General features: G+C 37.9%; 2 protein-coding genes across 2 annotated transcripts; one reads left to right on the forward strand and one right to left on the reverse strand.

Moving 5' to 3' along the window:
- Nucleotides 1–4,905: 4,905 nt before the first annotated feature.
- On the reverse strand, nt 4,906–15,855 carry mtpap (mitochondrial poly(A) polymerase). The gene is made up of 9 exons (XM_052112301.1): nt 15,712–15,855; nt 15,322–15,482; nt 14,979–15,212; nt 14,516–14,740; nt 14,123–14,340; nt 11,178–11,404; nt 7,480–7,572; nt 7,245–7,315; nt 4,906–6,185 (listed from the first exon to the last, which is right to left on the reverse strand). Exons 1-9 carry the CDS (start codon nt 15,830–15,832, stop codon nt 5,814–5,816), a joined length of 1,722 nt encoding a protein of 573 aa, XP_051968261.1. The 5' UTR covers nt 15,833–15,855; the 3' UTR covers nt 4,906–5,813.
- Nucleotides 15,856–17,984: 2,129 nt separating this feature from the next.
- Nucleotides 17,985–29,581, forward strand: LOC127633295 (mitogen-activated protein kinase kinase kinase 8-like). Its single transcript, XM_052112307.1, has 8 exons — nt 17,985–18,052; nt 18,744–19,092; nt 19,404–19,574; nt 20,817–21,078; nt 23,637–23,743; nt 24,861–25,013; nt 25,610–25,856; nt 25,948–29,581. Exons 1-8 carry the CDS (start codon nt 18,027–18,029, stop codon nt 26,070–26,072), a joined length of 1,440 nt encoding a protein of 479 aa, XP_051968267.1. The 5' UTR covers nt 17,985–18,026; the 3' UTR covers nt 26,073–29,581.
- Nucleotides 29,582–72,089: the final 42,508 nt, after the last annotated feature.

Raw genomic sequence — 72,089 nt, forward strand, 5'->3', positions numbered from 1 at the left:
AAACTCACACAGCTAAACAGGAATTTTAGAGAAAGGACAGTGTAAGGGAGAGGTTCCTATAGTTCTCCAAATGTCAGGTAGAGATGAATTGCAAAAAGAGAAATAGGATCCTACTGTTGTTTTTTCCAGAATTCAAATAGAGAAATAGGAGAGCTGCTGCTTCTCTCTAATAGTTTTAGCAGAGGCACATCATAGGGGTTATGGTTCCCAGAATGGATGTCATTACATATGGATACACCACCACTGACGAAACACAAGATTCATGCTGATGTTCCAGGGCTCCACTCAAAGTGATTGAGAAAGAAAAGTGAGAGGGTGTAAAATTCAAATTTACACAAAGCGATTGCAATCAAATGCCCATGTCATCAATTTTAAGCATGTGTTTTTTGTTTCCATGGTGTAAGAAGACACACATACAATGAGCAAAACTCACAAAATGCAACCAAAGTGACTGAAAACAATAAGCTCCTTCCATTTCCCAATTTCCCCTTCTCTATCATCCAGCAAAACACCCAAAAGTTCCCAGTTCCACTAATCATGGCTGCAATCAGGCCAGGACTGACACTGTACAGCACTTTGGATCCAGCGGTCAACAAACTAAGCACAATTGCTGACAACCCTCAATGTCTATTATTCACCCTGTACAGGCAACACACCCAACCCTAAAACTTCACAGCAGCAGCTGTGCAATGTCATGATGAAAAAGCCCAAACCTGGCAACAGGGGAGAAATTAAGACCTCAGCTCAGTAAGAGTAAATTGAAGGTTGAACTTCCATAAGCATTAGTGTCTCAACTCAAACTAATAATCAGTGACATAACAGTGTATGTGAAAAGCATGACATCAATCAAAATCAATGCAACACAGAGTGCATTTGGGGTTTTCAAAGCAAAATCTATGCAGAGGCAGGACATGGTTCCAGTAATCCATGTCCTTAGTCTGCTTGTCTTCAGCAAACTGTTTGCAGGCTTTCTTGTGCATCATCTTTAGAAGAGACCAATTTGATGCAGTGTGTATCGTCGTCGGGAAAATGGCTAATTGAGCCCAATTTGGATTAGGGGTGTACTCACTTTTGTTGCCAGCGGTTTAGACATTAATGGCTGTGTGTTGAGTTATTTTGAGGGGACAGCAAATTTACACTGTTATACAAGCTGTACACTCACTACTTTACATTGTAGCAAAGTGTCATTTCTTCAGTGTTGTCACATGAAAAGATATAATCAAATATTTACAAAAATGTGAGGGGTGGACTCACTTAGAGATACTGTGTGTAATATATATATATATATATATACACACACATACATACCGAATTGGACAGATATAGAGACAGGGCCTCCTCACTCAGTACGCTGACATGCAGTTCAACTTATAGCAGGTTTTGGCGTAGTCAAAAAAAACAGTCTTCATCTGCTGCTTCATCTTAGATGCATAATGGAAAATTTGAAGGACATCAGCTGAGGAAGTGTTAAATTCATGCCCGAATTTCCTCGGTCACACGCTCAAAAACACAGGTGAGGCCAATCATGGCCCAATTAACGTGTACATACTGGACAAATCCGAGCTATTATCTAATACTGTTAGTCTCAACTTGCAAAAATCATAAATTTTAAAGCGCATGCAAACATACTGACTGACGGGGCAAGATGGTAAGAGAGATATAAGGACACAAGGAAGGTTTGCGTGTTTTGGTACTACTTGGTAACTGCTTGGCAACAGCACAAGTTTTAGAGTTGGGAATGGCCTATAGCTCACCCTGGACAATGGACTTAAAAAGGAAAAGGAAGTCAGATTATGCCTGGGAGTAAATGATACCGCAAGAGAAATTTAGGTCATTAAAGAGTCACATAAAAAAGTCAGTGTATAATCTATGGATACAATACAGAAACATACCAGTGTCAATTATATTATTGGCATTCTGATGCCTGCCTGGAAACCTATAAAATAATATGTGGCACATTTACTAAATTTCCAAGGCTTTAAAATGGTAAATTGCACCTAACCAGCAGAATCCTCTAAAGAAGCTGTAAATAGCACAGGTTTTGACCGAAAATCCACTAAGACGGCAAAGCCAAGACCATTTCATTTCATGTTGTTTTTCCTGCAAATTCCCCCTCTGTTTTGCAAACCCTCAAGCCACCTTTTGAAATTCTTTCAGGCTCAGGAGAGAAACTTGGAGCCAAGAATAAGCTGGAGGGGAGAGAGAGAATGAGAGTATACCATATATTTTGTACATACTCAAAGGCAAACATACCCCAAGAATACTGCTGATAACAGTTGGACAATATCAAAAGACAAACTCTTGGCCTGCACAAACATCTGGATCAGAGCTAGAGGTCGTAACAATTATCGCTTCAGGAGATAATAATTATATATTAATGGGTTTATTTTGCTTGGAAACGGTATGAATAAAAAATTTAAAATGTAACCTGACAAGTATTAGTCCCAGCGGAAGCCTATACTAGTTGACTCCCTCAGACGCAAACAAAAAGAATGTTTCCTGGGAGAACCAAAATAATGGTTTATATGTTCAAATGTTTACTTTTGACCATAGTTTCTCAGATTTTAGTCGAGTTTTACTGAAACAAGTAGGTTCAGTGTCAATGTATGGCAAAAACACTTGATGTGACTGACTTTCCAAAGACCAATACTTTAATGCATGCCCCCACACTGTCTTTCAAAATTGTTCCTATGCCCCTGCCAGGAGCAATACATAGACAATGAGGAAGAGGGAATAAAATGACAATTTCCTTTAGATACCGAACACAATCAGCCATTGAGGCCATTGCCAGCAAGGTGAGAGGCCCACTAACCAGCTAGGAAAATTTTATGATAACGCAGAATAACAAATCATGCATGCAGGGCAGAATTAGGCCAATATCCAAATTAAGTTCTGGAAAGAGGTACAATTTAGCGACCCAAATCAAATCATTAAGTCACTGCCAAGAACTGGGCAGAGATAAAGCTGATGGCCGATGGTCATCAGCTTTAGCTTTTTCTCAACCCTCTACAGACTTTGGTACTTTAATGAAATTAAACAGATACTGTATACTCAAACAATGGAAAAGCACCCTTTACTTTTTGGGGAGACAATTTTGTATAAGGTTCACTACACTTCTTAACCTGTCATTGTGTTAATTTCCTTTAAGAGAACTTATAAGATGTAAGGTGTGATAAACAGATAAATGCCACACACATATCAGCTCATAATATCCCAAAGCATTTAAGCTGTTTGGATAAATCCACCACAGGGCAGTTTGAGGTTAGATTTCACCTGTGAAATGCCTACAGGATTTGGTTTGAGTTCTTGGCCCACTTTTCTATTTCTTCCTCTTCCTGTCTGAGACCCCATGACCTTCCTCACCATACCGTACAGCCAATGAAGTTCAAAGTCAACACAGTTGGTTTAAAATTGACATGGTCTATGTTCTTCTCTTTCTTAGAGTGGAAATTTTGAGGTTGAGAGAGGCATGGTTTCAACTTTACTCATCAACCTTTGACCTCACCAAGTTAAGTGTTGTCCTACTCTTTAACAGTGCTCCTAGGACACTTTACACTCTTCATCCTCTCCTACTATAATTTTCCTCCTTTCGTATTGCTTGTTCTGTGATACGGTTTCAAAAAACTTTTACTATTTCCTCTCAATCTGCCAATGTTCAACTTCTCTCCATCTTCTCAGTGTCTGTTTCCTGCCCTCCCATAAAACAAGCTCCCTGCTTTGTAGTTCTTCTCAGTTCCCACACAAATCTCGTCATCTACAATCCATTAATTCAAGAGAGGTCGTTCTATGAGCAATGTCCATTTTGTTACACTAGCCTGCCACAGTTTCTGAAATACTTCTTAAAGACCCTGTGAAATCGCTTGACAAGTGCAGATCCTGCGTTGACGTGTTTCTGATTGAAATGGGAAGTTTGGGAGGGAGTATATAGAAGGGGACATATAAAAGGGATTGTTTTATCTTTACCTTTTATTTTTAAATAGCAAAATAGGCTTTAGTTATGTCACTGCAATGAACCCTGGTTTGCTAGTTGGCTGGAGGTGGCATTAGGGCGAGAGACATTCTCATTCTCGAGAGCATACAATTGAACAAAATTTGTGAAGTGCAGGATGAGTCATCAACATTTGAAGTACATTTTCCTGGAAGAGAAAGCCTACCATTTTTTAAATGCAAACATCTGCTAAATGTTAATGTAATAATTTTAAGTACACTAGCATATAGATGGCTTCAATGATAAAAGACATGGACCGAAAGCCACAAAACTCCAATTCTGATTTCATGGGGTCTTTATGCACTTAAAGGGATAGTTCACCCAAAAATTTAAATTCTCTCATCATTTACTCACCCAGGTGGGTATGACTTACTTTATTCACCAGAACAAATTTGAAGAAAAATAGAAAAATATCTTAGATCAGTAGGTACTTAAAATGCAAGTGAATTGCAATTTCTCTTTTAAGCTACAAAAACCACAGACAGTCAACATAAACGTCATTGATATTACTCCAGCAGTTAAATAAATATCTTAAGCGAAATGATCACTAGGTGTGAAAAAGATCAATATTTAATTACTCCAAGTAAAATCCAACGCTTTGAGAGGGTGGAGTTCAAGCGGTAATCTTACATTCTCCACTCAGTTGAGAGATCCAGGATGAGCACACAAACACACCATGCAGCTGTGACGCATTTGACTCAGTTCTCGCGTGTATCAAATGCCAATTGAACGCGTGTACCACTTCTGAACAAAAGCATGATTTAGAGTTATAAACAGTACTTGAATATTTATCTTATTTGCACCAAAATGTATTGTGTTGCTTTAGAAGACATTAATTTAACAGCTGGTGTCGTATGGATGACTTTTATGCTGACTGTCTGAGGTTTTTGGAGCTTCAAAAGAGAAAATCGCCATCCACTTGCATTTGAAGGACCTACTGATCTATGATATTTTTATTCAAATGTGTTCCTGTGAAGAAAGTAAGTCATACACACCTGGGCTATTATGAGGGCGAGTAAATAATGAGAGAATTTTCATTTTTTGGGTGAACTATCGCTTTAATTTTTTTAAAGGAGTGGAGAAATTAGGCAACCCTAACGCATAAGTCACCCAACAAAACAACACATTTTAAAAAAGCCCATTTAACAAGGAACAAACATTACTGGGTTGATTACAATTTGTTTTTTAATTTCTTATAAAACTTTTGTTATTTACAAAGGTTGACAGTAAACTTTCAATTCTTTTTTTTACTTCTGACAACATACTTCTGTGACTATCTTGACCGATAACTGCTTTTACAAATCTACTTATTCAATCATTAGGCCACATTGTTGGTATGGCAATAAAGAGAGGATTGAGTCTATGTGATCTAACTGAATCAAAACTTCACTTCTGTTCTATATAAGCTGTTTAGTGTTCAGAGGTTCTGCTTTACTGCTATGAGAACGGTAATGATCACTGTTATCAGATCAGCAAAACAAACTCCTTTTTCAAAGAGGCGACGACTGCAGTGGACCTCTGCCTCCAACGTTATATCATGATGCGATCTACAGAGCTTCCCTTTTATGTAAAAAAAACTTTTAGGGGAATGAAGTCTTAGTTTTTAAAGTTTTTTAAAAAAGGAAGTGTGCACCATTACTTCTCACAGCAGCGTGCTGAGTGAGTTTAAATGTTAGTCACACTGTCAATCCAGCTCAAAAATTTAAATACATAATAATCTGACTCCAACTGTGGAAATATATCCACCTCTCATTGTTTCCGTGTTTGGGCATGTAAAGACATTTTTCTTTAAAAACCCTTGAGTCCCCCAGTTATACTGAGCATATCACCTCCTAGGGTTGACACTTCCTTCCTTTGCAACAGTTTCGCCACCTTTAATCTTCAGAGAGTCTAACAGGTTTTTTATCCTTGAACTAGCTGGCTCCAGTTTTCTCTTCCTGCGACTTTTCACCCCTGCTCCTGAAGTGACTGAAGGAAGGAGAAGGGCAGCGAACCCCCAAGGTGAGACCGATTCAGCTGATTGGCTAGAACTTCTGTCAAGAACATCCCTCTGTTGGAGAAGCCACGCGCTTTCTCGACAAAGTCCCACAAAACGTTCAAGCTGCGTTGCGTTAACATTCTTGCTAATGTTTAGAGTAGTTTCAAATGGGTTCTGGATGTGCAAAGCGGCAGTTTCCGGTTTGTTCTGCTCCTTTCCCTGGTGAAAAGGTTATAAACCAACATATTTATGCCTTCAGTTACTTAAATACACAAACACATTCAGTGCATCAAAACACAGTATTAATACAGCAATAAGTGTCTGCATTCCAGTTTGTGTTCTGGACAAGTAAAAAAGAAATGCATTTAGAAATTTCAATCAGACTTATAAATGAATCAAGCATGTTTTGTATATCCTATTTTGATTTAAACAGCACCTGCTGTTTATTTATTTATTTATTTTTTACCACATTGGTAAATATTCAATTCTTTTTTTAAGCATAAATGCCACAAAATTGTAAGATTTATCTTTAAAACAAGACTTAATATCTTATGTCATGCTGCTTTTCAAGTAATTTGTTCTTTTTTTAGGGACGCTTTAACATTTTTAACAGAAAATAAGACAAAGATTCTCAGTAAGAAATAGATTTTTGCAGTTTAAAAGATGATGGGAACTAATGTCTCTTAAAAAGGGTATAAAACAAAGAATGAACAGCAGTTTTTGACAACAAAACAAATGATATTGCAAAGAGAGTGTGCATATTATATCTTCTTGAAAATATTCCTGAATAATTACCAAAACATTTTGACTAGTGGAGTAAACAAACTTTTCAACAAAGGCAAAGTACGGACTTTGCATTTTTAATCAAGGAGCTAATAAAGCTTTTAGAGTTAGAGTTAGAAATTACTCCAAGATATTCCTTATATATATATATATTATATATACACACACACACATACATACACTTCAAGATATGCACATTCAAATTCAGATGAACCTTACAAAAAAAAAGATTAGCATGGAAAATAATTATTAAAGTTGCAATAGAATTTTACAAACAAAATTTATTTGACAAATATCTACAATTTTGGTAATTTAAATACTTATCTGACTGATTCACTGTTGTCAGAATGAACTAAAATGCTGCCTTCAAATGCCCAGACTATTTCTTTGAATTGACTTATCGCCCTCTGGTGGCCATTTGTGGAAGGCCCGCTAACACGTCAGCAATGTCCCCTGAGTGTGTGCACATGCGTGTGTCATCAGTGGATGACTCACCTTCCTTATATTGATCGATGCCTTGAAGGGAAAATTGCCATAAAACTCAAAGAACTCCTGCAACAGTTTTGCTGTGAATGAGGCAAAAAAATGAACTAAGCAGCAGTTTGATTAAATATATCTGTAAATATGAAACATATTACAAAAGCACAACAAAAATGTGTCATTTGTGCATGGGTATACCATTCCATTAAGTTCATATGAATTATGAAAAGGATCAATGCACTCCACTCACCTAATGTGTCTGTGTTATTCTGCAGTGCAATCTTGCTGAGGTCACTGACAATGGTGCAGTCATTCTCCTCAATGACACACTTATCTGATGGTCCTAGAGAGCACACACACACACAAAACATAAATATAATATTAGTGGCTTTACAGCAAGAGCCAGATACTGTATCACTGCCATGGATTGTCTCCTTGACCCTGCCAAGACACAATAATTGTGTGTAGATGGCTGACTCAAGGGACAGCCATACAGTGTGATAAACATGTCGATGTATTAACTTTGCTCATCAAAAAATTTATGCTTTTGAGTAAGCAGCCTAGAAAATGACTGTTTTAGGCAAGGAATGATTAACAGGTAGGAATGCCTACCTGTTAATTATTTCAACAATATCCTGAATGTTTTAAAATGTTAAGTAACTTTGAATTCCATTTAGAACAGGCTATTTGGGTTGTGCTATTGGTTTTGCACAACTAATTCAATTGTTTTCAATAAATATGCCTTTATTCGCTTACATAAATAAACCTATATTCGCTAAAGGTTAATGTGTGTCATGTTCAATATTAAATGTACAATGATGATAATATAATGTGAGCATGTCATGGATAAATGCCCCTTTTCAGTGGAATTAAGCATCAGGTATATAGAAAAGAATAAGTATTTTAAATGTGTAGCATAAATACAATTTCTTTTGACCGTTTTCTGACGGTTGATTTCTTTTTAGACTAGTCGACTCAAAAATGTTCATTTAAACATCAGTGAAATTTGTTGTTCTGCACATTCCTTCTACTTATGCAATTACCTAATCAGCCAATCGTGTGGCAGAAGTGTAATGAATAAAATCATGCAGATGTGGATCAGGAGCTTCAATTAATGTTCCAACCATAAGAATGGGGAAAAAAAATTGATCTCAGTGATTTTGACTGTGGCATGAATGTTGGAGCCAGACGGGCTGCTGATCTCCTGGGATTTTCACACATAACAGCTTTTAGAGTTTACTCAGAATGGTGCCAAAAGCAAAAAACATCCAGTGAGTGGCAGTTCTGTGGACAAAAATGCCTTGTTGATGATAGAGGTCAAAGGAGAATGGTAAGAATGGTTCGAGCTGACAGACACCGATAACATCTCAATACAATTGTAAAATTGTAGTGAGCAGAATTTCATCTCAGAATGCACAACACATCGAACCTTGAGACGGTTGGGCTACAACAGTAGAAGATCACGTTGGACAAAAGTATTGGCAGTGACATCAATTTTGTTTTTCACCAATTTGTCTGCTTCAGTTGTTGTAGTGTTGATTCACACTGTTTCTAGATTATTGTGCAGAGTGATCAGATGCATTTTAAATAATTGCAAAAAGCTTCATTGGCCAAAAACATTAACTTAAATCACAAAAACCCAAATTTCACAGTTTTTTGGCCCTGGCACAAAATTACCAGCTAACATAATTTCACTAATCATATCAGCAGCACCTGGGAAAGTGTGAACGAGTACTAGTCAAGTGAAATCGCTCTATCATTCTGATTGGATTATAAGAGCAGACTGATTACTATAAAAGGAGGGAAGAGGTGCTTCCAATCATTGTGTTCTTGTTAGCAATGATTACCTCTAAAGAAAGATGTGCAGCCATCATTGCTTTGCATCAAAATAAGCTCACATGCAAGGAAATTGCTGCAAAGAATATTGCACCTGAAAGAATATTGCACCATTTACCGGATCATCAAGAACTTCAAGGTGAGAGGTTCAACTGCAGTGAAGAAGGCTTCAAGACGTCCCAGAGTGTCCAGCAGGCGCCAGGACTGTCTCCTCCTGAGGAGTCAGCTACGGAATCGTGTCACCACCAGTGCAGAGCTTACACAATATTAGCAGCAGGTTGGTGTGAGTGCATCTGCACGCACAGTGAGGCGAAGACTTTTGGACAATGGACTGATGTCAGAAAGGGCAGCAAAGATGCCACTTCTCTCCAAGAAAATCATCAAGGACAGACTGAAATTCTGCAGGAAGTACAAGGATTGGACAGCAGAAGACTGGTGCAAATATATTTTCACTGATGATGCCCCCTTCTGACTGTTTTGGACATCTGGAAAATCGATAGTCCAGAGAAGAAAAGGTGAACGCAACCATGAGTCCTGTGCTGTGCCAACAGTGAAGCATCCTGAGACCGTCCATGTGTGGGGTTGCTTTTCATCCAAGGGAGTGGGCTCTCTCACATTTCTGCCCAAAAACACTGCCATGAATAAAGAATGGTATCAAAACATCATTACATTGAAATTTTTGATCCGTGGCCAGGCAACTCCCCGTATCTTAATCCATAGAGAACCTGTGGTCAATCCTCAAAAAGCGAGTGGACAAACAGAAGCCCACAAATTGTGATCAACTACGAGCACTAATAAGTCAAGAATGGATCACCATCAGTCAGGATTTGGCCCAGAAGCTGATATCCAGCATGCCAGAGTGGATTGCAGAGGTTATGAAGAACAAGGGTCAACACTGTAAATATTGACTCTTTGCATAAATGGAGGTTTTGCAAATAAACGCCTTTAAATCTTATGAAATGCTTATTTTTTTCCAGTATACATGTGATAAAATAATCTACAAATACTGAAGCAGCAAATTTTGCAAAACACAAAACTTTTGTCACTGCCAATACTTTTGGCCATGGCTGTATATGCCCATATACAGTAGACAGATAAACAGACAGACATGCACTAAAGAACCCAGTACTGGGAAGTAATGAATTGCATGTAATCTTGATAACATACTCAGATTACAAAAATCACGTATCATTTTTAAATTCTCAATCAAATTAGTTACTCTTTATGGATTACATGATTACATATTAATCATGCAAAGTCAGTAAATAGTTCAGAATTTTATTGATCTCTTTAGGTGTTCTGTTTCATTTTTTATTTTAAATATTCGAAACCAGCCTACACCTGATATACCCTCTGCAAGTCTTTGAGTTTTTTTCAAATGGGGGAGGGGGTAAATTGATTGCATTAGTGCTCTAAAGTTAGTTTTAGTTCACCATTTGCTTTTGTACTCCGCTTACAAAAGCAAGATAAACACACTTTTGTAATTACAAATATAACTGGTCTGATTTGTTTCCACACATGGATGCCGTTTGTAGTTTTAAGTGCCTTTTTAACTTCACTCAGAAACAGACAAAAAGCAAGTAAAACACAAAAAAAATAATATAAATTGTTATATTTTGACCCATTAACGTTCTTTAATGCATTTAAGCAACATAGTCAAAATGGAACAAACTTATATATCCTTCTCAAATGCATGTGGTATCAAATAAGCAAGTATTGGATCAGCAGATGTAATCCCAAAAGAAATCCAAAAGCAATACATTGATTACTTTAAACTTCAATTTTTGTCATGTATTTTGTAATCAGTAACAAATTACAATTCAAAAGTAATCTACCCAGCACGGAAAAAACATTTGATTGGTCGTATAATCTTTGAAGTCAATAATCTAAAATATGGGAAGCGTTTTTCACATTTTAAATATTAATATACTATTTATTATGCTATCTTTACTTTGCACAACTACATGACTAGCTGAATATTATTATATTAATTTAGCATTAATTTTACTAGTTGCCCGCAACCCTATCAGAATGCACCTTTCACCTTTTTTGGATTGTTGTGTCCCACCATCTGAGAACCTAGTCAAGAAAAATGCAGAGAAGTGTGAATACCTGCCAGCTCCTTCAGTTGGTCCAGTGTGGGCAGTATAGGAGGACTCCTCTGCTGCAGAAAAAACAATACCATGACCGTTAAAGAGAAGTTGGTGATCCATGGTCCCGGAATACTGCTAGTGATGCTATGAACTCGAGCCCAGCACCGCACACTGAACACCAGTTGCCGAACACGAGGATCCAGCTGCCCATAAAGAAACAGCAGCTCGGAACTCTTCATTGCCACCCTGCATTAAATGTAACATACACACATATACCTAAGTTTTACTAAACAGAATGAGTCATGGCTAATCAAAATTATGGTGGCACATCTAAAACTGTCAAAACAAAAACAAACGAAACACTTAATTTTGGCCACTTTTTATGTCTAAACATATTAAATAATTATCATGCGAGTCCAAACAAAATTTGTTCTAATAAATGCATTTTATGTTTCCTAGTCCATTTACATTGATTTTGCTCTTGGTCCATGTTTAAAAAGCAACTTCCACCATGAATAGAAAGAAAAGCCAAGCTCTGATTTTCTCATTAAGCACAAGTATACAAAGTACTCATCTGGGAATCTCCCTCTGTAACCCACAGACCTGCCCGTGAGGGGACCCCCAGCATTAGTACAATAAAAAGAGCTGAGCAGGTTTCTCTACACTGCAGGTGCGTCACATTCTAAAAGGAAACATCAAGCAAAATGACCTTTGTTTTGGGGAAGCGTAAATGGGAGTGAGATAATGAACAGAGTTCCCTTAATGATCACATCAAAACAGTTTAAAAGTCTTTCTTTAGGACTAGAGAGATTATCCATCACTTTTCTTCTCAGTTCAAGGCTCATCTCTACATGAGACTGCACTACAAATATTTGCACTCCCTGAGCATTACATGTGCCATCAGGAAAATTTCTATTATTCCACTAAATGCATTTTCTCTTGCCACACATTCTCCATCTTATGTTGAAACAGTCAGAAATACAGACCTTCATTTCAAAAGAGGGACAAAACTTGCATTAACACTAGAACTACCACGGCGATCATTTTGACTGTTTTTAAATTTTGTAATGTAATAACTTTGTTGAAATAAAACCCATATAACCATAGGACCATGACTTTTCTTAAATGGATGTTCTAACATTATTTTATTAATTTAAAAAAAAAAAAAAAAAAAAAAAGATTTTGAGTGTTTCTACCTTGAATGGCCATAACGGTCATTTTGACCGCACGCATTTCAGCGTTTGCAACGTAAAGGAACAAAGGGCGCTGTTCACCACGGATGATGATGAGAAGTGACAATGCAAAGCTCACAGTCTATCAGTGCAAAAGAAAGAAAGCACTGTCCACAAAGCTGTTGCCATCACAAGTGTCCAAAAGGCTAAACCAGAGACAGTCACATACTGCAACAGAACCAAGTTCGGAGTAGATGTGCTAGATCAAATGGCGAGGAAATACTATGTGAAAGCACCTACATGTAGATGGCCAGTGGCTGTGTTTTATAATATCCTTGACCTGGCTGCGATAAATGCTTCAATCATGTTCAAGAAATGCACAAATGAGAGAATGTTACGGAGGAACTTCATAATGCGACTGGCAAATGAACTTCGCTACGGCCATATGAGAGCAAAAGCACACAGATGATGGTGCGAGGACCCAGGTAGCAGCAGCTGCAGAAGGAGAGGGGAAGGCAGTGCCAAGTGTGGAGAAACTGCAAGAAAAACAAAACTAAGGACACTTGTGACAAATGTCAAAAGGTAGTGTGTGGGAGCTGCACATGGAAGGTAAAGAGTACCTGTGTTGACTGAGTAATCGATCCACAAACGTTAGTGAATGATGTGCAGTGTTTGCCACCAAAACAACCAGATGCCTTGTTCAAGTGAGCCCACTTTTAGGAGAATTCGTTCATAATGATTTTACAGCATAATATTTTCATTATAGTTTTACAGCATGATATTTTTGCTCACAGTAAAACAAATATTGCTTTCTAAATCAGTTCGTTTTCCAACAGGGTTAGGATCATATTCTTTATTAACCATTTTGGGTTAGGCCTATATGTGTTTCATACATGTCTAAGGTTTTTACTATGCATTGAAATACACATTGGTTATGTTTTTATAAGCTATTATATTGATTTTATTTTACATAGAAAATAATAGAATATAAATAATCAAATTTGTATCTGTAATCAGCTACAATAGCAGGTTCTGTGGTTGTCGATGAACTAATAAATTTTCACCTTCATTAGAATTTAAATTTCGTGTCCTCGTGTTTATTATTAATATAAAAGATGAATTTATCCATGGATTTTGATTCCAGTGGTGGCCACATAAGATTGTTTCCGATTCGTTTTGTCCAAACATTTCCAATAACTCCAGAGCGTTGTAAAGTCCAAAAGTCAACATTTTTTGAAAAAAAGATAATAATGTAATAATTTCCAAAATTCACAACATATTCTGCCTCAATCCATGTTTGTTGGCATTTAGACTTTCAAAACCATTTTCACTGTGGTGAAAAAACTTGCTGGACACAAAGCGAGGCATGCACCTTCCGGGGCAGTCTAGCAGCTAATATATATATTTCTATAGTCTAGCATTATTATATATTACAATAAAGATCGTATTATGTAGGACTATCTGCGTTCGCTTGGTGGTCCGTGCTCCATTTAATCCATATTATTCAAATTGAGGAATTTGTTCAAGGATTTTTACATTTTTTAGGGTGATGACGTCATAAAACATGACGACAGACATTAGAAGCTTCATTCTAAAACCTCAATAGAAGTTTCGAATGAAAATATGACATGAAACATTTTTTGGAACATTTTGTGTGCATTAACACCTGTCATTTAATGTGGTCAAGCATGATACAATCATAGAAAACACATGTTAATGCCAGGTGTAAAGGGGGCCTTTGACAACATGCCAACCGCTGGTTTAAATGGCAAGCCTTTAAATAAAAAATTACCTGTTGTTGGCAGTGAGGTCACACTGAAAGCCAGAGGGTTGGTGAGCAAAGCGGACAAGAGGACATCGAGCTTGCAGAATTTTCTGGACCCCTACACATCCAGGGCCAAACTTGTCCACACATTCCCCAATGACTGAGAGGATACTCTGGGTCACAACCCGCTCTGATGCCCCTCGCTTCACCTGGTACTCCAGAGACATTCCAGAGCCCTGTTTAAACTATTATTTCATAATCAAGGTGTCAAAAACAAACTTTTTTGCAAAAATTCTGTCCAAATTAAAAAAAGTAAAAAAAAAGAACAAATGGGATATCCAGTTTTATTTGCAATCAGTTAAGATGGTTTCAGGACAGATGTGCTACAGATCTACTGAAACTAAAGACAACAGCACTTACCATTCTCTGGCCTGATGCATAGCTGCCGTCAATGTCCAGAAACATATCGAGGTCACAGCCCAGTTTGCCAAAACTGTTGACAGTGGACCCAAAAGGCATAATGATGCTTTCTGGGAAATATGTAGCAGTTATGTCTCTGAGCAGAGAACAGACCAGAAACCGTAGACTGATGTTCTCTTCTGTGAGCTGGAAGGCCTCTGTCAGATGTTGCATTTGCTGATCTACCTGATGGAGAAATGTGAAGAGAAGATACTAATTATCCTCTGTCTGAAGCTACAACCAGCAAGCATAAAACAAAAAATTAGCCACACTACAAAAAACACAAAAAACCTGAAAACGTTACTCCATAACTACCACATGACTAATATTATTTTAAACGGTTAGATCATCCAAAATGTAATTGTCATTTACCCATCCTCACATTGTTATAAACCCTACCCAAACCGTACTACATGTAACTCACACTGTCCTGTTCAGAGAGCAGCTGGATGATTTCATTGATGGATGGTGGGGACTGCTCTTTGAAATTTGGCATGGGATGATTGCCCGACTGACTGCCTGGCCCAGTCCATTTCAATGAAAGCAGACGGGATTTGAAAGGCACTGCAGCTTCATGTTGGACAGCTGGTATGTTAGTGCTCTCCTTCAACGAGGCAATGCTCTCTCTGCTGGAGAATTCAACCACTGCATATGCTCCCTGTAGAAACCCAGAATGAGATGAAAGACAGTATGTCAAGAGCTGATCTGATATAATAATGCAGTTGTTAGTGCCATGGACTTGCAGTGGTCCTCTCATTATGACTTACATAGCTATTGTAGAAGAAATGCTTGTTGACTGCCCCATGTTTAGACAGGTAATCTAAAAATTTATTTTCGTTGATCTTTGCTGGGCAGCTGATTAAGACCGACCTCTCAGCTTGTTCTCTTTTCTCCTCCTGGATTGCTTGAAATGATTTACTCTCCTTTGCTTTCGTGATCAAAACGAAAGGAACAAATAGAAAGAGGTTTGAGTTGTTTTGTTTTGGTCATGCACATCGTCATTTTCATTAGCTGAAAACAGTTGGTTGGTATTTAACTTCGACAAAAGATATGGCAGGTGAAAGAATACGTTTGAGTAAGTTTTACAGCTGACAATCTCAATACACAGAAAGCACAAGCTTACATGCTATTCATCTAGTCAATAAATACAATTATACCGGCTTTCGCTGTCTTGTTTCCTATCTGGCCCTTAATTGCTGATGTAGTTGTAGCGAATCTGCTTTGCTTCTGAGATTCTACTCCAAAACTAAATCGTGCAAGCCCTCTTAAACCCCACATATGTAACCTACACACGCCAAAGGAGGCCGCCATTGTTGAAATGAGAAGGGCGCATGCGTAGACATTCACTCTACGGTGCCTGTGAAGAGATTTGGAAAGTATTGCGTTTCAGTTTAGGGGGAACTAAAAATAAGTGTCATCTGATTTCCCCATCTTTTAATCCAGTGTTTCCCAAACAGGGTACGCAAGCAGGTTCTATGGAGTACGAGAAAAGAGAATTTTGATATGTTCAACCTTACCAAATGTATGGATTAATCCAAGAAATATTAAGGATAAGGGATGGACAAAAATAAGATTTTCCAACTAAACACGATAATCATAGAAACAATCGATTAGAAATATAAATTTTAACCAAACATAAGCAAAACTTGTGTCTGTGTATACTAATTTTTCAGATAAATTAAGTCAGATTAAATAACATTTTTGAATTTGATGAAACCAGGCAGGCCTAATGTAGATACACACAAAGCACACTTTTTAGGTTACCTGACAAAACGTGTTTTTACAACGTGGAATACATGGACATTTTTTTTATTATTTTAAAAAAGCTAATAATACTAATAAAATTATAATAATAATATTACAATAATAATAAAATATAATGTTATTTAATTGGCGCCTTTCACAGTGCGCAAGAACGCCTTATAACGTAGAACTATTTAAAGGGGTCATGAAATGGAGAATCTAATTTTCCTTTATTTAGACATACAGTATATGACGTAACTGTACTATAAAAACATACTGTACATTTCAGAACTCAAAACTTCCTCCCCAGTCTAAATAGAGCATTTATAATTCCCATATTTCTGAAACGTCTTGTTCTAAAAACTGTGTTCGTGATGTCAAGAGATATTGCTCAGTTATATTTGCACCCCACAACATGCATCATCGCATCCTTGGCCCCGCCCACTGGCGTTCAGTTCGTATCGTAAACAGAGGGAGAGAGACCTTTAGAGCTCCTTTAGAGAGACAGGCCTAGTGTGACCAACTAACACCAGAGGGGACTCATGTGGACTATTTTGACGTTTTTCTTGCATATAACATGCATGAAACAGTTATCTTTGACCGTTGTCATATTTTTCGCGACACGTTTAAAAGACACAACTTGAGTATCAAGTTGAGTAGCTACAAGCTTGAGTACTTTGATAAATTCAGATGCAATGGGTTGGTTATACGTTAACTGTAAACGCTGAAATTATTTTTATTTTTTTTACGTTGGAGCTTGATCGTTCTCTTCTGACTGAGTTTCAAATATGGCTGTATTTGATGGGCTGCACATGTTAGCCAATCATAAACATTGAAGTTTAATGCTGATGCCAAAACGAGCATTTGAGAGACAGCGTGGAAAATGATCATTTATTACTAACTATTACAGGTTTGGTGCAACTACAAAAAACGTGATTGACATTTTCAGTGGACCTCAGGGAATAATAATAATATTTTATAAAAAGCATTTCTTGACACCTTTAAGTAAATTAAAACACGCACGCACGCACGCACGCACGCACACACACACACAAACAATAAAGCATGCAATAGAGCGTAATTATGTGAACTAAAATTCATATTTTGTAATATAGAGATAATTTGTTTCTGATATAAGAAAAATGGAGATTAAGCTATAACTTAATATCCAAAATTAATCTGCATTAAACCATAATCGAATTGAGGGATTTTTCTTTAACAATAATAGGTAGGCTAATGATAAAGGGATGCCAATACTGATTTATCAATAGCCTAAATAATAAACAATTTAAATGATAATGCTAAATGCAAAAAAAAAAAAAAAACTGGAAAACACTGCTGTAAACCAGCATCTTAAGCTTGAATGCAAAGTTTAAGCACTTTTAAAAATGGATCAAAATGTGGCAGTAGTGCTGTAGACTGTAGACAGATGTAGTTTATATAGACTAACGGTTTATTCTTCATGCTACCGCGATATTGTAACAAATACTTTCTCTTGCGCAAGAGAATCATGAAGATGAATATTATATTCCACAGAAGAGTTTGATAGGAGACTGTGGTAGAATAAAAAAAATCATACCGTGACCTCAGAGAGAAAATGCCTCTCACCTCTTCAGAGAGAAAAGAGAAAACGAAACCGCATGTGACGTAGGCGCCGCACGAATTCCTCTTATCTGTGAGCGTAGTCTGTAAAATCGTCAGTGAGTGGAACTATGGACAACCAGAGAGTATGTGCCTTGCTGTGAACAAACATATGTAAGTAAACTGCTGTTAACATATATATATATAATAGATAGCTTATGTTTAATAACTGTACTGTCGAGAAGCTGTGAGAAAGGAAAACAATAAACAGGTTGTTTCAAAACCAGCTGCATACTTAGACAGTATATTGGGGCATTAAATACAGACGCTGCATATTCTCCTGGGCTGAGGTGAGGTGACTCTGAATGCTGTTTAGGTTGGCACTGGTAGCTCAGTTGCTTTTGAAACACAAAAAATGATAATAAATGGTTCCATCTCATAAAATGAGGCTATGTAAACATTCTCAGTACCATTCTAATAGTCTGTTGAGGAAGTTAGGATTGTGGGGATCTCTGTTAAAACTGACAGCCAACCTCAACGTTGTTAAAAAAAAATTGCTTATTTACATAGTTGTAGGTGAATTTGTGCAGTAAGACCTCAAAAAGACATTTAAAATTTTCCAGACTTAAGTTCAAATATAGGCTTTTTTGCTTATTCTGGGGTTTCCCAGCCCCTGAAAAACACAACTCACTTGCAGGCATAACAGGGCAAGCATGCTGATCAGTAAACATACCTAACCACACACTTGTAAACATATGAGTACTGTCTTTGAAAACAGCATCCATGCCCACAAGCTCACACAGGGCACAGGTGGCAAGGCAGGTGCGTACCGTGTTTCTAACATGCATCAAACATTCTTTTCTAGGACTCAGTCAAGGATGAAGTTCAAGAATGAAAATGCTGGTATAGAACTGCTTCTTGCTCACATGAACATTGAAGACTTCATTCAAGAGGCAGATCATTTTTATTGTGTTTGCAAGGAAGTTGAATCAGAGGTGTCATTTGAAGAAAGTTTCTCTGAAGACGACATGGATGAGAATGAGCAGACATCTGAGACGGTGGCATCACATGATTTGATCTCACGGATGAAAAATCACGGAAAGGTCCGTTATGGGACACCGTCTGAACTACTGGACTTTGTGAATATGGTCTCAAATGCACCATCCTCCTCTCTCTCAGAGGTGCGTAAAGAAATGGGTGTCCTGCTGAACAAGGTAAGCTCTAATGGCAGTTCATTTGATTCACTAAAAAAACAGTTAGGCAAAGATTACAATAATACATGCAGTTGCAATGTACAGTCCATAACTGCATTATTTAAGAAAATTTAGTTAGAACCTCTCAAATTCCTTGTCTGCTCTGTTTATTTGTGCACACCATTATACCCAAGTTTGGACATTGTTGGATAAGTAAGAGCAAATTATATTTGTATATAATACTGTACATTTGTACTGGATTCACCCTGGATTTGTGTCAAGTTGTGTCATAAGTTACCTCATCTCATGTATGTCTTGCTTTGTTCATGCAGACAGACATGATCATTAAGGAGGGGCATTATCGTATTGACTTGGACGTACTTCTGTTTCCATGGAAACTGACCTATAAGCCCCCCGGCCCTGGACATGTTCCCAAAGGCTCATTTGGGAAGGTCCATCTGGCCCAGGACATTAAAACTCGAAAGCGAATGGCATGCAAACTGGTAAGTCTGCAAATGCAACTGTGTGGCAAAGGTAGTTGTTTTTACTCCCCTTTGAAGCTTAAACGGACATAACTTCCCTTCTTGGAATTTGTGTTCTTTCACGAGTAAGGCAAAAACATTTTTGTACTGTCTGTTCAAAATAATATGTTGAAAACCTCAGGGAATTAAAAAAAACAAAAACAAAACATAACCCCATAACATATACTGTATACACAAAGGGATTGATCACAGTCTGTTCAATTTTGTGCTATAGAGAGCCAGTACTAAATAAGGACTTAAAAAAAAAGACACCAAAGCCACATGATACTGAATGTGTGTTTCATCATATGATCTTGCAAAAATCATATGCATCAGCATGTGCTGTTCTTGTGAATCCATAAGTATTAAAATAATGGCCCAAAAAAGAGACATACTTCCTGTAGAAACTATACCAGCAACGAGAGAATGTTTTGAAAAGAGGAACAGTTCATTTTGAGAAAGAACCCGATTTCTCTTTAATGCTCAGAGGGTCAGTGTGCAGCTGCAGTGTAATAACAGAAAATTAGAATGTCTGTAACGTATACAGGAAACCTGACAGGAACGCCCCTGTGGAAACATGCTGCCCACAGAGATGAAGTCTTAGCTATGTGAAAGAGCACTGATGTCTAGTGGGAGAAGACATTTCAGACTTGTGGTCAATTTGACAGGGTCTTGTGGAATATATAAAAAATAACATTCACACTCTCAATGTGGCCTTTGGTGTTTTGGTCTAATATTATAAAATTGGATGGGTGGATTGTTGGGTAATATGGTTAATAGTCTTGTCATTCTTGTAATATTGTGAAAATGTATATGGGGAAATGCATTCATAGATCATAGCTTAAATTTATTTGCACTCCAAAAGTCTGGTGGAAACACAGAAACTGATGACAGTCTGCACCCTTAGTGACACTGCACTGACCTGAGTTGTAACAATGTTGTGGATGTGTTTTTTTACTTGAGTTTGATTCCGCCTTTTGCGCCAATTTGTAATTTGACTTTTTATAATCAAAATTGTGTTGTTGATGGCAATGCTTTTCTGATCAAATACTTTCCATAGATTATTTTCTGTTAATGCCTGTAGATGGGCGATTGATTGATTGTCTTTTTATGCATAAGTGTAATAAACAAGCTCAGTTTATGGTGCACATCCATAGTGTAACAGATTTACAAGGCAAATGATTTGATGATCTGTTTGAATAATGTTTTGCACTTTCTCTCCAGATTGCTTTAGAGCATTTCAAGCCTGCAGATGTGGAAATCCAAGCCCAGTTCCGGCATGAGAATATAGCAGAGCTCTATGGGGCACTGCTGTGGAAGAAAACTGTGCACTTGTTCATGGAAGCAGGGGAAGGTGGCTCGGTTCTGGAGAAGCTGGAGAGCTGCGGCCCAATGAGAGAGTTTGAGATCATCTGGGTCACTCAGCAAGTTCTACGCGGCTTGGAATTCTTGCATTCTCGCAACATCATACACCATGACATCAAACGTATGTGTTTCCATGGCATTGCATTACATCATAAGGTTCATTGGAACTGTACTATGCAATACATTGCCATGTCCCCCAGAATAATTGTATTCATATACTGGATAGAATATTAAACTTACAACTAAACTTCATTCTAAAAGATAATCAGTTTTTGATATAGGGGTGAATTTTAAATAATTAAAAAAAGGAACATCTGGTATACCTTTTATAGAAATATTTCCTTAAATTACAACAATAGTGTAAAGGTAACAGAGTTTAAAAAGTTCTGCATAACAGGAATTTACCCATAATGGATTTTAGATTTACATCACTGCAGTTACCTGCCAAAGACATTGTTTTTGTTCATTACATCAGCTACTTAAAATTGGAACAGTTCAAAACATTGCTGAAGGTCAAAAGCAGTTCAGGACTTTTTGCATTGCAACCACAAGCACTTTAAAACAACATACAGGCATGCCAGAAATCACAGCTATTTCACCTGTGAATGCAACAAAGGTGCTCTGTAGGTAAATCAGATAATGTGTGTGTGGTCAGGGAGGTACCTTTTTTGAAAGAGCTTAAAACTAGGCCATTGGGAGGAAGTAGCAGTGTTGTTTGATTGACACAGGATTGGCCACAGGCTAGAGAAGTGTTTTTTTTTTTTTTTTGTCCATCAGCGCTTGGGAGCATGACTTAATCTAATGTGGTGAAGTTGTAGCCAACAACATTCTGGTGGTGTGTAGTCATACTCAAGACCCAATCAGAACGTAGTGCTGTGGCTTATGACCTCTCAGGCATCTGGAATTTCCAGTCAGGAAATAGAAAAGGAAGAAGACGCGATTACTCACATGTATTAATTTACATGGCTTTGGTCAGAAGACTGTCAGTTATGCTGTCAAAATTAGTCAGACTGAGAGGGGTAAAAGAAAGAAAGAAATTGTGACATGATTCAGTGTGCTGAGTGACCAATCACAATAGCCTGCTTTGTGGTTTTGAGTGCTGGCTTCTTGATGTTTGATTTGGAGAGAAAACTTGTTATTGCAGTTTGAGCGAAATATGAGGGGAGTTCAAGAAAGAGGGTTTTGAGAATTCTGTTGATCTATTTTTAAAACATTCATTCAACCATGCAAGCCATCCCATGGGTAATGTCCTCACCCTAATTCAAGAAAGCAACATCTTGGTGCTTGTCTTGCAATGCACATATCAAGAAGATAACTGAACACTTTGAACTTTATTATTGCCTTAAAATGTAATGTTTTTGCACTTTTTCAGAAATAGTTGAAATGTGGTTACAATATCTCAAAGATAGGGCTGGGCGATAAAACGATATCGATATATATCACGATAAAGAAAATACATGATAAGCTTTTGAGTAATTTTCTATATTTACTGCCTGCCACTAAAACACAAGCAGTTCGGCTTTCTCAGGCTGCGTTTCCACTGTGGCGGATGAAATGACGCTCGGCTTTATAGGAATGAATTGAAAACGCTCTTAGCTCCGCTCACAATGCACCAGTGGTAACGTAGGGTCAGACTGGATGAACTTGCTAATGCTAGCTGCCTTGCTAATGATTAGGCTACATCGGACACCGGATTGATTCCATCTTTACCGCAAGACTTCATGACAACGGTTGCGCCCTCTCATCGTGTCTAGTGAAGAGCGCGACAGAACAACAGTGATGTGGACAACAGCTCTGATCTTTCTGTGCTGTAATTTTGAATATTGTTCTCTAGAATATTGTGCCCTGTCCCGTTCCGCACGCGTTGCCTCTTTCCCCTGCATGTGTGTAGACATGAAGCGTCACATGAGTTAACGTGGTTTCAAAGCAACTTTTAGACCAAACCGTTTTTCCCTTCTAAATGTATCTTTATTAATCAGCATGTTACGAGCCTTTAATAATAAACAAATTGATTTCTGTTCTAATTTTGTGAAACTTAATTATATGTCTGGAATGGGTAAGGAAAGACTAAAATTACTAGTTGGTAGACTAGTCTCTCACTTTAATGAAAATATACAAATGTTTTTTAAATAAAAAAAAAAAAAAGGTTTTCTAAATGTTCTCTCGGTACACCCCATAACCCACATTCAGCATCATTCCACAGTCACAAGGGCTTCTATGCCCCATACTTGGGTATCTGAATCTAAAGAAATATATACAATATTTCATTTTAAGTCAAGTCAAGTGGTTTTTATTATAATGTAAAAATATTCCAACAAATACTGGACTGCTGTCACTATGCTTCAGAACAAACAGATGATCTTTTAACATTCATTTTCAATTGATAAACGGTAAAAGACGGTAAAATTGGTAAAAGATCCCGCAGACCCCACTGCTTTGGCCATCTCTGGACCCCCTGTGTAGTTTTGTAGAGACTATTTATTTGAAATAAAAAAAAGAAAGTGCAATGTGTAAATGTATATCGTGATAAATATCGATATATCGAACAATATGAAAAAGATTATCTTGATAACAATTTTGTCCATATCGCCCAGCCCTACTCAAAGATTATTAAATATTTATGAATGCGTCTTCAGCTTTGATACAGTATGTCTAAGACACATAATTTTATCCCGGCAGCTAGTAATATTGTGCTGATGTCTGCCAAAGCTGTGCTGGTGGACTTTGGGCTTACAGTTCAGATGAAGGATGACATATATGTTCCCAGGGACCTGCGTGGCACAGAGGTGAGTGTGTATTAATTTATTTTGCACTCATTGACTTTTCTATACTATGTCTACTTGCATTTACTGATTGTGCATGTAGCTGATGTCACAACAATGCACAAATACTGTCTTATAGTCACATGCACCACACTGCACATTTATTTAAATGATAATTCTGAAATGCTGGAGGGAGATACATAAAGCTATTAATGATGCAAACAGACAAAAACTTTTTCCTTCTCATATCTCACTTTCTGTCCCCTAACAAACTCTGGGAAAATCCCAAGAGAACTCATGCAAACATGCATGCTAGTATCCTTTAGTGATTACTTTTTGCCCCATTTGGAAAGTACAGCATGTTATGTTGAACAGCACAATTTCCCCACATACCGTAGAATAATAAAGTGGTTTACTGTGGGCCAGTGCAGTGAGTGGCACCTCCTCCCAAGATAGAAAAAAGATACTACAATAACTCCATTTAGAGTGACTGATGAAATTTGTATTTATTTGCAATATTGTATTATCATGGGTATTCTGTACAACATAATCCATGTATGCTTTTAGACACACACAACATGGTCAAAAAAATTGACCACCTTCTGATTAACGTGTTTGGCTAGTCTCTTAAATTCCAGTCACGACAATTCTTAATGTTATGTCATACAGTGGCAATCTAGAAAAGTGTGTTATTACCAACATTGCAGCAAAAGTTTGGTGAGGGCCCTTTTCAATTCCAGCATGACAATGCACCTGTGCACAAAGCAAGGTCCATTAAAATTATTTACTGTGTTTGGTGTGGAAAAAACTTGACTGGCCTGCAGAAAGCCCAGAACTGAACCCCAAGGAACACCATTGGGATGAAAGCCAGGCCATCAGTACCTGTAAGATGCTATACTAATTCTTGAATGGGACCAAATGTAGTGGAAGACCTTCCCGGAAGTGCAGAAGTTGTTAGGGAGGACCAGCTTCCCATTAATAGCAATGATTTTGAAATGCTCACTTAAAATTCTCATCACACACATATGGGTGTGGTTGTTGGGAGTCCACATGTATTTTGGCCATATAGTATATAGTATCAACATGCACTCCTCTGCACACGTGGTCTCTGAAATTGTAATTGTTTTGTCCATTTGTACAGATGTACATGAGTCCAGAGTTGGTTCTGTGTCGAGGCCACAACACAAAGACTGACATCTACAGTCTGGGAACCACAATCATACACATGCTGAGTGGCAGCCCTCCGTGGGTTAGGAGGTACCCCCGAACAGCCTACCCCTCATACCTCTATATAGTGAGTGTGTTTTCTCTAGTTTATTATGGTTTATTGGACTAATTATTGTATGCGTTGTATCTGCAAAAGTATAGGGAGTGTCCCCGACTATACATTAACCACAGAGCAAAACCCAGACATGCCGGCTTATGTCATAGCTTGAAAAGCTGTTTTTAGTGTAGCATGTCTCATGCATGTCTTTCAGTTGTTCCGTTTAAACTGCTCTAAAGGAAAGAGGCGTAGCTTGTGATGGCAAGTTCTCCTTTCCATTACGAGCAATTTTCATGCTATTTAATTTTTTGCATCAGCAGCCTAAGCTTCCTGTATGTGTGTATTGTAGACTATTTAAATGTTGTTAGTTTGCATGTTTCACTTTAAGAATTGTCTTTTTAATGTAAGCAGACTGCAAGCCCTCTATTTACAAATTAGGCAACATTGAACATCTGTATTGCAAGCAAGATTGGTTTCAGTTCCCTTTTCACTGACTGCACTTCCTTTTCATATAAATGAATGCAAATTCATGCACAATGTCTCTTCTTTGCATACTGCCATTTTTATTTTTTGTGAATGCACCTGTGCCATGATTGATTTTGACATTCCTGTCTTTCTGAATGCAGATCCATAAACTGGCCCCTCCTCTAGAAGACATTCCAGAAAGCTGTAGCCCTGCAATGCGCAGGCTCCTGGAGCATGCACTTGACAGGGTACCAGCACGGAGGAGCTCTGCCAAAGAATTACTCAACGAGGAGGCCCTCCATCCATCTCGGGACGATCAGCCACGTTGTTGGAGTCTGGACTCTGCGCTGGAGGATGGCACACACCCACTTTTGCGACAGCTGAGTCAGCTTTCAGACAGCACCCAAGGTACTATATGCAACAAATTAACACATATATTCATATTCTGTCAAATTTGTTCATTTGCATGCCTTGACATCCTTTCCTGTTTTATTTTTAGACTCTTCCCTGTACATGGAGGACTCTGGACATTGTAAAAAGAAAGGATCCCTCTATATTGATCTGGGTGCCCTGGCTGGTTACTACAGTATGGTGAGGGGGCCACCAACCAGTGAATATGGCTAGTTCAGATCTGATAAACCTTCATACAAGGACCAGTGGGGTATTTTGTATAGTTTACGTTCATATAAACCGTACCAAACTCAATAGATGGATCAGATCAGTGGATCAAGTCTGGATCATTGGTGGCACTGTGGGACAATGAGTTGTGCAATTAGAGCTGGTCATCAACTGTTTGTGAGGTGATATCTTGTTTACACAGTTAGATTTCTGTGCTTTGGGAACATGAAAATAAAATTACAGCATATTGTTTAGTAAATACAAACTAAAACAAAATATGTAGTTTAATTGTTTTTAAGACCTAACTTAAATTGTAAATCACTGTAGCAGTGCTATAAGTGAATGCTTTATGTTTTCCATATTTTATATCATTTACTTATATGGGCAGGCCTTAGTGAGAGTAAACCTGTGATTTAAAATATGCCAAAATGTTCATGCAAAAACATATAATACTAAATTATTGCAGCAAATAGCTGAATTTGTTTTTTTTTTTAACATAGCAGTGCTATGTTAAATACTGTATATGTGTCTAATCCAATGAAGTACAATGACAGATGTATCTAAACGGGAATGCTTTCTGACCTACATTTGTAGGGTTAGTGTGTATGTGTGTGTGTGTGGGTGGGTGGTATACGAGGATATTTTTTTAGGTTACAAACTGGTATTTACAAGGGTATTTTGCTATAAATGTGGTTTATGAGGACTTTTTTTGTGTCCTCATAATTAAAATCGCTTAAAAACTTACTAAACGATGTTTGTTTGAAAATGTAAAAATAGTTTGTACAGTATAAAAATAATTCTGTCTATGGAGAGTCCTCTTGAGGATAGCCGCACCAATATTGTGTGTGAAATATTAATCATAATATTTGCAAGTATATCAATCTAAATCTTGGCTGTCACATACTGTATGTGATTAAATGTTTTTGTGTCATTTTTGAATGTGTTACGATTTAAAGCCTGAGTAATTTGAATATTGTAAGGTTAGCTGACTCAGATTCCATGTTAGTATGTGAGTTTAGCTACTCATTTTAGAAAAGTTTCACTGTAATGTATGTGTTGCAATCTCAGTGTGAGTGCCTTGGGTCTTTAAATATCTTTATTTGAGATACCTGGTCAACACAACAACCCTTGTCAAGATTAGAGATGCCAAAAAGCACACTACAGCAAAGACTTTAAAGGGTTCAAATTAAACTCTTTTTCAGATGGTACTGAAAAAAACACCTCAGGTTTTTATTCCCATGGAATGTGGTAATTGCAATGCAAACATGCACTTAATTTAATAGATGCTCCAGATTAACACAATGGTCTTGCAGGTAAAAAGTCTACCTTTATCAAGCATTTAAATTAAGGATTTTTTAAATTTTTTTTATTAATATTTAACTTCTTGTGTACACATATTATACACACATTCTTGTGTGTATCAAGTTGGCAAGTGTTTCTCTGTACTGCAGTTTTCATGCCTATATACAGTGCATCTATTCACAGCGCTTCACTTTTTCCACATTTTGTTATGTTACAGCCTTATTTAAGAATTTATTAAATTCATTATTTTCCTCAATTCTACAAACAATGCCCCATAATGACAATGTGAAAGAAGTTTGTTTGAAATCATTGCAAATGTATTAAAAATAAATCACATGTACATAAGTATTTACAGCCTTTGCTCAATACTTTGTTGAAGCACCTTTGACACCAATTACAGCCTCAAGTCTTTTTGTGTATTATGCTACAAGCTTGGGACACCTATTTTTGGTCAGTTTCTCCCATTCTTCTTTGCAGGACCTCTCAAGCTCCATCAGGATGGATGGGGAGCATCGGTGTACAGCCATTTTCAGATCTCTTCAGAGATGTTCAATCGGGTTCAAGTCTGGGCTCTGACTTCCATCTGGCCACTCTACCATACAGGCCTGAATGGTGGAGTGCTGCAGAGATGGTTGTTCTTCTGGAAGGTTCTCCTCTCTCCACAGAGAAATGCTGGAGCTCTGTCTGAGTGACCATTGGGTTCTTGGTCACATCCCTGACTAAGGCCCTTCTCCACAGATCGCTCAGTTCGGCTGGGCGGCCAGCTCTAGGAAGAGTCCTGGTGCTTTCAAACGTCTTCCTCCACAGATGATGGAGGCCACTGTGCTCATTAGGACCTTCAATGCTGCAGAAATTTTTCTGTACCCTTCCCCAGATCTGTGCCTCGATACAATCCTGTCTCGGAGGTCTACAGACAATTCCTTGGACTTCATGGCTTGGTTTGTGCTCTGACATGCACTGTTAACTGTGGGACCTTATATAGACAGTTGTGTGCCTTTCCAAATCATGTCCAATCAACTGAATTTACCACAGGTGGACTCCAATCAATTTGTAGAAACATTTTTGAGTATCATGGCAAAGGCTGTGAATACTTATGTACATGTGATTTTTTTTTTCAAACAAAAAGATTTCAAACAAACTTCTTTCACATTGTCATTATGGGGTATTGTTTGTAGAATTTTGAGGAAAATAATAAATTTAATCAATTTTGGAATAAAGCAGTAACAACAAAATTTGGAAAAAGTGAAGCACTGTGAATACTTTCTGGATGCACTGCATCTATATGAAAGAACTTGTTGTAATCTGTGTAAATTTGAACCTTTTATTAATTTGATAACTTGGAAAAATATGTTATGTCGTTATGCTGTCAATTGAGCTTTTATGATTCTTTTGTCAAATGTTACAATATGCATTTAAAAGTTATCATTCCAGATAAACAAGGTAAAATGACATTATGGCTGGTTTAAGCAACAAACATTTCTTCAGAAAAGTCAGTCATTCTGGAAAGACCATAAAAAGCACCTGTAAAAACAGATAGTATCACCAAAGACCAAGGTTGCTATCTGTTTGTTCTTGGGGAAAGTTATAAAATAAATGGAATAAAAATGATGATTAATGTATGATTCATCACTGTACTCTGAAAAGCATTACACAAATTATTTTGGGAAAATCTGATATCTTTTCTGCTTATCAATCTACAGTAAGCTGTGAAGTGAGGCCCAGCAGTTGTAAAATAAAATTCTTATCGCTGATAAGGATTAAAAAGGGACGTGTCATTTAGTGGGCAGGTTCAAACACTTTTTAGGGGATACATTTTGTATTCACTAAAGGTTAAATCATCTAAGTTGACATACAGAATGTAAATTATTTTCCCACAGTACTGATCTCTTTGTAAGAACTGTCATCTAATTTAACTAGGTTTGTAATTTGTATTCCAATGACAATGTTTCCTGTTAGCTCTCCCGTGATCGAAATGCAGAAGTACAACACAAAACCAATAAGGAAGTAGACATATATAGCTGACAAATATGGATGGATGCATTCAATGTCATGTATTTGAACTGAGAACTTGGCAGTGTGATACTGCAGATACTGTTGACTTTAGTTTGACAGATTGCTTGATATTTTCCTCATTTTTAAGTCGCTTTGGATAAAAGCATCTGCTAAGTGACTAAATGTAAATGTATATTTTCATATTTGCAAATATGGTATGTTTTGATTTGTACACAGAGAGTCAAACTATGAATAAAAAACATGTTCTGACCCTTTCATAATTGACTCTTACTCATGCATAAATATTTCCAGTTACAGTAATAACACTGAAAATTAATGGTCTACGTGTCTTGCTTCTGTGTCGTTAGGGAGAGCGAGAGAGCATCTCTAACTAACCTTCATCACACTGAAGACCTGGACCAGAACAATACTGCTAAACTAATTAGATACAGCAAAATTACAACACAAATAAAATGTAATTATATAACTTATTGGGAAAATCAAACACAACAACAGTGCAAAATGCAATGCTATCTGGCCCTAAAAAGAGAATACAACATGGCAGACTATCTGTACAAAAACTGAGAGCCATCAGCTGAAAGACAAGGTACAGACTCATTGGACACAACCTCGCTATAGAAAAGGGCAGACAAATATGGCTGCCATAGGAAGAAATGTTGTGTCCACACTGTGACCAAAACAAAATCGAGACAGAAATGCATTTTGTAACAGAATGCACAAAATACCCAGCTATACGGGAAATGTAAGCGCAGCATAGTTCTAGCTGGAAGACTAGCAGCTGTACATCATCGCACCATTATCTGTGTAATTCCCAGCCAATCACATGTAAGCGGTTGCTTTATAAGTCTGCTCACAATCTTTCACATTACTGTTTCAGTGTGCTAACACAGCAACCTCCACCACCCCACCACCAGTTGAATCCCATCCTGCACTGGGGTAGGCTCCTCGCCCCATGCCTCCTATCTCCGGCAGGGTGTGACGGTTCCGAGTACAACTTCTTCAGACCGCCAGACGGGGCCTACGCCAAAGAGAGACATTACATTTCTGTTTTATATTCATCAAATAAATGTCATCTTAAATCTCAGACTGCAAGTCTTCCTTTCTCCACAAAATTAAACATATTCACAGCACATTTCACTATTTAACAAGTAATAACCTGCCCTTCTTATTAGGAGAACACAAGGAGTGCTGTGTGATAACAGCACATTATGTGTCTGTCAGCCACAGAATGAGGGACATTGAGTGATCTGACCCGAGTCTGCACCTCCAACATACTTTGCCCTGTCCCTTTCTTATAGTTTTTTAGTAATATTTTATTTTTCCTAAATGTGGAACTTTAAATTTGTGATTTGTCAAGAATACATTGTATATTTAGTCTTTTTTTAATCTTATAATAAAGTATTTTTTCATACTATTTTATTTGAATGCAGCCCAGCTGTAAACGCTTTGGCAATACGTATGTAAAAATGTTTGTCATGCCAATAAAGCACCTTAAAAACTGAAAACTAGAGAGAGAGAGAGAGAGAGAGAGAGAGAGAGAAAGAGACAGCATGGTCAGCACGGTTAAATTGAGGAGAAAATGGGTTTCCCCTTGCTAGTAAATTGAAAAGTGGAGTGGAGGAAGTGAGGGGGAATTTATTCCCTGACACTTCAAATGTAGAGTGAGTGATATCACACAATAAATGGAAAACCATTTTTAGCATGATGTGTTACTTTGCTAAAATCACTTGCTAATATCCTACACTCAAAAGCCCACAGACATGTGAACACAAACCACACTCACCCAATCATGCAAAAACTATTATACACTGTTGAAAAGCTAAAAAAAAAAAGGGAACCATTTTAATTGTGTGTTGAGTGTGTTCTAAGGATCTTTGGCTTTAAAGGTGCATTCAGTCATTTTTCAATGTGCCGTCTTGAAATTACATTGACACCAAGAATCCTGGATCCAGCATCATTTCAATGCAATAGTTTTCAATTACTAATGTCATGACACAAATTCACTACTCACAGTGATCAATTCAATCCATGAGTGAAAGCCAATTGTTCAATAGCAGGGCAGTTTCTGAGATTAAGAAATTAGTTTTAGGCTGGTCATGTGATCCTAACATGGCAGCCCCCATGAGGGATAAAACAGCTTTTATAATGTTACTGATATGACAGGAGTCTTCATCTTATGTTGTCATGATTGTTTCAAAATGATAAAATACTAAGTACACCTTTAAGGTTGGAAGAAAATCATGACTAAATATAGCTGAAGCAACTATCAATGGAATTCAAACAGATGTGAAAGGGAAAGGGGTAGAAACTTACCACAATTGGGCCAACCAAATTTGGAAAAATAGATGCTAATGCACTGTCTGTTGGTTTAGTAACTGTCCATTATAAGAGGTTTAAAGGGATAGATCATCCAAAAATGAAAATTCTCTCATCGTTTACTTACCCTCATTCCATCCCAGATGTTTATGATTTTCTGTCTACTGCAGAACACAAATGACAAAAACAAAGATTTTAAAACCATATTTCAGCTCTGTTGGTCCTCACAATGCAAGTGAATGGTGACCAGAACTTTGAAGGCCCAAAAAACTGTATAAAAGTAATCCATAAGACTCCAGTTGTTAAATCTATTTCTTCTGAAACAATATGATAGGTGTGGGTGGAAACAGATCAATATTTAAGTCCTTTTTCAACTGTAAATCTAAACATTCACTTTCACTTCCACATGCTGGTGTTGAAGTGACTTTCACTTTCACATTCCATCCGTCATTCGGATGAGACGTTAAAGCGAGGTCCTGACCATTTGTGGTTATTAAAAAATCCCAGGGCACCTTTTGTAAAGAGTAGGGGTGTAAGCCTGTCCTGGCCAAATTCCCCCATTGGCCCTGCTCAATCATGACCTCCTAATAATCCCCATCCATTAATTGGCTCTATCACCACCTCTCTCCTCTCCACCAATAGCTGGTGTGTGGTGAGTGTACTGGCGCACTATGGCTGCCGTCGCATCATACAGGTGGATGCTGCACACTGGTGGTGGTTGAGTTGAGTCCCCTGTTCACTGTGTAAAGCTCTTTGAGTGCAGTGTCAGAAAAGCACTATATACAACATTAATTAATTAATTCATTCATTCATTCATTTGTTCATTCATTCACTCGTTCATTCACATTCAGCAACCATGGTCGAGGCTGGTCAAAGGTGGAGCTTAATAATAAAAAAAGGACTGATATTGATCTGTTTCTCACCCACACCTATCATATTGTTTCAGAAGATATGGATTTAACAAATGGAGACATGTGGATTACTTTTATACTGCCTTTATGCCATTTTTAGGCCTTCTGAGTTCTGGTCACCATTTACTTGCATTGTGAGGACCAACAGAGTTGAGATATTCTTCTAGAAATCTTTGTTTGTGTTGAAGAAAGTAAGTCATACACATCTTGAATGGCATGAGGGTGAGTAAATGATGAGAGAATTTTGAATTTTGGGTGAACTATTCCTTTAAAAACTTCATATTTTAATTTATTAAATCACCAAGAGCAGGGTTGGGAGTGTAACTTTTGAAATGTATTCCACTACAGATTACAGAATACATTATGTAAAATGTTATTTGTAACGTATTCCATTAGATTACTCAAGGTCAGTAACATATTCTAAATACTTCTTCAGCACTGGTAGATTTTTCACTTGTTTTGACTATAAAAACTCTAAATATCTTATGCAATGTTGTTTCTAAAACAAGATTAAGCTAATTGGTCTTGTTTTAAGGATTTTTTGATATTTGTACAGCAAAACAATACAAAAATGATTATCAAGAATAAGATATGATATAAAATATGATCGTGCCTGGTAACATGTGCATGTAAAATGGCTAGAAATAGCATTTTAGCTTAGCGTAAAGCTGACAATTTACACAAAGTTTATTTCTATTTCTTCAGGTCCAAACTTACTTCAAACGTACTTCTCTGTCTGCTGGTATGAATGTAACACATCATAAGAAAGTGTTTTACTGCTGTTCAAATGCACTTTGGATCACATCATTTATATGTATGAATGTTTTCCATCTGAAAGGACCTAAATATTAAATGAAAAAAATTACAATAAAATGTAATCTCTTCAGTAATCCAAATTCTTTTTGAATGTAAATGTATTCTAATTACAATTATTTAAATTGTACCTGTATTGGAATACAGTTACTTATATTTTGTATTTTAAATACGTAATCCCGTTACATGCATTCCGTTACTCCCTGACTAAGAGCATAAACAAGAACTGCTAATGTATCAGACAACCAGATTCAGAGACTCAAAAATCTATAACATTTTTAAAAACTAAATAAATTGTACTATACTTTTGTCAACAGAGCAGGACGGGATTGTAGGAGTCCAAGCAACAAAGCGACGTAGTATTACAATGGAATTTAAAATGTTACAGCGTATCTCCAGAAGAGGTCAGTATAAGACAATATAATGCTGAAGTGTTTAAAATCATTTTAACTCCGGAACTGTTAAATGTAGTAAGTTGCTCTCTGACCTACAATGCGAGAGAGACGCTCAGTATGTCTCGAATCACAGGACAAAAATAAAAGGCTTATAGTTGCTTCCTGTGTTCATAATGTGATTTTCAATATATTTCCCATATATTTTCCAAAAATATTTCCCATACCCAAAGTCTTCTTGGGGCTGAAAGATAATTTTTTAGTTTTATGAAATAAAATATATGATTTATTTATTTATACATTATTATCGCATCTATTTAAGGTGGATGCATTAAAAGCATTGCATTGCAAAATTTTTGTGTACAGCTTTCCTGGATTCAGGGGGGGTACTTTAAACTCAGATAAAAAGAGAGACAGATAGCTAGAGAGAGGACCTAGACAGATAGTCTCTGGTGTGGCTCCACTAATGTTAGTATGTGCTACTGTGTACAAAGAGAAATTGTTTACAAACACATTAAACTAGAGTCGCACTGTCCCCTAATCTTCCCATCTCCAGACTATACAAACAGAGGATTGTTATTACTTTTCATAATTCATAGACCTAGAGACCTAGTACCCTGCAGACATTTTGTCCGAAAACATGTGCCTGAGAACAGCTGCACTTTCACATCTATTGTTTTGATACAGCAAATATATGTTAATTGAATAAAAAAATAAGAAATGGGATTGAAATCTATTGAGATCTTCTCATGATGAATTTTAATGATATCTGCTTGTATCTAATGGAATTAATGGAATTCTTTCATATGTGTGATGACCAGTGTCTATTTATTTGTTTATGTATGGATGCAATTAACCTTTGCACAAATTACTTTTGGGTATGTGCGCGGTGACTTTGCTGGTGAACATATTGGCATTGTTAGCTTGTTGATTTTGTTCACAGTATGGGTTAGTTTAGTGAGTCAGGCTATGACACACTCCTGGCAATGGCACCCCTCTCATCCTGGCAATGCCCTCATTCCTGGCACTGTTCACACTTGGATCAGAGATATGTGCATGGCCAGGAGTTACCGGTTCAATTTTGTTTGCCCTCCAGCCCACCTCCACCCCCATATTCAACACACACAATAAATTAAATACACATTTGACTGAAGAAAAATGGCTCCCAAGCATAAAAGAGTCAGTCTAGTGAAAATGTCAATGCATAAGACACAAATGATAAATTATTGTGTTGAACATAAAGCAGCATAACTGTGAGTTCAGGGTGTGTTCAGTAATGCTGCAGATCTGATTAGGTAAGGCGCTTGAAATCTCTTGAGCTGGTATTGCTCCACCAAGGCACACTAAAGCACACAAAACACACTTGCCACTACAGTCTGGTAGAAAATCAGATGTTGAAGCAGTAGCATAGATAGTAATGCTTACTCATACAAAATAAGTTGTTTGCTTTTATGGAGCCAGGTTCAATTCTGACCTGGGTCATGTCTGCCTCTAGTGTCCAGCCTTAAAGGAATAGTTCACCCAAAAATTCAAATTCATCATATCACTTACTCATCCTCATGCCATCCCAGATGTGTATTTATTTCTTCTGGTGAACACAAATGAAGATTCTTAGAAGAATATCTCAGCTCTGAAAGTTCATATAATGCAAGTGAATAGTGGCCAGAACTTTGAAGCCCCCAAAAGAAAATAAAGTAAGCATAAAATTATCCATATTACTCCAGTGGTTAAATTCACATGTACAGAAACAATGTGATAGGTTTTGGTGAGAAACAGATCAATATTCATTCTGAAGACATGTGTTTAATGACTGGATTACCTTTATACTGCCTCTATGTGCTTTTTGGAGCTTCAAAGTTCTGATCACCATTTACTTGCACTGCATGGAACTACAGTGCTGAGATATTCTTCTAAGAACCTTCATGGAAAAAGGAAAGACATACAGGTTTGGAATGGCATGAGAGTAAATAAATGATGACAGAATCTTCCATTTTTGGTAAACTATCCATTTAAATATGAATCTCTGGCTCTTTCGGGCTGATCATTTAGTCATCATCTCTGGCAAGGCTTATAATAAGATTCTGAAATGTTGGACATGACTTCATTGTAGGCTATTTTAACATGCTTTAATATAGCACACATTTTATTGGATTTGGTAGTTTTCCATTAATTTTCAGTCATTTAAAATGTTCTTTGTTCCTCAGCTCTACACTGTAAAAATGTCTGTAATTTTAACCTTAAAAGATGGTAAAAACAGAAATAAAACATTAATTGATTAATGAATATTAACTCTAAAATACACAGTACATTTATATATTTATATATTAAAAGACAATACAGTAGTTTTTACAATAGAATGTTGTAAAAATAAAAACATTTGAGATGTATTTAGATGACTTTCCTGTACAATTAATGATAAAAATGTAATTATGTTTTGATTACAAGAGATTGCATTTCCTTTTTACAATAAATTTTTGTTAAAATTACAGTAAAAAACAATTATAGGCATTCCCACAATTCCCTGTATGACCCATCATATTTAATTATATTTTATGGGAATAGTTATGTTTCTTCTTATTTTAATTTTAGTTACTGAATTTACATTGGGTGTTCTGTTTTATATATGATGTAGTTTAGTTCATGTTTACTGTATTATTTTAATTTCACATGTTTTACCCTGATGGTGTTTAGTGTTGAGTGTGTGAGTGACACTGAGCTCTGTTGCTACATGTTTATTGGTCCTGGAAGAGCAACTATTGATGCACGTCATGTCATCATGTGCTCTTCTGTCATTTGTACGGTGATTAACAATATCTTATAAAGTAAAAAGCTGATTTTTAAAATTTTAGAAGGATAATATACATTTTATGATGTTTTTTTTCACTGTAAATTTAACAGATTATTTTTTTTTACTGTGCCATCGTGGTCATGTAATTTACAACAATTTTAAACTGTAAAATTTACAAATTGCTCTGTAAAGTTGTTCAAATTTTATATTGTATTTTTTACATAATTATTCTGGCAACCACAGCTGCCAGCTGCCAGTTTTTGCCAGTTAAAAACAGCATGATTTTTTGACAGTGTAAATGTTCTTTCAATATTCAAATCCCCCTCAGTCCACAACCGCATTGCCTTTTACATCCATTCAGCTTGACGCGGAGCAGAGCAGAGCCACGGTGGTCTTTAGAAACACAAGCGAACAGTCAACTGGGTTTCCTCCACATGCATTGACTTAAACTCATGAGACTTTACAGGACTTTAGTCCATCCACTGACATATAAAAAACTACCACAGGATCCTGAAAGAAATGTGATACTCTAAACATTCATCTAACCCACTAGACTAACAGGAATCTCTCTTTTTGCAGTCTAACTCTCTCTCGCTCTCTCGCTCTCTCTCTCTCATTTATCTGCTTACAGATACATACACAAAGAGGTACAAAGGTCTCTTTCTGTGACGGGCCGAGGGCAGAAGTTTGAAGTTTAATAACTGTGGTATTTTAATGCTGTCTGTGCTGACGGTGCAGTGGCTTTCAGAGGCAGGATAATGACAGGACTAAAACACTACCTGTGGATTCCTGAGGTATTGAGTTCTAAAGCGCCACTCGGAGGTCTGCTTACACTCCTTCATCATGTGTTTCTCAAACATCTCAGAGAAAGAAAAGTCCCATGACCCTCTTCTGATCAGAACTACTGTAGATGTGTATCTAAGCAGGATTAGACATGGAGCCAGGGAGACTGCGGTAGCAGGGATCAATACAGCGTGCAGGCCTCTGAGAAACTCTGGGCCTCATACAAACATAAACAAACCTCTCATATAAGACTCTCAAACTCTTGTTAATATTATTTCTTCAAGGCCTTCATATTTATGTATTTTTAAACATAAAGCCCAGCTTAAAAGATGCAAATCTTGCATCTTAAAATGATGATTGTCTCACTGAGCTCTTTACATTCATGTTAAGGAAAATTAACATCCTGTCATCATTTAGGCATGTTGTTCCAAACTCACACTGGCAGCCAAAAGTTTGGAATAATGTACAGATTTTGAACTTATGGAAAGAAATTGGTACTTTTATTCACCAAAGTGGCATTCAACCGATCACAATGTAAAGTCAGGACATTAATAACATGAAAATGTATAATTACAATTTGTAATTTCTTTAGAACTTCTTAAACTACTTCAAAGAGTTCTAAGAAATAAAAATCCTCCACATGCAGCAATGAGAGCTTTGCAGATCCTTGACATTCTAGCTGTCAGTTTGTCCAGATACTCAGGTGACATTTCACCCCACACTTCCTGTAACACTTGCCATAGATGTGTCTGTCTTGTTGGCTGTCTTGTTTGGCACTTCTCACACACCATACAGTCTATCTGATCATACAAAAGCTCAATGGGGTTAAGATCCATAACACTCTTTTACAATTATCAGTTGTCCAATGTCTGTGTTTCTTTGCCCACTCTAACCTTTTCTTTTAGATTTCTGTTTTAAAAGTGGCTTTTTTTTTGCAATTCTTCCCATTAAACCTGCATCCCTGAGTCTTCTCTTTACTGTTGTACATGAAACTGGTGTTGAGTGGGTAGAATTCAATGAAGCTGTCAGCTGAGGACATGTGAGGCGTCTATTTCTCAAACTAGAGACTCTGATGTACTTATCCTCTTATTTAGTTGTATATCTGGCCTTCCACATCTCTTTCTGTCCTCTAGAGCCAGTTGTCCTTTGTCTTTGTAGACTGTAGTGTACACCTTTGTACCATAGACTTTGTCAGTTTAAACCAGTCTGGCCATTCTCTGTTGACCTTTCTCATCAACAAGGCATTTCTGTCATCAGAACTGCCGCTCACTGGATGTTTATAGTTTTTGGCACCATTCTGAGTAAATTCTAGAGACTGTTGTGAGTGAAAATCCCAGAAGATCAGCAGTTACAGAAATACTCAAACAAGCCCATCTGGCACCATCAATCATCCATACAATTATCTAATCAGCCAATCGTGTGGCAGCAGTGCAGTGTATAAAATCATGCAGATACAGGTCAGGAGCTTCAGGTAATGTTCACATCAACCATCAGAATGTGGAAAAATGTGATCTCAGTTATTTGGACCATGGCATGACTACTGGTGCCAGACGGGCTGGTTTGAGTATTTCTGTCAAACACACACACACACACACACACACACACACACACACACACACACACACACACACACACACACACACACACAGGGCTTGGCATCCCCCTTGTTGCAAGAAATACCAAAAAACATTACCCATGTAAAACCACCATCCCCCTTACATCCCTTTTAGATGAATTGTCATGTATTACTTAGAACTAATCATTCAGGTCCATCCATCCATCCATCGTCAACCGCTTATCCTGTGTACAGGGTCGCAGGGGGCTGGAGCCTATCCCAGCTAACATTGGGCGAAAGGCGGGGGACACCCTGGACAGGTCGCCAGTCTAATCATTCAGGTAAAATATTTAATTCTATATTTTTGATAAATAACAGGTTTTAAATAACAGCGATTAGTCGATCAGAATTAGATTTCGACACGTTTGGGGTTGCCAGAAGAAGTGAAATCCCCCATTCAGAGATTTACACTGACGCAGCTTGGAAAGATTCAGCCAGTGAGACGCTTTAGTTGTGCAATCTGATGAGCGCACAAGCTCTTTAGGGTACCGTTTTTAATTAAACCGGCAAACAGGTGTGTTAAGCGATGGGTTGAGTTCAAAAGAACTCTCAAAAAAAAAAAAAAAATTCTGCCCTGCCAGCTAAACAAAAATGGTAATGCATTAACCTAATTCTTCATATTTCATCTTATTCTGACTAAAACCAGTTTTGGGGTGTGTATAACAACTGTGTGCATCATACTGTAATTCGTTTGTCAAACGTGAGGGTATCTTGTTTACTCGCAACTATCTGTCTAAAAACAGATAGCTGCAAGGTTTTTAATAACCATAAGATACAATTACATATTTCGACTGATTCTTAATCATAATCATATTTTGGAGTCAACTAAATAATTTTTTTAATATGTAGAAATGTGCTTCGTAGCTTTTATTTCCTTTCAAAATGTAATGCAGTCAACCTAATCACCTCTTAAAGCTACACTATGTAACTTTATGCCCTCTAACGGTTAAAAAATAGAACTGCATGCATCTAGCGGAAGAACATTGTTTTGGTTGTGCTTCGGCTTTGCTCCTGTGCGTGGATGAATGTGGTTCGAGGCAGTGATGTACACATGAATACAGGACATCTAATCAGAGCGAATGGACAAATAAATACAAAGGAAACAAAAAGACTGATTCTGAAAACATGTCATCTGAGCAGGTAAGTGCCATATCTTATGCTGTTGTTTTGACTTATTGGAAACATTGATGTTTTGAAATAAATGATGTTACAAAAGTTAGGCAACATTTGTTAACATTAGACATTATGATTGCTAGCACCGATCACAGTATATTATTGAATTTCACTACCTACACACACACACAGACATGTGTGTGTGTGATTGCACAACTATACATAAACCATATCGATAAAATATCTTACCTGTTGTGTAAGAAAAAACATATTTTGGTCACCTTTAATTCCTTTCAGATCTCAGAGTTGTCACCACCTCTGAAAAGCCAAGCCGATGTTGATTCAGATTTTATTATGGACTCTGTCGCCTTCTCTTTTTGCCTGTAGACTCTGCTCTGTTCGGGGTTTCTTTGTTTTTACAACCGGTGATTCCCCGAGTGTTTGCCATTTTAAATGATCCATGGTCAGTTTTTCTCGTTAGTTGTGACAAGAAACTCAGCTTCAGCTACTCCCACACCATACATGTGCTACAGAAGCCAGATCTTATTTTCTTTGTGTATGGATATGACAGGCAAATGATGTATGCAATTTCCTGCAAAAATAATTATAATATAATATCATTATTATATGTTTATCAAAGTGTATTTTGGTAAAGTAAAGGCATGGTGTGGAAGATAGATTTTTGTTCCTCTCTCTCATTAATAACATTTTGTTTCACTTGGTAGTCATATGGTAATACTGAATGAAATCAAGGACATTGTGTATCCTAGGTCTATGATAATAAATATATTTAATATCTTCTTTTTCACAAAACAAAACAATATCCTACTTGATATTATTGCGTCATGCCATTGTATCTTCATCTCTCCAAAACTGCAGAGAACTACCATGTGTTCAATGTGAGTACAGTGTGAGTTCAATGTGAGCACAAAACTCAAAAATTTGAGTTCTGTGTATTTTGCAGTATTAATATTTAATTTTAAAATAATACAGTTTGATATATGCAATGTATGCTTTTGGCCCACTGCCCTCAATCATGTAAAATTTTTGGCCCTTCATAGGAAAACGTTTGGGCACCTCTGGTCTAAAGGCTGCTTCAATAAGTGAGCATCCTGATGCTTAATGACCTTTGACCTCTCAGTAAGCTGGTGGATTTTTCATGTCTGTCAGACAATGTGTGTTTACAGATATCAGCCAGTAGGCAACCATTGTGTCTCTTTTTCCTATGGACTAATCCGACCAGCCCACCCACAGGCCTCAACAAATATACTTTTCCTTTATCTCCCTTCATGTCTACCTTTCTCCTTAATTCACCTCCTTTTTCTTTCATTTTTTTTTTATTTGGTCTCCATGTTATGATAAGTTTTTTTTTTAAATTTAGAGCAGGTAGCCTCCTCTTAGTCTGATCACAATTGATAAAGCATTATTTGATAAACCAATCCTCAAATCAAGTTAATCCGTCAAATAATAATTAACCAACAGCTTATTTTTATTTGTAACTGAGTGTACATGCAGCATTTAGGTCGTACCTAGACCATAAAACTGATGGCCACAGCTCTGGCGGAAGACAGCGATTGGACCTAAAACCCTTGAATGACACACAACTTATATCTCTTTAGAAACCTCACACAAAAACAAAAAATTTATTTGAGAAACACACACACACACACACACACACACACACACACACACACACACATGTTGTGTTTCCATGTTTTATGGGGACTTTCCATAGACATAATGGTTTTTATACTGTACAAACTTTATATTCTATCCCCTAAACCTAACCCTACCCCTAAACCTAACCCTCACAGAAAACTTTCTGCATTTTTACATTTTCAAAAAACATAATTTAGTATGATTTATAAGCTGTTTTCCTCATGGGGACCAACAAAATGTCCCCACAAGGTCAAAAATTTCGGGTTTTACTATCCTTATGGGGACATTTGGTCCCCACAAAGTGATAAATACACGCTCACACACACACACACACACACACACACACACACACACACACACAAATGTAAGGAAGACAAATGGGAAAACCGTAGTGCACGGACATACACACTAAAGCACAGTCTCTGTTTTTTCACAGAAGCATAAGAAAATAATGGATATGTTTACATATGTGCTGACAACTTTAAACACAGAATACTGCATCTGTGGGTTAAACTTCGACAATTCAATATTAACTATCTAAGAAAATATTCAGCATTAAATATAAATATTCAGCATATAATAGTATAGAGTACAGAATTATTTCCTTAAATTAATTTCTTCTCATAAAACTTTAGCCAATTAAGCCATTTATAAAAAAAAAATGTTTTTTGCTAAACTCAGAAATGACATTATTAGCATTTAGTATTTTAGTGCTTATTTGTTATCTGGTGAACAACAAGCAATAATCACAATATCAGAATTGTACAATGTTCCTGCTGCTCAACTGGTAACATGGTGCTAGGAATGCCAAGGTCAGAGGTTTGATTCCCAGGGAATGTGCATACTGATAAAATGTATGGCATGAATGTATTGTAAGCTTGTATTGTGAGCATGATTGTATAATAGTGTCTGTCAAAATGCAAAAACTGTGCATTACACAATGAGTAATGGTGTCAGACATTGATGAGAAACATTTTTAAACATCCTCTGCCTAAGGAGGCATCAAAAGGTCTGTACATTAAAACTCTGATGGCAAGATACAATTTGTAAAAGTTTTAAACAAATATTACAAACATGGCTTTTAGAGCACAAACAATGCACAGCTGTGTGTGGACTGAAACAGTGGGGTTCTCTATGGGAAAATGAGCACAAATTCTAATTTAGTCAGGATGACCCACAATCCTCCCATCAGAAGCTCCGGCCTCTCTTCATCTCACTTATCGAGCCATCGGATATAGCTAATGTTATTTTTCTCTTCTTTTTCATGAAACATGAATAGTGCCTCTGTCATTTAATGAGGGAAAGAGTGGTGTGTGTTCAGTGGATGGGGGTATGTCTGTTTGTATGTGTGTGCGTGTGTGTGTGAGTTTTGGGGGGAGTCTGTCTGTCTAGGTGCAAGAAGGGGTCTGGGATGTCTCCTTCCTGCTGACTTCCTTATCACCATGGAGATCCTGAATCTATACCTCTCTAGTGTCCGCCTCTACTCCCAAGGCACACACAAACACTCATTCTCACACTAATAGACACACACACAATTCTCAGAGACTTTGGACGGGATGCAGGAAGCTTTCCTCCACCTCACTTTAAGGTAGGCCTCTGGTAAAAGAGCTTCCAGAGAGTGTATGTGTGTTAAAGTTCTTTGGTGGGGCCCCAGCAGTGAGATGATCGTTTGTTTTCAAAGCCATTACTATGACAGACTGTTTACTGAGAGGGGCAGTTTACAGTTGCACTCTACACTGCTGTTAGTCACCCAGTATAAACAACCACACCAACAAAGCTTATACGGTATTAATTAATAGTTCTCTTTGCACTTGTATTGTTTTTATATTGAGCAATTGATATTTCCTATCCCTATCACTTAATCTAAGCTACACACAAATCTTTTTGCATTTTTATATATTCATTAAAGAGTGTAATTTCTGTGACAATTTAGTCTCACCAAACGAAATGGTAAAAGAGAGGATTTTATACTCCCCTGTCTGTTTTTGGATGAACAAACAGATTGTCCCACCCTAATTCCATGCCATTGTCATGCCATTGGTTGGGATGCTCAAACAAACAATGTTTTGATAGCGCCACAGATCCACAATAGTCATGTTTCCATCTAAGTTATGAATCGTATTTATGTGAAAAATCTGTATACGACTATTGTAAAAAACTATTTGCGAATAGAGCAGCGTTTCCATCCCATGAGAAAAAATCCTTAACCTCTTGGCAAATTGGTGCAAAATAGGGATGAAAATGGAAGTTGAGTTTGTGGCTCTTCTGTTCAATGTAATAAATCACTTGGGGTTTAGACAATGCTGTAAAACATTCTCACAAATGTTATTTTAGCTAGCGTCCAGTGGCAGATGCCTCATATCCAGGAATGAAAATGTATCAGACAGTTCTAGTAAAAGAAGCAAATCATTTTGATGGCAGGCTTAGTTTCTGGCATTTCAGAATAACCAGAGCAACATTTCTGATGTCATGTGATGATATTGATGATATTCTATGACCAAATTATGTATTAACATGACTTGTTGAGACATTCACATGACAGTTTTATTTGATCTTTATTCCAATATAAATTCTATTGTCATATATTCAGTAAATATGCTTCCATTTCCATGTTTATGTACATGTCTTATTTATGAATACAACATTTATCCACCTCAAGCAAGTATATTTGTATTTTATATGCACATTTTGGAAACTTTATGCACATTTTGGTGTTTCCATCTAGCATTTTATGTGCAATATCCTAAAATGTGCATAAAAATATGTTGTTTTTTTTCTTCTAATTTTAACAGTTTTTGGGGGAAATCAACCCACTTATATAGCCTATTACTTATAGCTATTTAAACATGGGCCCCGCCCCTGTATTTCGTTTTTAACTATAAATCTCCACTTTCTCTTTAACTTCACATTGCAGACAAGCCTCTTGTTCATCGGAAAGGAGGAAACGGGAACCGGGTTATCAACCAAAAAGACACAACACAAAGCTTCTTTTCAGCATATCAAAACACACATCGACACACACACACACACACACACACACACCTGTTGTGTTTCCATGTTTTATGGGGACTTTCCATAGACATAATGGTTTTTATACTGTACAAACTTTATATTCTATCCCCTAAACCTAACCCTACCCCTAAACCTAACCCTCACAGAAAACTTTCTGCATTTTTACATTTTCAAAAAACATAATTTAGTGTGATTTATAAGCTGTTTTCCTCATGGGGACCGACAAAATGTCCCCACAAGGTCAAACATTTCGGGTTTTAGTATCCTTATGGGGACATTTGGTACCCACAAAGTGATAAATACACGCTCACATACACACACACACACACACACACACACACACACACACACACATACACCTCTGTGTGTGTCTCTCTCTCTCTGGCATCTCCATCTCCTCCTTATCTCTCTCTCTCGCTGATTGGGGCAACTCAGCACCAGGCATGTATCCTCACGACCCAGCCACATGCTCCTCCTCGTCATATAACCCCAATGTCCGATTCAGGCCAGGGAACCAACTGGCCTGAACCCCCCCTCACGACCTGGCCACGCCCTCCTCCTCAACACATTTTACTTTTCACTTCTTTTGTTTTTTGTTAATTTGCATTCTTCATGCATATCTCCGCCTTGTGGTCAAAGGTGGAGATTTATAGTAAATAAAGACTTACACATCTGTTTCTCACCCACACCTATCACATTGCTTCTGGAGTCAAGGATTAAACCACTGGAGTCTTATGGATTGCTTTTATGCTGCCTTCATGTGCTTTTTAGAGCTTCAAATTTCTGGCCACTACTCACTTGCTTTGTATGGACCTCCAGAGCTGAGATATTCTTCTAAAAATCTTCATTTGTGTTATGCAAAATAAACAAAGTCATACACATCTGGGATGGCATGAGGGTGAGTAAACAATTACAGAATTTGTATTTTTGAATGAACAGTTCCTTTAAGCCTAAACAAAACCTTGGTAAAACCTGACACATACGCAAACAGACGCACACATGCACATACAAACACTCACTAGTGTTCGGCATTCTCTTGGATTGGCAGCATATTTAATATCACTGTTCATAAATAAAGTATATGCTCATATTTAAAGACAATCCATTCTATAAAGACATTGCTTGGTTTTGAAGAGCTCCAGAATGATCAGAATGTTCTTGCGAAAAAGTATAAAGAGTACCATGTCTAGGTACATTTTGAGGTACATTAAAAGTAGACAATTTTTTATAAGTGTTCTAGGGTCTTTTGAAGTGTTGATTATGATCAGACACAAGGTCAGACGCTGACTCTGGTTCACAAAACAATAGTAGACCATACAGCTATCATACAGCTATTTGAAAACAAACAGAGCAATGTCAGACAGATGAGAACAGAAGAGAGAAGAGAGGGAGAGGACAGCGAAGAAAATTTTGGAAAGCCAGCGTGGTGGTTTGGTGCCAGACCCAATAGCGTTCCGGATGCCGCTCCACCTGGGAAAGTGACTGAAGTGGAGCAACCCTGGAAAAATAAGGGGGGTCAATTAGGATGATAATTAAAACAGAGTGCTGACAGAAAGAGAGAAGTTCAGCCAAGAGTCTGGCACAACAAACACTCAGTGACCTGCGACATTGTCAGTTTACACCATTACAAAAAACTTTAATGGAAATCTCAGCACCACTAACAGTGTGCTTTAAGAAAGTGGCACTCTATTGGGCTTTTCCACTGCATTGTACAACTCGACTCAACTCGACTCAACTTTTTTGGGGTTTTCCTCTGTGGATAGTACCTGGTACCTGATACCTTTTTAGTACCACCTCGGTCGAGGTTCCAAGCGAGCCAAGCCAATACAAAATTTGACGTCACTATCCTGCAGATCACTGATTGGTCAGGGAGAATCGTCACCATCAGCATCACTGCATTTTCGACACGCAACATCAACCCGCTAGTTTTAAAGTTAGAAACAGCGATAGCAGTATCATTTGTTCACGCGACTTTCGAATTGTGAAAAAAGAAATGGCTGTGTGCAACCACACCATGGTCAATAAACGGTCCACTGGTGCAGGCGGTCCACTCGTTAGCGATGAGCGAAAAGAAAATGTCTCTCAGAGAGTGTATCAGTTGTTGGCCGCACACTTCTACCACCGGACCTACAAACAGTGTAGGGAAAAGTAAAAAAAAAAAAACTTAAAAGTGACTACAGAACTATCAAGAAAAACTGGAAGTGGTTCAACCAAATGGACACTATCTACCAGTGCCTTGGACTGGCGTTGATCCACGATGGAGGATGGTATGTTTTGTTATGTTAACTCTATACTCTGCTTGAAAGCTACATTTTATTTAGTTGACCAGCTACGGGAAGCTTTTTAAAACAGCCAGGCCAATTTAACTGTTAAATTGTGTAAAATCACCATGCAACATCTGCTTTATGCAGCACAATGAGCTAGTAGCTAACAGCTAGCAGTCGTGTTATTGTTTTGGTCAGTTTGTGTCATGTTTAAGATGATGTCATAGCAATAGAGGTGGCGCAACAATGATGATCAGCCTATAATCCCACCCACGTTGAGGGGCACTAAACTGTAGTGGAAAAAAAGCTAAAAATAGTAAAGCGAGTCGAGTTGAGTCAAACCATAACGTAACGTGCAGTGGAAAAGTGCCATAAGTGGATGGTGTAAAATAAATAAATGATTGCTGATATGCCAGGTTATTGGGGCAATGGGCATAACTTGATGTAATTTTACTGTTGTCAAAGGAAAAGGCCAATAATTGTTTTCCCTCTTATATTTTCATAATTTGTCTGTACAGTAAATAAGAAATTATCAAAGAACTTGGGAAAAGAAATTCAGAAATTATCTATGCAATTTTCTTTAAAGCAATTTATAAGCAGTTTTAAGTAAAATTAGGTAATTGTCTTATTGTGTGACTGTCCTCATCATGAACTGTGAAAAACAGAAACATATTATAATAAAATGAACAATTAGGACAGGAAAATGTTTGGACAGAAATTGTAAAATTTTTAAATCTATTTGGGGTCTGACTGGTCAATTACATATTGCCTTAAAAATTGTAAATATATAAATATAATAAGACAAGACAAGAAAAGGAAAGAAAATGAAACTTTTCTTTATAATTTAGTCAACAATAACGGAGTCTTGTGAAGTTACAAAATCAATTTCTAAATGGATTTTAATACTTTAAATGCCATTTTGCAAATCTGATTATAATTACAGTGCTTGCCGTTTTAATTAAATCCTATTAATCGAAACTGTATGGAATATTTTTACTTGTCACACTGCAGGACCATTTAAAATTAACTAGTGAAGGCAAAAAGCTTTTTAAAAGTGGTCAAAAACTTAAAAATGTACACACAAGCAAACATACACTTTCCCTTTTTCAAATATAAAAATTTAGCCTAAATACAAATTCATGTCCATTTGTAAACTACCCAGTGACATTTCTAACGTCAGTTCAGAGCTTTGCACATTTGTTTATGGAAAATGGCTTTTCATTTAGTAGGTACGAGGAACTGCAAGTGTCTAGAGCATGCAGCAATTACAGACTTTTAGAGGCATGTTGTTGAATCTTAATTTTTTATCAAAAGAAAACATGAAGTTGTGTTTTTCCAGTAATTTGGAATTTAAACATTTAATTCAAGGTGAGGAAGTTTGCCCTGCATCAAGTCTAACAGGCCATGCACACACATGGAGAAACAAAACAGGCCATGCACAAACAAAACAAAAACAAAAACAGCATGATTTTATTTTGAGAACGTCATTCTAACAGCAACCACAGGAGCAGACACATGCATAAAGTGTCTTTAGCAAACAGAGTGGTTCTTTGTTTAGATGGTACACACTACTCAGCATTTAGTCTCCATGTGTCTCTATAGCTCTTGCTCTCTTTTCAAGCTTTCATGGAGAGCAGACACTCCTCAAACACACCGGCCCACACGCATTCACAAACACAATAAACAGTGGCGCCTGTCTTCGTCTTCATTTATTCCCTGACCAAAAACACACACACACGCAGTCACGCACAAACAGCCTTTCTCTTACAGACACAAATGTTAAAAGATCTGTGAGCATTGGTTATTCATTGGTGATGAGTCCTTGTCTGTGTGTTTGGAACAAATGGACAGAGACACCATTCATCTGTTTGATTTACTAAGCACACTTCATTCACACTATGTCCACAGATTGGCTAGTTATGTGTCCTCAAACTAATTTATTCAGGGAATAATTCACTAAAAACTGAACATTTTGTCTTCATTTACTCATCCCATCCCATGCCATTCCAGCCCATTTTTATTTTCTTTCTTCCATGAAAATTCTAGCCATTATTTTCCATACAACAAAATTGTGATTTTAAAAGCCATGGGACAGCTATCATTCAATAATGACTGATCTGTTCCTTACACAAAACTATTGTTTGGTTTCAGAAGACTTGGAATATAGCACACCAGTCATATGGACTACGTTAATGATACTTTATTGTTCTTTACGGAACTTGGCATTAAAATTCACTATCTACTTTCGTTGTATGGAAAAGAGTTGCTTGGACATTCTGCTTAATATTTGATGTTTGATATTAATATTGTATTGTAATGACATTCAGGTGGATAAATTATGAGAATACTTTCATTTTGGGGTGAACTATTCCTTTAAGATGCTTTATTTCCCTCTATGTCCTTTTTTCTGACACATTACCTAGACATCGTGCCTAAAAGGAAGCAAGTTACACTGTTTATTGAAGCAATGAAACCTGGCAGGCCACTGGCACTTACATACAAAGCCCTTGTTGAAGGAAGAAGATAAAATCAGGTGGGAAATTTGAACTCAGGATAACATAGTGTATTAATGTTGCTTTTGATCAGGGGGCACCCTGTCGGAAACCTCCAGGATGTTTTTAAAGAACAAAATTATTCCACAGCTGTTGATCTGTAATGCACAGAGAGGCTTTTCAAGAAACCCTACAAGCAGAGGATTCAACCAAACAGTGCTGGAATTAAGTATGAAAATAAGCATGCGAGTTCACAGAATGCAATGGGAACAAGTGAGTGACGTCAAGTTATAATTTCCCTATTACCAACTCTTATGCTGTTTATGTCATAAAGAGCACAATGTCTCCCTCTTTATAGAGCCAACTTTCTTCAGCTGTCTTCATTTTATTTGTTTTTTTTATTAAATTTCTCTTTAAGGATTTCTAAAAATTCTTCTGTAAAGATTTCTAAGTCACCAGCCAGCTACAAGATGATTCTTGTATATGAATTGTATATGAAAATCTGAAAGACAAGACAATGGTACAAGACTGTATACTTATTTTCTTTTGTGTGGCAATTCGCTACTAATCCTATGAAACATAGCAAATTTTGTAATCAAAGCAAAAATGATGGTATAAAATAAATCTACCGATTTATAGTCAATGACTATACATATAAAACAATATATTTTACGCTTATTGTAGAATATTCAGGTTTATACAAATGCGTAGTGTAAAGGCACTTTTCCACTGCACGTAACGGTTCGACTTGCCTCAACTCGACTCGCTTTTCTTTTCAGAGCTCACATTTCCACTGCAGTTTAGTGCAATTTAGATTTAAAAAGCTTCCAGTAGCTGGTCAACTAAATAAAGTGAAGCTTTCAAGCAGAGTATAGAGTTAACATAAAATACCATCCTCAATCCAGGGCACTCTCTCTCCCATTGCTTGCCGGTTTAAATAGTGTCCATTTGGTTGAACCACTTCCACTTTTCCTCGATGGTCCTGTAGTCACTTTTAATTTTTTTAAACTTTTCCCTACACTGTTGGTAGGTAGCCGTGTGCGACCAACAGCTGAGACACTTCCTGAGAGACTTTTTCATTTTGCTCGTCGCTAACAAGTGGACCGTCTGCGCCTCGTTTATTGACCACAGCGTGGTTTTGTGACGCTGGTAGTGACAATTCTCCCTGACCAATCAGTGATCTGCAGGATTTTGACATCACATTTAGTATCGGCTTGGCTCGCTTGGAACCTCTGGTACCAGGTACTATCTACAGTGGAAAACTCCAAAAAAGCGAGTCGAGTTGAGTCGAGTTGTACCGTGCAGTGGAAAAGCCCCATAAGTAGTTTGAGAGTAGAAGATGGCTGACTCAATACTTCATCCACAATGCTTCATAGGAGTGTGCGGTAATTGCTGAACTTGATTTCAGTTTCCATCGCAACTGCGAATCCCTGATTGGTGGATCTTTCTTCAGGATTATTGGTGGCGTGGTTCTGCACTGTAAATAATTTTTTTTTTTTTAAATGAAGTTGAAATAACTCTGATTGCTTGAACAGAAGCATATACCTTTGTTCAACAACCTCACAGCTCATGGTAGGTCTGTCATGGAAGGAATTTTATGTTATCGTTAAAAATATATTTCAATGAAAAAACATAAAAGGAATTTTTGATTCCAAAACCCTGCTGTTGCACTTTTTGTGGACTCTATCTGTCTTCTTGGGATCACTATGCACCAAAAAGCTCAACACACAATGGTCAAAGCAATAAAAGAGGTATAAGTATGAGCATATTTGAAGAGGGTGTGCATACAACTGTATCTATAAACTTTTTCTGAAGCACAGAAACTGCCATAAACTCCAGCCCAAGGCTATGATTTTGGTTTGCTGATAACCATGGTTACAGGATGGGCAGATGGGGCACAGAGGATAAGAGAGTGGATGAGTAGAATGGTGAGTGGGAAGAGGCGGAAAGAGGGGAATACAGAAAGTGGAATGGGGGGTTTGGGGCCGGTAATGAGTTTAGGAGCAGCAGGATGGAAACAGGATGAGAGTCTCCAAGAGACTCATTTAATGCAGAACAGAGGGAGTTTTATACCCGCTTCTGAGGAAGACCTTTTTTGTTTTTAAATTTTCTCTCTCTCTCTTTTGGCTTGAAGGAGTGAGAAGGTGGGCAGAGATGATTTGGCTCATTGTTCCATTTTTTTGTGATTATGTTAAGGATATTTAACTCCAAATGCATTTCACAGTGGTTACAGAGCAAAAACGTTTAATGAGCATATCACATACAATCGTCCTTTTAATTCTCCTAAAGGTAAATTTTGTGTCCTGTCTGGGGTAGTTTAAACTGTTTGAATTAAACTGAAATGATAGATGGAAAAGGTCTAACGTAAACCACAATTCCCATGTCACGGGATACACACACACACACACATGATTTGACTCTTCCAGCAGAAAGCCAACTTATTAGATCTGCTTTCTGAAGAAGCCAGGGGTGAAAATAGATTAAAGCCCACCCTGCTGAGGGAGACAGGCAGGGAGAGAGAGTGTGTGAAAGAGATTTTTCTTCAATGTTTTATCAGAGTATCTGATTCCAGCACTTCAGATAACATATCTTTGAGCATACAAGTGTGTGGAAAGGAAATGATAATGGAAAACACTCGGTTGACATAATAGCAGGTGACATGTTAATGTACCTACAACTGTTTGAACAACTGCCATTTTTTAAGTTTTAACACTGAGTACTGGGGCAGTCTGCTGTTTGTGTAAAAATCTCCACCACAGTTTTGGGTAGTTGTAGTTGAAATTATTAAATATAAAACTATAGTAAACTACAGTGAATGCAAAAAGATTATTAAAAATGGCATTCAAATTAAAAGGTGTAATGACCACCTATAGATATAGATATACATGTTCCCCTTGTACATTCATAAATATTTTAACCTAAAATCTTGATATACATAAAAAAGTCCATGGACACATTATTCATACTCTATCAATGTCAATTTGTGACTGTAATCTAATTACCAATTCATTAAAAAAATAGTTAAACATATTACATTTTAAATTCTCGCAATTAGATTACAGTTACTTAATTTCAACTGAGTTTCAACCTACTCATGTAAAGGGTCATACTCTTGATTTGGTATTAACCTCTAGTCTTCTTGTGACCAATCTTGAGTTAGTAGATTCTGGAATCTCTGAGTTTTGTTTTATTTGAATCTGTGCAGTTACATTCTGTATATCCATTACCTGTGCGCCAGCACCTCACTCGTGCTATTCATTCTTCAACAGTTACGCAGTTTTCAGAGGTGAATGCTTCTGCTCATCTGTCTCATATCTCTGATGTTATTATGTCTTTAATACAACTTGCACTGCAGTTTTAGACCAGGTTGCTCCTTTAAAGTCGCTGAGATGTAAAAATAGGTCAGGCATCCAGCCTTGGCTTAATGAGCATACTCGCTCTATTAGGCAGGAATGTAGAAAGTCAGAGCATAAGTGGAAGAAGGATAAAATTAAAGTTTCATTTGAAATGTTTTGTGATTCCTAAAGCAGTATCAAGACTCTGTCAAGACTGCAAAATCTAATTACTTCACTGAAATAATTGCTAAAAATGCCCATAGGCCTAAGACAATTTCTTAATACAATTGATTCCATTTTGAACACTTCCCCAGGCTGGTTTTCCTCATATCTTAAGGAAAGAACATTTTCTATCAGTATTAATAATTAATACTCATCCTCAACACTGCTCACATGTGGCATCCCACAAGGCTCCATGTTGGGTCTATTTTTTCTCTATATATGCTTCCCCTTGGCTGTATCTTTCAGAAGAACAATGTCGCTTATCATTGTTATGCTGATGACACACAATTTTACCCTGTAATGATTTTTGTTCCATCAGTAATCTCATCTCCTGTCTTGAGGAAGTTAAACTATGGATATCTAAAAACTTTCTCATGCTTAATGAGGATAAAACCAAGGTCATTGATTTTGACTCTTCTTCATTATGTATTGCTGACATTGAAAATCAGTTTGGTACTCTGACTTTAATCTGGCACAATAGAGTTAAGAACTTGGGTGTCATCTTTGATTCTGACTTATTATTTGATAAGCAGATAAATGCCATTGTTAAAGGAAGCTTTTTTCATCTCAGGTCCATTGCTAAATTAAAACAGTTTCTCTCACAGAAGGACCTGGAAATAGTGATTCATGCTCTTATTACATCCCGGCTGGATTTCTGCAAAGCCTTATATGTGGGTTTGTCTCAGTCATCTTTTTCACATCTGCAAGTAGTCCAAAATACAGCAACTAGACTTCTAACGGGTACTAAGAAAAGAGAGCATATCACTCCGGTTCTCACGTCCCTACATTGGTTACCAGTTAGTTATAGAGTTATATTTTAGGTTCTGCTGTATGTTTATAATGTCTTGCATGGTCTAGCCCCTCAATATGTTGCTGATCTGCTTCAACGTCATGTCGCACCTAGGTCTCTTCGTTCATCAAATCTGTTACTCCTCTCTGTTTCTCGTTCACATTTGAAAACCAAAGGTGATCAGGCTTTTGTAGTTGCTGCCCCCAGGTTGTGGAAAGCACTTCCATTTGTTGTAAGGTCTTCTTCCTCAGTGGCTATATTTAAATCAAGTTTGAAGACACATTTTATCTCTATAGCCTATGATGTTGTTTGAGAATTTTAGGGATTTTAATATGTATGCTTTACATGTTTTATTGTTTGTTCTTTTAACACTTTGGAAATTCTATTTAATCCTGATATTAATGTTTTTTTTTCTTGTACAGCACTTTGCTTACAACATTGTTGTTTTTATATGTGCTTTATAAATAAACATGAACTTGAGTTGAACAAGGAGGGAGGAAATATAGACATTATTTTGGAAAAATAACTTTTGACCAGATCAACAATATCTCTAGGCTCTACTTCAACTTTAATCAAAATAATTTCTCAATTTATTCCACATTGTGGAGAGTGATGTTGGTGAGGAACTTAAATTGTGTAAGAGAAATTAAGAAGTGTAAAATTAAATGAAAGAGAGACTGGACACAGGATGTGCTTATTGTTGCTGTGATGCAAAAGTAGTTTATGCTTAATTTCCACTCCCTCTTTCTATGGAAAAGGAGTCACTGTGCTGTGTTTATGCATCAGAGGCTGGCACCAACAGAGATAAAAGAGATTTTATCCAAATAGTACAAAGAGGACAGAAACGGCACAGGGACAGTGAGTAGCTGTATTCTGACTGACTTCATCTGTTCATTCAACCATCTATTGATCTATTCATGCGATGCTGTCTTATTTCTGGATTAAGCGCACCATGGGCATTGCTGGTGCACATCCTGCCAGAATGTTGTCAGAAACTTTTTTCTTACCTTCCTCTTGTATTCCTCTCCTTATGTAGAGGACATCTACAGATGACATAAAAAAGCCTTAGATTCTTAACTGAAGTATTCAATCGACAGAAGTTTGCAAGGGTGTAAAGTAATTGAGTAAAAATACTTAAGTATTATACTTTAGCCTTAGCACCTCCTAGCGGCCCCCTAGAGGTCTCTGGACCACAGTTTGAAAACTCCTGGTCTAGTTTATCCAGATGTTTTAATTATTATTATTTGTATTTTAAAAATTTTTGACAACACATCAGTGTTGACCCATATATGCTGCAGTTGCTCGGCCTAAAATGCTGCAGTCGCAGCACCTAAACAGCATGTTGAGCTCAGCAGGCTGAGTAGATGATAAGCATAATGAATTATGTTCACTGATTATGAATTAAGAAGTGTAAGCCACAGAGGAAATATTCTTCTATTTAAAATCTTATACTGAACAGTAGGTGCGATCATGCGATACAGCCTCAGAACCTGTTGGATATTGGCATGAATTTGTTGCTGCCTTACACGAGTAGTGTGTCTTTCAAAGATTATTATGCTTGTCGTGCGTGAGTGACCCTAGATGATACATATCGATTTATGCAAATCGAATGTATGCCTAACTAAAATGATGGACAGGAGAATGCTGACCATGCAAATAAATGTATAACATCAACAGGATCCAATGACATAACTGGTTGGTTAAAATGCCAAAGCATGCAAAATACAGCCTTACGTCCAATTACTGCATGCCTGCTGATTTCAATTTAATGATAGACTGAAACCATTTGTGGAAGGAAGCTTCCATAATAGTCGGTCTGATTTTACCGTGAGAGAGTCTGAAAAGTATGTCTCTGGAAGATGCCTAGCAACAAGGGTTTCTGCAAGGGAAGACTCTAGACCAACACTGAAATGGTGGAATAGAAGCTGCATCTAAAACAGTGGTTCTCAACCGGCAGGGAGCTCTCAGGAAGTTCGGTTTCTGGTGTGCCACTTTTGTCACGGGCAGGTGCAACCCCAAGTTAACAAAACCGAATCGATCGCTGCCTGCACCGTGGAGTGGGCTGTTCTAACTCTCCATTTCTACCTGCTGGGGCGGGCAGTGGGGGTATGAGGGGATGGGGGCATGGTCGTGTGTCTGTTTGTGGTAGAAAGGGAGTGGTGTGGTTCGTCAAGCTGGTTGGCAGAAGTTCTAAAAGCTGTTTCTCATTACAGTGATGGCGGAGAGAGCCCTTAAAAGCATCCAAACTCACCAGAGAAGACAGAGAGAGAATGACACAAGAGTTTCTGAATTTCGAGAACTTTATTATTTTGAGAAGTTTATGTTTATTGAAGTATTGAAATATTGAATATTGAGTGTTTATTTCTCCAGGAAATTGCTGTGTTACGTACAACAGGCCACATAAAACACATTTTGCAAAAATGTAGTTATTGTAAAATGATTTTATGACCAGATTGTGAATGCCACTGGGGGAGAAATACAAACTATATTACCAAGAAGATAGAAAACTGAAAGAAAGACACAAATCTTGCTGACAATATATTTTATTCTTCTGTTTTCATTTCATTTTAAATTGTATTTTACAATCTTATGATATTAGTAGTTTTCTACACATTTCCCTCATATTTTCTATCCCTGTTTTTGTGTGAGTTATGATGCTTTGGCCGTATTACGTGGGATGGGATGGGATGGGCTGATGGATGGATGGGTGGATGGATGGATATTTATTTATAAGCTTATTTTAAGAAATTAACATATATCTTGTCCAACAATCTAGTCTTTCTCCTCTTCAAAAGCTCCCGACTGCCCAATCTTTCCTGTTATTTCTCTTCCTCTTTCTTTTCTCGCTCTCTAGCTTCCCCTGGTAGTCTGTATGTTGGTAGACAATGGGAGGCAGATCTCTCATCTTTGAAATAAGAGAGAGAGAGAGATAGAGATAGATAGAGAGAGAGAGAGAGAGAGAGAGAGAGAGAGAGAGAGAGAGAGAGAGAGAGAGAGAGAGAGAGGTAGAGTAAGAGAGAGATTCAACAGTTTACACATCAAACTCATCAAAGTCATGACAAAGGACATTTAGGAAAGAACTTTTGATCTGTCCCACACTCCACCTCCCTCTGCCCTCTTTAAACTTGCCTATTAAAAGTGTAACTAGAACCAGGCTTGTTGGCATAGGGTGAGACATGTTTGGGCTACGTTTACTTCACTAAGGTCAAAAGTCATTAAATGGGTCTTGTTAGGGACACACGGACAGTTTAAAGGAATAGCTTGCCCAAAAATAAAAATTCTGTCATCATTTAATCACGCTCATTTCGGTATAATGCCGTATGACTGTGTCTTTTTGTGAATCACCAATGGAGAAATGTTGAAGAATTTACTTGCCATTCTTTTGCTTAAAATGCAAGTACATTTTTGTGTGAGGAACAGTTTTTATTCACTGATAATCTTCCCCTCCACCGAAGTTCTGAAATGGACTACAAAATATGATGGTATTCACACCAAACACATTGGTTCTCATGACAAAACACCAATGACATCAAAGCCACTATGTTTTTTATTTTATTGAGAGTCATAGCAGAAGGACAGATTTACAGCAAATAACTATTTAATAACTATTTAATAACTTAAAATTGGGTCTGTTCCTCGCACAAAACTATTGTATAACTTCAGAAGACCAAGAATATAGAGAACAAGTTGTATCGACAATTTCATTTTTATTTTTTTATTTTTTTTATTTTGAAGCTTGACAGCTAAAGAGTCGCTTTTAATATTTCACCTTTTGTGTTCCACAAAAGAAACAAAATCATATGGGTTTGGAACAACAGGAAGGCGAGTAAATGACATAATTTTTATTTGTATGTGAACTATAAAAGGACATTTTGAAATAGTCTCAGAAAATAGTTTTTTATTTTTTTATTTGCCCATTTGTTTTCATGTATGATTACAGGCCTATAAACACAGATATTGTGAGATCATGTTAAACCAATGTATTGTTAATATCACAGAAAACCCCAAATCTACACAGTCGCTTTGGCACAGTCGGAGAGATTGAGATAATCGGCAGGAGAGACGCTGCTCTCTTTCATTTTGCCACTGGAGAGAGGGAACAAAGGACAGAGGTCAGAGGTGAGCACTGCAGGCTTCAAAAGAATATGAGACTAAACACACAAATACACATACAAACACAAAACTACAAATTCACACACAGAGAAACACAATAACGCCCACAGAAATACACGCATATGCATTTGATTAATAAGTATTAAAATCTGGTTGCAATTTAGTGTGCAACAGGAAACTGTACAAAGATCACCAAATCACAATGTACAAATAAGATTTAGTGAACAGCAAATAAAAGACAACCAACATAACAAATCTTTTAATCACTTATATTTAAGCTACAGTATGAGAGGATATGAATTAAGTAGGCTGTCTGTATAACTCTACACATCACAAAATCACAATATACAACTAGAATATAGTGATCGCCACTTGAAGGAACCAACATTACAAATATTTTAAGAATTTTTAAGCGCTGATCTCTCAGATATTAGAGGATATGAAATGAAGCCAGCTGTATAACACTCTCATCGAGACAAGTGTGGACAACGAATAGTCATATATACTAATTTCAATAGAGATTAAAGGGACTAATAATGCCTGATTCAAACACTGCTAAAAGCCCAATGAAAGATAAACCACACCAATAAACGTCATCCCATTAAGACAAACAAATGCTCAAGTACAGTTGGGTTGTGTTTACTCTCCATATGTACATGTCTTAGACTCTTAAGACTTAGAGTGTTTGTGTGCATACCTGGGTGTGAGTGTGTATGTTAGCATGTGTGTGTAATCATTCTTTCTTCAAACTTTCAGGGAACACGTCTCTACAGGGTGTGTCATAAGCATGTAATCTTGGGAGAGTGCTCATAAAATGTCCTAAAAGCTTTCTAAGGGTCAGTATTTGAGTAAGTGCATGTGTTTGTTTAACATTTAACCTTAATCTTTGTGTGTGGTTTATGTTCCTTAAGGTCTTATGCATGTCTTCTGCAACTTATTAGGCCTTTCGTTTCATGTTTGTATGTGTGTTTCCGTGTATGTGACACGTAGCAACCTGATGGTCATGTTCGATATGTGTTTATACCGGAACTGTATAATAATATTGAGATTACTACATCTACCTTTAATTACAATATTCCAAAGGTCCACTGAAAAGCCCTTTCCATGCATAGAATAATTTATTCCAGTGTTTCTCAATTTTTTGTGAATTATTCACCCACACAACAAATAAATAAGGCTCAAGTACCCAATTCACCGACAACAAACTATAAATGTTTTCACTTTAATACTGGATATCATTTAGCATTATAATTCATATTATAAAAATAGCCATTATGACAAATGATAGTAGCTTACCCTCAAACAGAAGTAGTTTGAGATATACAGTCTAGAATCTATTTAATAACATAATGTACTTTAAAATATGCTTGATTGTCTGATACATTTTTGGCAGATGCTATTTGTACCCTGGTGCAAATAATGGTATATGCTATTTACACCTCAGTGCAAAGAGTGGCAGATACTGTATTATTTGCACTCCAACCCTGAGGCAATTAATGGTAGATACTAATTTCACCCTGGTGCAAATTGTGTCAGATACTATTTCCACCCATAATTAAATACTGACTGTGGCGAGTATCCTGTGCGCTTCAGCGTCGCCCTGGAATTGGAGCCCATTATCCAAATAAATCCTGGAACGCAGTTGCTCACCTGCGATCAATCAGCTGGAGAGAATTTAAACACCGGAGGAAGAGGAAGACGATGAGCGACAACTCCAGAGAATGTCACTGATACTCTTCTCTGTCTCTTTTAATTCCAGGCTTCAGCGACGAGTGAGCACCGATCGCAGCGCGGAGTCCAGGAAAAGCTTCACTATGCACGAGACTCACGGTCACAGACATTGCAGCATGCTCACCCCGCCCCTTCATCGAAGACACCTCACACTATTAAGTCTTAAACCTTTCACTATTGCCACAATCACAATAAAACACCTCTTTGTGGGACCGTGCACTTGAGAATTTTCTGTCTGTGCCTCATTCATCCTGCTACATGACATACAGTATGGGCATCACTGCAGTGTGTTTATTGTGTTTATTTAGAGTCCCACAGACACATTAAATTAACCCCTACACCTTAACCCCACATTTTGTTATGTTACAGCCTTATTCCAAAATTGATTAAATTCATTATTTTCTTCAAAATTCTACAAACAATACCCCATAATGACAACATGAAAGAAGTTTGTTTGAAATCTTTGAAAATGTTTTAAAAATACAAAACACACACAAAAAATCACATGTACATAAGTATTCACAGCCTTTGCCATGACACTCAAAATTGAGCTCAGGTGCATCCCGTTTCCACTGATCGTCCTTGAGATGTTTCTACAAATTGATTGACGTCCACCTGTGGTAAATTCAGTTGATTGGACATGATTTGGAAAGGCACACACCTGTCTATATAAGGTCCCACAGTTAACAGTGCATGTCAGAGCACAAACCAAGCCATGAAGTCCAAGGAATTGTCTGTAGACCTCTGAGACAGGATTGTATCGAGGCACAGATCTGGGGAACGGTACAGGAAGATTTCTGCATTTCTGAAGGTCCCAATGATCACAGTGGCCTCCATCATCCGTAAATGGAAGAACTTTGTAACCACCAGGACTCTTCCTAGAGCTGGCCGCCCGGCCAAACTGAGCGATCAGAGGAGAAGGGCCTTAGTCAGGGAGGTGACCAAGACCCCGATGGTAACTCTGACAGAGCTCCAGCAATTCTCTGAGGAGAGAAGAGAACCTTCCAGTAGAACAACCATCTCTGCAGCACTCCACCAGTCAGGCCTGTATGGTAGTGTGGCCAGACGGAAGCCACTCCTCAGTAAAAGGCACATAACAGCCCACCTGGAGTTTTCCAAAAAGGCACCTGAAGGACTCTCAAACCATGAGAAACAAAGATTGAACTCTTTGGCCTGAATGGCAAGCGTCATGTCTGGATGAAACCAGGGACCTCTCATCACCTGGCCAATACCATCCCTACAGTGAAGCCAGCATCATGATGTGGGAATGTTTTTCAGCGGCAGGAACTGGGAGATGAGTCAGGGTCGAGGAAAAGATGAATGCAGCAATGTACAGAGACATCCTTGATGAAAACCTTTCTCCCATGATGAAAATGGGAGAAACTGCCCAAAAATTGGTGTTCCAAGCTTGTAGCATCATACAAAAAATGACTTGAGGCTGTAATTGGTACCAAAGGTGCTTCAATAAAGTATTGAGCAAAGGCTGTGAATAATTCTTTCGTTTTTTATTTTTAATAAATTTGCAAAGATTTCAAAAAACTTCTTTAAGGTTGTCATCATGGGGTAATGTTTGTAGAATTTTGAGGAAAATAATGAATTTAATAAATTTTGGAATAAGGCTGTAACATAACAAAATGTGGAAAAAGTGAAGCGCCGTGAATACTTTCTGGATGCACTGTATTACCGTCATATTACTGTAATGTGGCACCGGCGGGTACTCAGCATGCATTGCAGCCAGGGTAAGGACTGACTGAGTTCAGACTCAATAACTCAGTCATTAGGTAAAATTGTGCAAAACGGGTTTAGGGTAGTTGTTCTATCAAAGTGGGATGGACGACCAAGATCTGTCGCAGATAGTGAGAGACTCGGACAGTCTAATCAAAGAGATGCCACGAGGAACTGCCACTCACCTCTTCTAGTATCACCCTCTATGGAAAGTGCACAATGGCAGGATTCCTGCCTGGGAAACCACATTTTAGGCTGGCAGGGCATCTGCACCAAGATATATTTGGACAGTGACTGGAGAGAAAGCCATGCTCTGGGGAAAAAAGACAGTCCAGGTATAGGTGGGCACTGAAATTGTAAAGCAATTTCATTGTGGGCCTGGATCTTTTGCAATCCAAGGCTACGCATAAAGACTGTACCACTGGAAGGGGGACAGCCATCAGCCGATCGGCAGAGCTCAAGTACACGCCATGGCATGCCAGCCTGAGCTATGCGAGGCTACGATTACCACGGTCCCCATCGCTGCTAAGGCCCCGTCAGTAGAGACTGTACAGGCAGTGTAACATTTATGGCAATGTAGTGGTGGGGGATTGACAACGCACTAGTGAAAGCAGCTCAAGAAGTTTTTGGAAGAGTACCTGGACATTTTTTCTGCTCAGAATGAGGATTATGAATGGAAGTGGTTAGTGCAGCATGCCATTGACACAGGCACTGCACAGGCCATTCGTTTTCCAATGGCTAAACATCAGGCAGTGGAGCAGAAGATATGGAAGATGGAGCAGATGGGTGTCATTGAACCCTCAAAAAGTCAGTGACCAGCGCCCGCCGTACTAGTCAAGAAAAATAACTCGTAGTGGCAGTTTTGCGTGGATTATCGCTGCCTCAATACTGTCATGATGAAGGACTTGTACCCACTGCCCAGGACTGATGACACTTTGGATTGTATCGCTGGGTCTAGCTGTTTTAGCTCCCTGGATCTCCGCAGCAGCTATTGCCAAGTGGAGTTGTTGTCGGAAGCCAAGGCCAGAACTGCCTTTACCATCGGCCAAGGACTGTGGCAATTCCGAGTTATGCCATTCGGGTTGCGCAATGCAAGATTCTAATGGGGATACGAGCTCAGTTCCAGTTGGCAGGGTGTCAACAGGATGTGAAACTATAAGACTACTTCACAAAGTGGCATATGCAATCCCTGACCAAAGCACTACCACTATGGTGGGGAAGCTAGTGGGAGAGATGTTCTGTCAGTTTGGAGTTCCAGAGGAGCTCCATAGTGATCACGGCCAAAACTCCAAAGCAGAGGTATTTCCTAAAATCTGTTGACTGTTGGGGGTGCAGAAGACCCCTACCACCTCTCTTCATCCACAAAGCGATGGCCTGGTGCAGGGGTTTAATCACACCCACACTACGCAGCTGGCAATATTCACCAGCAAACATCAACGAGACTGGGAACAATATTTGCCCTTGATTCTATGGATTTATCGAACAGGGGTACAGGAGCCTTATGTTCAGCCGGGAACTGCTTGGCCTTTGGCTTACCCACAGTGCCAGAAATCCCTGATGGCCCAAGTGTGGATTACCTCCATCGGCTGTGGGAGCATTTGCGGACATTACATGCCATGGCACGAGAGCGACAGGGGACAGCGACTGATAAGCAAAAACACACCTATTGCAAGGACCCTGCGAGGTGTTGACAAAAATTTCAGACATGGTCTACAGGGTTTGAATGGGGACCCATAGGCATTAGACAGTGGTGTTGCACAGGGACTGACTGACTCCATACCAGCCACAGGGAGGGCTATGGAGCTGAGGAGAGCCTGTCTAGTTCTGCATCGCCAGCAGGACAGATGGGACCATCTTCACCTCCTTTTTCTCCTCATTACAGCAATGATGGTGTCAGTACAGGTGGTCAACAATATATGAGAGTGCAATTAGTTGTGTTTTCAGTCTGAGCTCGATCTATCTCTCCCCCAGTAGCTCCAGGTCAGAGGGCCCTGGGGTCAGACTCTAAAAGCCTAGAAGAGAGGCCCCTATATCAGCCACACTTTCCAGCACTTCTGTATCCCCTCCACACTACCAGATAACATAGAAGTGCAGCCAGCTATGTGTCTGTGTATGAATGTATAAATGTGACATCATTAAAACAAATGTGTTTGTCTTGTGGTTTCAATGAAGGCAGATGGTCACACATTCAAAACTGGTGTGATCATTTGAGGGACAGCGTGTCTGCCTCACAGATCCTTTAACTGACTGAAAGAGCCTTATACAGACTTTTGTCTAATGCACACATAGGTAAACATATAATTTATACTTTTCAGTGTTATGTTGCCACATGAATGTAACTTGAAACACAAGTTACATTGTGTCCATTTCAACAGCAGTGTTTCAGACATCCTCAGATGAGCACGCCATAAGAAAAAATAAAAATAAAAAAGAGAGGACACCTTCAGACCCTCATTACTGTGTGTGAATGTTTCCAAAAAAATTGGATATTTACATTTTCATGAAAAGGAAAATTTTCTTGAGGTTAGTGGAGTAACACTAAGAAACCTTCTTGATATCCGTGACTCAAAAATTCATGATATTTGTGTCTGGTTGTTTCTGAGTGCAAGTGCACTTACTTTGCACAACCTGTGGTAGGCACATAGATCCTAAGATTATCAGTGTGCTACTGTGAAGTTGTGATTTATGCAAGCTTGAATGTGTGTATGTGAAAGGATTACATTCCCACCCTGGACTTTATCCGCTGTTTCCTGCCGAGCTATGCCAGTCAGACACAATCAGACTAATGGTATGAAGTTTATCAGGAAAAGATTACCTTTGACCTGTGAACCCTAAACAGGACATGGGGCAGGGTAAGGTCCATATACTGGTTATGTTCGGAATGGAACACTGGACACACATAAGGAACACCAAAAATGTGAATACTGTGCACATTATACACACTATTTACTGCAGAAATAGTAGTAAGGTAATGTGCTTTTACGAACACAGACATATTAACATAAACATAACTTATATAACGTGCACGCCTGCACACATATACCCACACATGCGCATACACCCATTCTCAGCTGAAAACTGAATAGAATGAAGATCAAGAGTGTCTTTTCCTGTTACCATAGAAACGAATAAAGGTGAGGTATGACCTACCACAGAGAGGACAAAGAGATCACTCTGTAGCAGGTAAACTAAGACATCTGCTGACACATGGGATGAGACACTGTCATCCATCTGAAATCTCACTCACTCTTTCTATCTCACTTTCTTTCTGGTATCAAAGCGACATTGCTTTGGCTAATCAACTACTCCTTTGATCACTGTCTGTCAGGACCTCTGGGGACTCTGGGTTGCCCTTTTATCTGCCTGACTTCTGGGTCCTTTCATAGATCAGAGTGATAATCTGATTAACTGTAATACTTATCCATGAAAGGGAGAATGAAAAAAAGAGAAAGAGAGAGGTAGAGATAGAAAGACAGAATTTAATTTAGGTGTCTTGGATTTGGGGTGGGCGGGGCAATCTCAAATGATCACACTATGCATTTTTACAGACAGAAAGACAGACACTTGACCGACTGACATGACGTGATGAAAAACTAGACGATAGATGCTAGTCTAGTCGGTGGGTTAAATACGTTTTCTATGAGTTTTTTCTGTAAGGTTTCAGTACATTTCTAGACAATAAGTAAAGTTTACTTAATCATGTATTTATTAATGAGTCAAATAAACTTACACAGCTGATTGATGAAACATTATTAATAACAAAATTCTGGGTTCAATTCAAGTTAAGCTTGATCAACAGCATTTTTGGCATAATGTTGATTACCACAAAAATGTTTTTAGACTTCGTCCCACCTTTTCATAAACAAAGCAAAAATCGAGGTAACAGTGAGGCAGTTACAATGAAAGTGATTGGGAACAAACTTGTGTAGTGTTTAAAGACAGAAATGTGAAGCGTATAATTTTATTAAAGCACTTACATTAAGTTATCTGTTGTAACTTGTATTATTTGAGCTGTAATGTTATTTAAATTGTCATTTCTTGGTCGTTTTAGTGTTTGGAACATCGGCTCATCATGGAAACTAAGTTGTAAAAAGTGGACACAACTTTGCAAAAAAAAAGGTTATTAATTGATTTAATCATATGTGTATTGTATACGTATTGTGGATATACTTATAAAAGAGTGAGTATTTTAATGTTTACGGATTGGCTCCATTCACTTCCCTTGGAAGTGCCTCACTGTAACCTTTTTTATTATTAGTTTTTTTTGGTAATCAACATTATGTTTTGTTTGAGTTTAACTTGTACTGAACCTGGAATATTCCTTTAACTAATATTTTCTATCTATTTATTTACTAACCAATGAAAATTTTTGAGAATGTTCTTCATATATATATATATATATATACAGTAAATAAAATTGCAATTGAAAACTTCTTATAATTTATCTTAAGAACTTTGTTTCTTAATAATATATTTGTGAATGCAGCACCAGAGTTGGAACTGTAAACCACAGTTTTATAAAATTATATTTCTCTTGCTCTCTTTCTATCGCTGCCCATGTTGCACTTCCATTGCCCAAGCTTATGGCACTTGCTCAAGTTTTATTTTATCTTGATGAACACAATCAGTAGTCAGGCAAGACATTTCACTTCATCCAGACACATCTATACAGTCCCTCCCATTTTCTCTACCTGAATGCCTATCCTTCACGTTCCAGGGGGCTTCTGTAACCACCACATAAAATAGCAACAGATACCAACATTATTATCTGTTTCATCCTTAAAGAGATCTCTGCTACTGATGTCTGCCCATCACAATGTTTTTTTAAAAGAAAACAAGTGCAGATAAATGTAAAGAGATACACAGTTACAGTATGTTTTTAGATGCTGTCATGCTATGGGAGAAGGTAAATTCGCCTGGGATACAAATAGATTAGTTGAAATCACTGGGATTCTTACAGGATTAAGAGTATTCTGGCATTTCCATTGTGTTAGTGGGCTGGCAGAGTTTTGGCCATTCATCCAAAAATAACATACAGGATGGTTTAAAGAGGGAGGAGAAAATTACCCAGCTGAAAGTCACCAGCACACTGACAGATTATTTAGAGACAACTAACAGCAGTAGACACTTAACATTTAACACTTAATTTTGATATTTTTGTTGTCATTTCTATTCAATGTTCATTTCATTAGTGCACACAAAAAAATTGTTTAAACGTTGTATCAACTTGAGATGGAACGTTTTTTAAACTGAGCATGCAATTGACTTATAGGCTGTTTACTATGATGTATATGATAAATAGGCTACAATTGTTAAATGATCAAAGGAGTGGGATTCATATACAGGGTTGAGAGGGTTATTTTTTAAATGTATTCCACTACAGATTACAGGTGTAAAATGTTATTTGTAACTTATTCCGTTAGATAACTCAAAATCAGTAACGTATTCTAAATACTTTGGATTACTTCTTCAGCACTGGAAGATTTTTTCACTTGTTTTGACTATAAAAACTTCCATTACAGTAAGACAAAATACATATGTTAAAAATACATTCTCTGAAAAAACTTTTTCTAAAACAACCTTGTTTCTAAAACAAGATCAATCATAATGATCTTGTTTTAAGGATTTTTGATATTTTTTACAGGATAACAATACAAAAAATATTATCAAGAATAAGATTTTTGCCCTAATATCAAAGATCTTATTAGAAAAAAACTAATTATGATACAACGTGAATTTTCTTGATAAAAAATATGATCATGCCTCGTAACGTGCATGTAATTGGCTAGAAATAGCATTTTAGCTTAGCGTATTTTAAAAATGTAATCCTGTTACATGTATTCTGTTACTCCCCAAACCTATTCATTTACAACCCAGGTATTTCATGTCCAAGTCAGCCCATATAGTTGGATCATTTTCTAACTTCAGCATTTACAGTAAAAGAGTAAATCATTCACTTGTAGCTGTGCGTTGTATTGAAGAGACGGTAATAAAATCTGCTTCTTACTTTACCGAGATCATGATGATGCAGTGTTTCTTGTCCCCATGTAAACCATTTATATCTACCTGCATAACCTCCAATTATGCCTTTATTTGTTTATTTCCAAAGACAATGTTTCATAGGCCATACTGATTGCGTGATCTGCGTGTCAGTTTACTATACACTGCTAAGAAAGAGAGAATACGCGCGGATAATAATTGAGAGTAAAATGTGTTTATTAATTTGCCAAGAGGAAACAAGAGGCAGTTTTGGTGCAAAGAAACTTAAAGCAGCATTTGCCCAGCATTTGCTGGTTGTGTAAATTTGTGGAGGTGTGGAGGACGTCATGGAGTACTGTCCTGTCAGCTCCTGATCTCTCATTCATTGTGCCTGTTCAACAGTGTGATAAAACAATGGCAAAATATGATTAACGGCAAAACTACATGCTTTCAAAACCAATGAGTTTATAAAAATCATAATTAATGATAATAATATGGTGGCATATATTGCCAGCCTGTAATATAAAGCAGCATAATGTAGTATTTTTACATCGCTTAAATAGCTGGAAGTGGCTGATACCGGAAGTGGTCCACATTCAAGGTTGATAATGGCGGCATGTGTGACAGTGGTAAATCTTGGGCAGAGATATAGGTAGTAACGAAGTACAAATACTTTGTTTCTGTAATTAAGTACAGTTTTTCAATATTTGTACTTTACTTGAGTATAAATATTTATTTGTTCTTTGACTTCACTATATTTTGAAGAGAAAATGTATACTTTTACTCCAATAAATTTCTCCAGACCCTTTTGTGACTGAACATAAGAAAAAAATAACAAGTTCTACATGCAAAAATGCATGCAGATCGGCAGTAGTGATGTCTGATTTGTGAAAGAATCATTTGAGTCGAATCTTTTAAATTTTATTAATTTGAACCTATCAAAAAGATTCAAAAAGCTTTCTGAATTATTTGTTTAGCAAATCACAAATCTGAATCAAAATCACAAATGAAGCGTGCACCAGATAATTTGTGTACCGTCGTCTGACTCCACATGACAAGAAACTGCTCAGGTAAGTTTTAATTTAGTTTTTTGACTAATTAATTTGATAAGGTTACACTAAAACATTATGAAAGCTGTGAAATAATGATGAAGTTATGTGTGATCAGTTTCCCGCCTTTCCAGGAAACCTGTTCATAGAAAAGCCAATCAAATGCGTTTACCTTTTACATTTTACCAAGGTGTGATGAGTATGAATTATTACCAGTGCTCATAAAAAGGTCTAACAATATTTATTTTATAATCTAGGGTGTTCTTGGTGGTTGCTTTTTAGCACAATGATGCTACAGTATGTATTTACTAGGGTCAAGGGTGTAGATTTGGCTTGAACATTGGAGGGGTTGCAGCGTGAAGCATTTACATGTATCCATGATCATGATATAAATATTGGGGGGGGGTTGCACATTGTAGCAAATTGCTCTGCAGTTTCTAGGGTGTCTAGGTGGTTGTCAGGTTGCTTTGTTTTAATTTTGTTTTTAGCACATTGCTATGCAGTTGCCAGGGTGTTCTGGGTAGTTGTTGGGTGGTTACATTTTGGCCCAAATGAAAAGAGCCCAGTCTCTGTTTTGTCACTAAATATGACTCGGCTCCCTCCTTCAGTGTTACAATTTGTTATGGACTGTTTTTTTTTTTTGTTTGTTATTAGCTTTTTTTAATCATATATCTAATCCAAATATAGTATGTTTAATACATTGCCAATATAAACACTATTTCAGTTATGTTGTGGTTCAAACTGCATTAAAGTCCCCTGGAGAAGTTTGTACTTACAAGTTAAGACGTTGTCATTTCGATGTAATAAGTGATTTTAGTTGGACAGAATGGAATCATTTTGCAATTTTTCATCTTTTTCACTTTATGAAAAAGCAGGAAGCTTTTTCATCATCAATGCAACGACATGTACAGGTATTCACATACACATTGCAAATTAGGTGTGTCTTATTTGATCAACTTGTGTGGCCACATATACTGATGGGGAATGTTATTTTGTTGCACAAGCCTGTCACCTCATATAACTAAATGAGCTAAATGAGTCTTATTTTTCTTCACCAATAAGACACAAAATGCATTAAATTTAAACTGTACAGTCACCATTTTGCTTTATTCTTGCCATACTTCATAAATTGTCATGCCCCCATTTCAGAAAATCGGCACTCCAAGACAATATCACTGGATTTACGACTTTGTGGTGGTGTTCATGTACACTTATCTCATAAATATGATCATTCAGCCGTGACTTGACTCTCATTATTTTCTCACCACCATTCACTTGCATTTTATGGACCTACAGAGCTGAGATATTCTTCTAAAAATCTTTGTTTGTGTTCAGCAGAAGAAAAAAGTCATTCACATCTGGGATGGCATGAGAGTGAGTAAATGATGAGCACCACCAATCAAATTTCTATCAAAGTTTCCATGGGTTCAAATAGCTGTTCTGTAATTCTGTAAAGTTACTTACTTTAATACTTTTACTTAAGTAGTTTTCTCGTGAAAACTTGAGTCAAGTTTCATGAAGGTATATTTACTTTTACTAAAGTATGGTGAATGGATACTTCATACAACACTGATCTTGGGGTATTATCAGAGGACTCACTGGGCTTTTCAGAGATACCAAATTTTTGAGAGTTTGGCCATGACAACTTCCTTTCCTTGGTCTATAAATATGGATTGAAATGTATCAGTTCAATTCAGCACATCAAATTCAATATGAATAAAATATGTCTATTTTTTTTTTTTTCAATAAACAATATTTATCTTTTATGCACCAAACACAATTTTGACATTTTAAAAAAGGGAAATTGTAAAACTTTTTTCAATCAGCTGGACCACCTAAGGGTGGAGTCTCCACTCTCCCCTGAGCGTTACCTGCCTTGACAGAGTATCTGCTGTGACGTTGAGGTGGCCCGGGATGTGAGCGACGCTCAGCGACCTAAGACACGGCACCCCAGCTGGTCTTGGAGGTGTGCGTCGTAAACACGCCTGGACACTTGCTGTATGTGGATTCCTGCCCACAAGAATGCAAGGACGGTCCAAGGGCTGAAAAGGCGGCAAGCAGTGGTTGTTAGAGCCATGTGATATGTGCCGCGGTGCCATGCGTGCCTCGGGACTCGGGTCTGGAGACAGTGCTGTAGTGGTCTCATATGCATCAACCCGAGCACTGTGACCACCACTGAGGATGCCATATGCCCCAGAAGCCTCTGAAAATATTTCAGTGGGACTGACATTTGCTGCGTGGATAAGTTCAGGCAGTTCAGCGTCGACTGCATGTGCGCGCTTGTTCGTGAGGTGCACGATCATTGACACCGAGTCTAACTCCATGCCGAGAAAAGAGATGCTCTAAACCAGGGGTAGCTTGCTCTTTTCCCAGTTGAATCGAAAACCTAAATGGCTGAGGTGCATGAGCACCAGGTCCCTGTGTGCACACAGTAACTCTCGAGAGTGTGCTAGAATCAGCCAGTCATTGAGGTAGTTCAGTATGCGGACGCCCACTTACCTTAACGGGGCAAAGGATGCCTCTGTGATCTTCGTGAAGACGCGAGGGGACAGGGACAAGCCGAAGGGGAGGACCCTGTACTGATATGCCCGGCCGTCGAACGCAAACCGTAGGAAGGGCCTGTGTCGTGGAAATATTGAGACGTGGAAGTACGCGTCCTTCAGGTCTGCCGCCGCGGACCAATCTTGATGCCAGATTCACGTCAAAATGTGCTTCTGCGTCAGCATCTTGAATGGTAGTCTGTGCAAGGCCCGGTTCAGGATTCGCAGGTCCAAGATTGGACGCAACCCACTGCCCTTCTTGGGAATGATGAAATAAGGGCTGTAAAACCCTTGTCTCATCTCAGCTGGAGGGACAGGCTCTATCGTGTCCTTCTGAAGGAGAACTGCGATGTCTGGCGGCGCTCTCGTTCTTCACTAATGTTAAGAGAACGCAGTGGAACTGGGGTGGATGCCTGGCGAATTGGATTGTATAGCTGAGTCGGATGGTTCTAACCAACCGGGCGCGACGGGTTGGAGAGCGATAACCACGAATCCAAGCTTCCAGGCAAAGGGCACTAGGGGGAGGAACGCATCCAACGTTCTTGGGGGTGGGGCCTTGCAGCGGGGGGTAGTGGAGCGGAGCTCCGACTCGAGGTGGCCATGGGGACCCTTGAAGCACTTACCTTGCTCTGCGCGCTCCTTGTAAGGTGGGCTGGCGACTGAGGAGGAGGGCTTCTGGAGCCCTCCTCGAGACTTGTCAAAAGCCGTCTGACATTACCAACGTGCCCTCCGATGCAGTGAATGACATCTCATCTGGCTCACGAGCGCCAGAAGAGCAAGGCTGGCGGTGTGGCAAGCCTGCGTCATCCCAGTGCTGAACAGAAGCAAATGAACATATCAGGGAGTGGGCGGTCCGTGGATATTTACCTGGCAGAGCCGTACTCATTTAAGCCCCCAATAGGTAGGAGGAGACGCGAGGGGGACAGCCAAAGTGGCTTTCCCTCGGAAGAAGGAAAGCCACGACCGCAACATTGCCATGGTCATGTTCTCGCAGTGAGAACTTGAGCCATTCACTTATGCTTCCTCAATGTGCTTACTGCCCAGGCATGTGAGGCAGTGATCGTGA

Source organism: Xyrauchen texanus, chromosome 40 (assembly GCF_025860055.1).
Source record: "Xyrauchen texanus isolate HMW12.3.18 chromosome 40, RBS_HiC_50CHRs, whole genome shotgun sequence".
Lineage (NCBI taxonomy): Eukaryota > Metazoa > Chordata > Actinopteri > Cypriniformes > Catostomidae > Xyrauchen > Xyrauchen texanus.

Bases quoted from the DNA above. Each gene is read 5' to 3' on its own strand.
- mtpap (XM_052112301.1), bottom strand. From the start codon at position 15,832: ATGTGGGGTTTAAGAGGGCTTGCACGATTTAGTTTTGGAGTAGAATCT. The intron at 14,341-14,515 runs GTAAGTGCTGTT...ATGAAATAATAG, and splicing joins ATGCATCAGGCCAGAGAATG to TTTAAACAGGGCTCTGGAAT. The intron at 11,405-14,122 runs GTAATTTTTTAT...CATTTAATGCAG, and splicing joins GACCTCACTGCCAACAACAG to GGTGGCAATGAAGAGTTCCG.
- LOC127633295 (XM_052112307.1), top strand. From the start codon at position 18,027: ATGTGCCTTGCTGTGAACAAACATAT. The intron at 19,093-19,403 runs GTAAGCTCTAAT...TTGTTCATGCAG, and splicing joins TGGGTGTCCTGCTGAACAAG to ACAGACATGATCATTAAGGA. The intron at 25,014-25,609 runs GTGAGTGTGTTT...TTCTGAATGCAG, and splicing joins ACCCCTCATACCTCTATATA to ATCCATAAACTGGCCCCTCC.